This window comes from Hemitrygon akajei, chromosome 1, assembly GCF_048418815.1.
Source record: "Hemitrygon akajei chromosome 1, sHemAka1.3, whole genome shotgun sequence".
NCBI lineage: Eukaryota > Metazoa > Chordata > Chondrichthyes > Myliobatiformes > Dasyatidae > Hemitrygon > Hemitrygon akajei.
Window position 1 is genome coordinate 155,236,814 of NC_133124.1, and position 72,089 is coordinate 155,308,902.

The following is a 72,089-nucleotide window of genomic DNA, read 5'->3' on the forward strand; positions in this document are numbered from 1 at the left end:
AAGGTGTATAACGTGAAATAACTGGAGATATTCGCAATCAGATGGATGTCACCATAGGAATTGTTGTTTATTGGCGCTTTCTTGACCCGAAAAGTAAAGGGGAGATAATCTGATGACTGGTGGATCTTGTCCATAGACTACCAGATATTAACGCTACAGTAGCACAAGTAATCCAGCAAGAAATGTTTGGTGCATGTGATTATAGAACGGCAGTTTTCTTGAGGGACTTTAAGTGACAGATAATTTCGGCGCATCAAGTCTGTCATGGCCGTTCCGAGGAGGAATTCATAGGATGCTTCCGTGATTGTTTTCTTCAGCAACATGATCCTCATCTGCAAGTGAAAATAATAGAGCAGCTCCGGTTCTGTGTATTTGTAGTTAGAAATCTTCTTGATAGTATCAAATGGAGGTGCGATAGATCGAGCTAGTACCAGTGCTTTATGCCTAAATAACGGAGACCACAATGGGGTAAGGGAGGAACTGGTTAACACATGGTATATGCTGGGTCTGCTGAGTAAGAGTAGATGACATTCAGATAGATTTTTAAGTCATTTTACTAAGGTTAAAAGTTCAAAATAAAACATATATTTCAGAGAGCATACGTGTCACCACATACAACCCTGAGATTCTTTTTACTCTGGCTATACTTAGCAAAATCTATAGAAAAATAACTCTAACAGTACAAGCGAACACAGGGTGTGCCAATACAAATATAAATAAATATCTATATACATTGCTGTCTTTATAAGGATATTCCTGCATTGGAATATACGCTGCTGTACTCATTTGCCTCACAAAGACCAACCATATGTCTCCGCAGTGATAGTTGAAAACGGGTAACACAGGCCTAAAGGTCTCCAATGAAGCTGTATATGCCACAAGTGCGGGGCAAGGGGGAACCGAAATGCAGTACACAGACAAGTTCTGTCGCGTTAACAAAAAATGAGCTTATTCATAGTTTCCAGGGAAGCAGGGAAGCAAGCATTGTTCAGAGGGAAATCGATGCGGAACAAAGCAGAAGCAGGAATAAACGTAGCTAGATGCGAAGTCAGGCCCTGAACTTGGAACACAGGAACACGGAGCCATGGACTTGGAACTCAGGAACACAGAGCCATGGACTTGGAACTCAGGAACACAGAGCCATGGACTTGGAACTCAGGAACACAGAGCCTTGGACTTGGAACTCAGGAGCACAGAGCCTTGGACTTGGAACTCAGGAGCACAGAGTCATGGACTTGGAACTCAGGAACACAGAGCCTTGGACTTGGAACTCAGGAACACGGAGCCATGGACTTGGAACTCAGGAACACAGAGTCTTGGACTTGGAACTCAGCAGCACGGAGCCTTGGACTTGGAACTCAGGAGCACGGAGTCATGTACTTGGAACTCAGGAGCACGGAGTCATGGACTTGGAACTCAGGAGCACAGACTTGGACTTGGAACTCAGTAACACGGAGCCATGGACTTGGAACTCAGGAGCACAGAGCCATGGACTTGGAACTCAGGAACACGGAGCCTTGGACTTTGAACTCAGGAACACGGAGCCTTGGACTTTGAACTCAGGAACACGGAGCCTTGGACTTTGAACTCAGGAACACGGAGCCTTGGACTTTGAACTCAGGAACACGGAGCCTTGGACTTTGAACTCAGGAACATGGAGCCTTGGACTTGGAACTCAGGAACACAGACCTGGACTTGGAACTCAGGAACACAGACCTGGACTTGGAACTCAGGAACACAGACCTGGACTTGGTACTCAGGAACATGGAGCCTTGGACTTGGAACTCAGGAACACAGACCTGGACTTGGAACTCAGGAACACAGACCTGGACTTGGAACTCAGGAACACAGACCTGGACTTGGAACTCAGAAACACAGACCTGGACTTGGAACTCAGGAACACAGACCTGGACTTGGAACTCAGGAACACGGAGCCTTGGACTTGGAACTTGACTCTTGACTTGGACTCATACACAGGACACAGAACACCGAGCCGGGACTCTTCTTTGGATACAGGACATAGAGCCGGAACTCTTCTTAGATACAAGGACGCAGAAAACGAAGAGACAACTCCCCACTCAGGGTAGCGGAGGAGAGGATACGGAGGGACAAAACCACACAACAATAGACAGTTCTTTAGCTTGACACAAAATGGCTCCAAGTAACAGCAAGACTTTACTTGGCCAGGAACTACAGACAGCGACTCTTGTCTCACTCCAGCGATTTAACTTGACGGTCCCGCTCCGGCGAGGTAGTTTATCGACTCGATCAGACGAGGTAACTTAAGCGGCTGGCTACGGCGAGGAGAGGCGACTTACTGGCACCCGCTTCGGGGAGCGGACGTGAGTTGCTCTGGCGATGTCACTTGGCTCGCTCGAGCAAGGTGACTTGCTCGTACTTGCTTCGGTGACGTCCAGTGACGATCTAGCGTCGAGTAGCCGTAAGCCCGACACTAAATGCTGCTGGTTCAGCTGAGAATCAAGTTTCTTTAATCACAGAGCCCAAGGAACACGGGGAATTAATGAATTAATGGAACACGAGAAGTCAACGGCCCTGATCGTGATACAAACGAAGGAAATTTAAAGGAACCAGGGGATCACCGTATAAGCCAATTCCCTGTACAGGATGGAATAGATTACTGAAGCGTTGATGAACTCCAACCATGCCATTGACCTCAGAAGGACGATGGAGAAAGGAGATGATCGATGGCTTATTCTCCACTTTGGAGCCTGGGGCCCAAGTAAGGGCGCAATGATATTGTCGCACAGTGCTCAATCATTCGATTTCTATTTGAGGTCTTTACAACATCTGCCTCTCCAATATCCATTCTGATGGTCTTATTACCATCTCCTGCAACTTCCTTTTACCCCTCACACCTCGCGCGGTGCAGCACAATAAATCCTTCTTAGTAGATTAGTCACCTTCAAGTTCAGGTGCAAACCCTCTCCTCTGCACGGGTTTCGGCTTCCCTGGAGGAGAGACCAATGAACCCAAAATAAGTCGCCCTCCCCCCCGTACAATTTTCATAATCCCGCGTTAAGATGTATATTCTTCCTATTTCAGGCTCCGGCACGTGGTAGCAATCCTGAAATTGCAGCCCTGGAGACCTATTCTTACACATTGCACCTAATTCTCTGAACCAATTTTGCAGAACGTCATCACTCTTCCTACCTAGGTCATTGCTTGCCAAATGTACCACAACCTGTTACTGTTTACCCTCCAGCTTAAGAATGCTAAGGACTTGATCCGCAATACCCCGCAATCTATTACCCTGGAGTTAACAGAACATCCGGGAATCTCGTTCTTTTCCACAGAACTTCCCTTCTGGGATCATTGATAAGACAGATATCATATCAATTGAGAGAAGGAAGAGTCCGCTGAGAAGGCAAGTGAATGGGGTTGCGGGGGGTAATAAAGCAACCATGTAGGGGAGCAGAGTCGATGGGCTGAATGGTCTAATTCTGCTTTCTGTCGATGGAGAAAACTTATTTGTTTCAGGTTGACGCTCTCTCCTCACACTCCTTTGAATTCACATTACTGCTCATCTGGTTGCCCTTACAGCCCACTTACAGCTAAAGTCCAGCGCATAACCTTCCAAAGAATCCAAAAGCATGCATCTCTTCAACTGCTTTTAAATGATGTTATTGTACCTGTTTCCACTGCTTTCGCTGGCTGTTTATTGCTCACGAATGCCATTTTATTGAATATTTCACAAATCTGGGAAAAATGACTGAGTGCATTCGCCCTGTCGATACTCTTCATTATTTAAGACACATCCATATGTTGACCCTTCATTCTGCTCATCTCCAAAGAATAATGCACTTACAGTCCAACTTCTGTCACATTGGAATTCTTTGTGTTCTATTAACGTATTGATAAATCACTCCTGCACTATGTTCAGTGTAATATAGTTTCTTCTGGAGCTGGCCGGCTAAAACTGAACAGACTAGTCCAACTACAGCTTTACTTGATGTTACACTGCCGCTTTTAGGGAACAATAGACTTTTACTCTCTCTATTATAATGCTAACCCCAGGGCCAAACCGTTTATTGTGGACATTCTACCTTGATCGGCTTTCCTAAATGCAGCATCTTGAACTGATCCGAACTATGCTCCATTTTACATACCTCAGTCCATTTACTCAGTCGATCAAAATTCCAAAGAAAATCTCGATAATACCCTTCACTGTCCACTATACTACCTATACCGGTAACCTCTGCAAAATTTCGAACCATGTTTCGTATATTGTTTTCTGATCGTTGAATTAGAAATCAGAAAACAATAAATCCAGAACAAAATTCCTCACACATGTCATTAGTCAGATCCCTCTAGTCCTGAAAAAAAAACAACCTTCCATGATCCTTTCTACTTTGAATCCAGTTTTATGTCAATTTAGCCAATTCCCCCTATATTCCCTGCAAACTAACTATTTCGAGCAGCCTGCCATATTACCGGCCTCCACATGTGTTGATGGCGCCCACCGTTCTGACCTCGTCGAACGGTATACCACGACGAATATTCTTGGTCAGCTCTGTTGATTTCCAACGCAACAGTAAATTGCTTGTGTGGACTCTATGTGTGCTGCTTGTGCTCCCTACCGAGCCCTTCTAATACTGCTTCAACATCAGGGCAATTGCCGGACTCCCTGTAGGCAGTGGTTGGTCAGGGCGCGCACACGGCCTGTGCACATCAGCATCATAGAGTACCACAAATCCATAATTTTCCATCTAATCGACTCAGCCAACATCCCTCTGATCGTGGGTTACCCCTGCCTCTTCACACATGACCCTCACTTCGCTTGTTCATCCATTTCGCTGCTGAGCTTTTGATCAACTAGCCGGACCACCGGTCCACAACCTCAGTTGACTTCACCGAGTAAACCCCGGAGACGAGTGAAATCCTCGACCTCAGCCAATTCCCACAGGAAAATCAGGACTTAGCTAGCGCCTTCAGTAAATGGAAATCCAGCACCTTGCCTCCTCTCGGACAACACGTCGCGCGATGGACCTTGCGGCCATTACCTCTCCCCGAGGTCGTCTGCTCGTCGTCACCCCTCATCAGACAAAGCCATGAATGACGTCTGTACAGCACAGCTTTATTCGCCCATTCCAGTCCCCGCCGAAGCGGATGTGAAACAGTCAAATGTTCACCTCTCCACTAGTCCGGACCTACAATGGATCTGCATCTGCCAGGTCACGGGTGGAAGACGTCGACCAGAACGCTCACTGCTCACTACTGGTTGTGCCTTTCCTACTTGCTAAGAGTCCGGCTGTTTTCCAAGACTTCATGAACCAGATACTTCTCGCTTCAGTGAGATTCTCCTTTTGTTATAATCCACAGACGTACGGTCGGTCAGTAAACGTAAATCAGCAGGTGTATAAGTTTGTGGGCTGGCATGCCGGCTCTAACTTTTCAACATGAACGATTTACTTCCTCCAGGCCGGAGTAGCTCACTAATTGCACCCCTCCTCTGCAACGGGTAAGTCACACTTTGTTACCAATCCTCGGCATTCTTTGCGGAGGAGTCTTCGGTTATAGACCCGTTGGTCAAGACCCTGGTGCTCCACTGCCGGAGGAGTGCACTGCGGGCACCGCATCTTCTGCCGCCATTCCAACCGCCTTCGGTGCGCAGCCAGACCACGCAAGACTGGAAATACTGTCTGAAAGTCCATAAACTGAATTTTGTACATGGATGAGAATTTCAAACTATGGATGTCTTAGTAATGTATTTCAGTGAAAGTCGAAGTTACGCCGAGACGTTATCACTTTGAGTAATTGAGGCTGAAGAAGCGATAACATTATTAGTAGGGTTAACGATAGTTAGTAGGATTAGCAATGATGCTTTCAGACTGGCCAGCGTTGATACCATCATTTCAACTCATTGATGATTCCAGAGAAGCAGTGATAACATCAGTATGGTCAGTTACATTTTAACAAAGCTCTGATCATTCTGCATATAGAACTGATATGTTTCTGTGAACTATAAAACAGGCCCATAATCGTTCTGACGTTTCAGCATTACAGTCAATGCGTCTGCTTTATATACGGTGACCTCTAATCCAAATCTAGGTGTTGGCTCTCCAGCAACTCAGGCAGATGTCCGTGAGTGTCCCTAGTGGTGAGTTTGTGCACATGCATTCGTCTGTGTTTCACATTACTCCCCGTCTGAGGGAGACCACTTTATTCCTTTCCTTGCAATGTTTTGTCTCATTCGAGCGATATTTACAAAGTATTTCAAAATCATTTAATGGAAAAAAGCTGTTTTATTTTATTCTACACAATCATATAACAGAGCGTATTCCGTAGTTCTGCAAGTGCCGACATATAACGGGTTAACTGCATTTCACCTTAACAGTGATTAATCTGATTAGTGATGTACAATAATTCTTCATTGTTGTTATCACAAAGTCCGATTGAAAAAAAAACACATACACATTTATTCACAGCATTCAGCACATTTTTTATCAATGGTTATTGACAATATTATTGATATTATTAAATATTAATTGATAATATCAATAGTTATTAATAGTATTGATAAAGTACTTATTTCGTATTTATACGAAAATAAAAATGTGCCCCTGCCTCTAAATAGAAACACGGCCCAATGTGATGACAATAATGAGTTAATATCTCCTCTTAACCACCGGGTCACTCCTGATATCAGAACGAAATCAATAACAACAGTCTAGGTTCCATACGTTTCTGTTCCATCCACTGATGTTTTGGACACTCGCTGGTACATTGTCCAATAATCTGTGACTTTCTCTGCTGTATGCTTTTCTCCAAACGCAGACCACCTCACACTGTGTTCAATTCCATCTGCTATTTCTCAGCCCGTTTCCCAGTCAGTCAAGGACACGGTCAAGCTTAGATAACCTTCCTGGCTGTAAAGGAAGCCCCCAATTTTGGAGCCGTCCGCATTGTTTTTGATCCAGCTGTGTACATTGACAATGAAATCATTGTTATAGATGATAAATAACAACGGGCCTGACCCTGCGGCACGATAGTCACAGTCAAAAAATCAACCACCCACTCTCTGCTAATCCGGTGGTGGATCCAAATCAGCAGCTTTGGATTTCCAGCACACAATTTCAGTCCGAATAGAGTGCTTTGCATTCTATAGTACTGTATTTACTTCGGTTTCTGAGACAAATAATAGACCAGCCTAGAACTTGATATATCACATATTTTAGTTTTTACTTCTGTTCAATCCGAATATTGATGAGGAAACGGTGGTGGAATGTGCAGCTCTGTCTGTAAAGTTAAATAGACTGCACCGCACGTGACGGGTATGGAGTAAGGTGGACAAGTCTTTCACTAGGAGAGGATGAGCGCCTCACACTGAACGGCCCATGTGTGTGTGCAGAAAAGAGCGTTCAGCAATAGGTCCACAAACCGCAGCTTATATCTTGTATGCTCGTAACTTTTTATTATCAAGGTTACCTGCAATATCGCTCTCCATCACTTTTAGATGCTCAGAAGGACATACGTACAGCGTGTTTTATTGTGATACATGTCATCAACTTCCGTCATTCAAATGATTCGAGTTGACCAGAACGATCGAAAGAAAATATGATCTCCTCTCCCTTGTCAATAAAGTGTATTCCATTGCACTGCCAAGCTAATGTCTCGCCCTCAATGTCGGAAGGGAATGTGCTCCGCTGAATGTGACAAATTAAATCTGTTTGAAGTTGATTGTCCATTTTGATTGTTCAGCGTAATTGTCTATGTCAGAAACAACACTGATCAGAAAATGTCCTGGAAATTACATTGGCAACGTTCATATTACCTTTTGATTAAAAGTTAATAACTTGTAACATCCCTCGTGGGAGACTACTTTCAATGAGAGAGCGAGAAAAAAATGTTACTGTTTGTGTATCTGGTTGTCCCTTGTGTGACTGATGTGATAACCACACTAATTGGCTCAGCGGAATTGCTCTCAATTGCATATAACTCTGTAAAACCGATAACCGGTCCGTATGAACAGTTGGACCGTTTCGTACAATTGAACGCTGCTTCTGACGGAATATGGGATATCCAGCGATTTACTACATAGCCAGCATTTTCTACCCTGCAATTGTAGCGATTGGTGTCCCTGGTAAGATACTGGAGCTGGTCACTCTATGTATGTTGCCGTCGTCTTGCTTTCTTTTGATCCGCTGCGCGGTTTGGGCTTTTACTGAGCACAGATGCTACCTTCGTCTGAAATGTGTTTCCAGAATGGAGGATTCAAGCATTTGATAGATTGGTTATTCAGTTTTTATATTTTGTTCTATGTGATGCTTTTTTTTGGTCAATTACGTTTATGCCGATATTGTCATCGTTTTGTAGTTTCACCTTGCTCGGCTCTCTGAACCGACAGTGATCGCTTTTTCCACATCTGAATCTTTTTCAACAGCTCGGCCAGTCGAATATCGACACTCAAGTGTGTTCTTCCATAAGCCACTAAATTATAACTGATAAATTAAATCTCAGGATTTCCCCACAAATAATCCCTTCAGCTATTTCACCTCTAATAATGGAAATGGTGTTTGTGGAGTGATCAGCCGTTCAGTGGAACGTGAGTAATGGAAATCAGATGCCTCGCTCCAGACCGTGGGAAGATCGCCAACCCAGGCCATTCCATTCCATTACTGTCCATCAGGGGGCGTGCACCGACCGAGCCGGCACACATTGAATTTCTATTTTTTCTCTTCCAAAACTATAACTTGCATAGCACTGGAAGAATGGTGGGCATTCAGACAGTTGCAACTACCGATAATACTCTGTTGATTATTTTCTGCCAATTTCTTGTAGTTAATTTAACGGCGATTGTGATCGTATCTCGGGGAAAGTGCGGACTCTCCAAATGCATCACCCGTTACCTGGTTGGCATGGCAACAGCGGATCTGATGGTGGTTCTAGTTTTCTCTTTACTGGATCAGACCAACAATATCTATATTTATTCCAGATCCCTGCACATTACTCCTGTATGCGCTCTTACAATTGTAGTTAAGGTAGTAACGATGGACTGTTCTGTTTGGTTTACGGTCAGTTTTACCTTCGATCGGTTCATTGCAATATGTTGTCGAAAGCTGCGGGAACGATACTGCACTGAGAGAACAGCAAATGTGGTAATGGTAACGATGGCTATATTGAGCTGCGGCAGATGTGTCCCGTTTTACTTTGCCGTTGAACCTTACGTCATCATTGACAACATACCGTGGCGTTGCACCGGCACAAAGGAATACGCTACTTCACCACTGTGGAAAGCATTCGAACTACTGGATAGCATATTAACACCATTGCTACCAATCGGCTTAACGCTAGTGTTCAATGGGTTAACAATAAGACATATCATTGCGGCAAATAGAGTCCGCAGAGGGCTTCGGAATAGCCGTGATAATCAGAAGGATACCGAAGTGGAAAACCGCAAAAAATCGATGATTTTGTTGTTTGCAATTTCAGCTAATTTCATATTATTTTGGATTCCCTATGTAGTTCATTCCCTGAAATGGCAACTTCAAAACTACTATTATCAGGACAGGTATTTGAGTTCCCCGGTATATATACTACAGCAATTTGGCTCCATGTTGCAACTTCTGAGTATGTGCACCAATACTTGTATCTATACACTGACACAGAGGAAATTCAGAAAAGAGCTGAAGAATGGACTGAAGTATGTGTTTACGTTAAATGGCAATCTATGTAGATAATATTCACCTCCAAATGTAATTCATCGGAGTTTTCGACTAAAACAGTTTTAAACATGAGTATGTTTGTCATAAATTCAAACTATTATTTGCCTGGTCATCTGGAAATTGCAAAATCCACCGAAGATTGCATACGTCCTGTAGTTAAAGTAGGAAACTGGACAAACGTTCAGATGTTTCAAAACGGACAGAGTCGGGTAAAAGAGTGTAAAGGGAGTGCCATTGTAACAGAGGGAGAGTATGATAATAACACAGCAGCAGAAAGGGAAGGAACTGCGAAGAGATTTTCTGTGTGTAGACTGTAAATAGATCTCAGAAGCAGAAGGGGAGCAATCACTCGTTTGGGTGTTTTCTGTAGAGACCACACTCCCTCCCACCATATCAACAGAAAGAAAAAAGATACGGAGTAACGAGGACCTGTTCCGGAGATAGATTTTTAACAGTGTCATATTAAGACGGCTGTTCTCATAGGGAACTTAATCTCCCTAATATTCATTGGCACTTCCACAGCTTTAAACGTCTAGATATAACATAAGTTCTTAGTTATGTCTCGGAATCTGTCCTGGGACAATAAAAGGGCAGGTGAAATAGAGAACTGTTAATCCAGGATCTGGTACCAGAAAATGAAACGGATCAAGTGGCAGTTCTTTTCGCGGATCAACGATTGGACATTTACTATAACCTTACACTGCGACAGTGCTGATAGTATGGAATTGTTGCTATTAGGTAGAATTTGGGAGCCCAATTTAGGAAACGGACAACTGTGTAGATAACGTCCAGGTCTAATTGCAATTCAGCAGAGTTTTCGAATAAAACAGTTTTAAAAATGGGAAAGTTTGTTAAATATGTCATAAGTTCAAATAATCATGTCCCTGGTCATCCAAAAATGAATAAATTCCAAACTATCCCAGAAACTTGTCAATTATCCAGGGACCGGTACCGCAGCATAAAAACCACGACCAATAGGCTCCAGGACAGCTTCACACACCAGGCCATCATACTGATTAACTCACGCTGATTTGAGTGTATCTCCATGTTACATTTATTGTTCTGTTTTTTAAATAAATTACTTTGGTTGCATATTGCACCTTGAGACGGAGACGTAATGTAATGACCTTTTCTCCTCCTGTATATGAACGATGTAATAAATTGGACTTCTTGTGGTTCAGATATTTCAAACTGGTCATAGTCGGGTGAAACCGAGTAAAAGAAGTCTCATTGAAACACGGTGAGTGTGATAGTATCATAGCTGCGGAAAGGGAGGACACTGTGGTGGGATTGTATGTCAATGGACTGTGAGTGGAACTCAGAAGGAGAAAGGGAACAAACACTCCTTTGAGAGTATTTTGTCGAGATCTCTCATCACCAAAACGAAAACAACACACAGGGAGAGCGACAGATCGGGAGTTCGATTTTGGACAGGTGCCATATTAACAGCGTTGTTGTCACGGGCAACTTAAACTTCTCTAATATTCATCTGCACTTTCTCAGGTTAAAAGGTTTAGATTGGACAGAACTTCTCAGTTGTGTCCAGGAAGGAATCCTGGCATAGTAAGCGGGCAGACGGACTAGGGGACAGTCCATCCTGGATCTAGTACTAGAAAGCGAAACGGGTCAGCATTTCAGAAGGATAGGACACAGCTCTTCGGCATTTACTAATACCTTAGAAGGATGAGAGGGGATCTGATTGAAACATATAATATTATGAAGAGATTGGATACGCTAGAGGCAGGAAACATGTTCCCGATGCTGGGGCAGTCCAGAAACAGAGGTCACCGTTTAAGAACAAGGGGTAGGCCATTTAGAATGGAGTTGAGGAAAAACTTTTTCACCCAGAGATTTGTGGATCTATGGAATACTCTGCCTCAGAAGGCAGTGGAGGCCAATTCTCTGGATCCTTTCAAGAGAGAGTTAGATAGAGCGCCTAAGATAGCGGAGACATGGGATATGGGGAGAAGGCAGGAACGGGGTATTGATTGTGGATGATCAGCCATGATCACAGTGAATGGCGATGCTGGCTCGAAGAGCCGAATAGCCTACTACTGCACCTATTCTGTATTGCCTATTGTCTATTGTCTATAGGACCAGACTGTATGGAATGTACTTAATTGATGCGGTGATGTAAGAACTCGGGAGCCGAAATTGGGAAGTGATGTCTTCTCTCAAATGCACAACAGAAATATTCAGACTATTAATGGAGCTCTTGATTGGGGTTCAGTATTGCCTTGTTTCATGGAGGCGGGCAACGGATGCCTCCATAAATTATCTATGGTTGACAAGAGGAACTCTTCAAGAAGAAGAAAGTAAGTTATGGAAGGTGATTGATAAGTTCCCAGACTAAGGTAGAAGGAGTCAGTTTTAGAAAACCTAGCACATTCAGTTTTCAACATAGGCCCCCCTCCCCCACATTTACACACTTAATCCAGCGGTCGTGGAACATACGGATCCCATCTTTGCAGAATTCCGCGTCTTGGACCTCCAGAAGTGGTCCGCTGCAGGGGTGATTGATATGTTCGTGGCCTCAGGCAGAAGGCGATGAGTTATACAGCTCTCGTTACATGTACGTGCAGGTCAACTGTGAGTGATTACACAGAAAGTTTGAAGTTAATAAATCATCTCCCGGTGCTAGAAGGGATGTAATCCAGGTAATTAGAGAAAGCGATCCACATAAGTAGTACCGAAGGATTGGAGAATAGCAAATTTTATTTCTTTGTCAAAGATATGTAATAGAGGTATTCCTGAAAATTACAGGCCAGTGAGTCTTCGGTCAGTAGTGGGCAACGTCTTGGAGAGGTTCCTTACAGACGGAATTTACGGAGAAACGTATTCTGGTTGGGGATAGTCAGCATGGTTTTGTGTTCCTTATGAGCCTGAATAAACTCCATGAAAAAGTGAAAAATAGGCAGATGAAGTTATAAGTGTCGATGTGGGATATATTAATTTTGTAAGGTGTTAAACTGGGTTCCCTATGGTTCTCACATTCAGGAAGTCAGGTGGCTTGGGATCTAGTGAAACTTAGCTGCATTGATTCAGGACGCGCTAACCAAGGGAAGGCCAAGGAGGTAGTCGATGGAGTGCACTTTGCCCTGAGGACAGTGGCTGGTGATGTTCCACAAGGAAGGTATAATCATGAGTAAACTTTACAACTGCATCTGGACTCTGCTATTACAGTATTCTGAGAGATAGACATTACTTTGTCCATCGTGCAGCACTTGGATAGTTTACTGAGTTAGGGCTGATTTTGAAAGCAAAATACTGAACTCGGACTGAAACTGCCCACTATCTAAACTGAAATCACTTTTACTTATTACAGGGCAGATGTTACGATTACTTCAAAACAACATTTTCTAATGGATTCCTGAAAGTCAAAATCAGCATTTCAAAGTATTCAGCAGCATCCGTTATTGATCCCCAAATGAACCAGCCTCCCAGAAGGCGAATTTCAAATTCCCAATTCAAGTGCACCAAAATTTGACTTAATATCACTTTACCTTTCAACAGCGGTTTTATCTTACCCGGAATAAATACACTCATATCTCGACCTTTTAACCTTGATTTCCCATGGCAAGTGTTGAATACGGTCTCCCTCTGAAATCCATATCAAAGCAAACAAACGTAAGAAGACGATATAAATACGCAGGTACGGTAAAACAAAAATCGAAGCTCGAATGCTTCTTCCCTTCAAAACTGTCGCCTGGAACTTGCGTGTATAGAATAAACAGTTAATTCCTAGAGTGAGATTCCTTATCAAATATTCTAAAGAACAAAGGAAACCCAGATGTGTGTGATTGCGGCCCCCATACACTAAAGCTTTATATAATTTCGGAAAAAGAAGCTGTTTCTGATATTCGCATGTTCCTGCAAATTTATTTCAACCAATAAAGCAGACATTTGCAGGAAGTGAGATCCTATTGTGAAGGAAAGGATTAATTCAAACATCTTTTCGATACGATCCTGGCAATCACACGTCTAGCCTTCCGTTGATACACGCACGCGTTACCTCTGTTTCTCTTTCAACTGAACTTACAAATGTCCAGTCCTTGTGCAATATTTTAAATTCTCAATGCGTTCACACTTTAAACTATCGCAGAGCATGACACATTTTTTAAGTGTTGAACAGTTAACTAATAATATTATCTATAACTAGAATCATACAACATTTAAGAAATCCTTTCGTGTTGAAAGCAAAGGGACGCCGGTAGTTATGTATCGTTCGCAAGTTAATATTCAATATATTGACATCAGGATGTCACTCGTAACCAGATCTCCAACGAATTAAGCGTCCTTTCACCTCCAATCACTGACCAAAGACAGGATTGATACTAAATGATCGATTTGTTGTTTCATATCATGATTAATAATCCCCATTACCACCGCTGAAATAACAGATTTGCACACCATGTTGGGATCTTTGTCACACGCACCTCCAATCCGGAAGTATTGTCTTTACAGCCTTAGTGATGGAGTGAAGGTATATTCATTTAGTGTGATACCTCCCTTATAATCGGAGAGAGGAGCTGAGGATGATGGCGCCTTATGGAGACTGCTTTGCTTGCATCTTCGGAAACAGCTTTATTTCTATCTTCACTATCACTTTTTTAAATTTTTCTCAGGGTTTTTTTTGGAGTGACACGCTATAGAATCAAATAAAACTATGAACGTAATAGATAAGACAGGCAGGAAAGTTGTTTCCACTGGTAGATGAGACTAGACCTTGGGGATATAGCCTCACGATTCGGCGATGTAGAATTTGGACGGAGATGAGAAGGACCTGCTTTTAGAGAACAGTGAATCTGCGGATTTCTCTGCCCAATGTAGCAGTAGAGGCTACCACAGTAAGTATATTTAAGTCAAGGTTGGATAAATTTTTGTAAAGTAGGGAAATTAAGGGTTATGGGGAAAAGACAGGAAAGTGAAGATGAGTACATGGTCAGATTGGCCACCATCTTATTAAATGGCGGAGCAGACTTGATGGGCCAAATGGGTAGCGCTGCTCCTTTGTCTTAAGTGATTCTATTTTTATGCTTCCCGCTCATATGAATGAATATTGTTCGCGCCTCTGGTGGTATCCGCTTCTAATACCCAAAAGTAATTTACTGGAATTTTTAAATCTTCACATGCTCTTTGTACTTTCGCCAAAGTCGAATGTTAAGAACGTAATTCCGAGGCTTCATAAAGTTGCTATGTGTTATGTCCTTTTGATATGTTTGTATAGGAACACATTTCAATCAATTTCCTTTCCTTTGCGGGCGATAGACATTACACTGCTCTCCGGTGATCAGTTGCCTGTAACAGCTCACTATGGCTATCCGCGGCCAGTAAGGTCTCAATACTATAATCAATATCTCTCAGAAGCTGAGGCAGTAGGATGTAGAACGAGTCATATTGTTTTTTCAGGTTCCTGCCCTTTTGCTTGCCATTGCGACTTAATCGCTGCTCGCAAACGGGAAGGGGTGAGACTTGTGACAATAGTACTGGGTTCTTTGGTTGTATGCTGGCAGCAGATATTTGGAAACAGGCTGACTATCATCGTTATAACCATACGGAGCTGCGTCACTACGTCCAGTAACAAAGTCCAGTTTCAAAATCAAGTTCCTGTTTATTACTTCTCAGTGAATGGGGATGTTACGTTTACTTTCTGATAATAATTTCGAAAGTACATTCAAAATGTGCTAAAATCATCATACATTTCACTCAATCTTTCCACTTTGCTACAAGTTAATGTGCTTCTTACCACTTTCTCTTTGCATTCACAAGCCTTCTAAAACTGATTCGAATGCATTATTCCCACGCTCCTCGCAAGTATGTCGCCTTCTCATTAAGATGCACTGCTTCTCTTCAAGAAGCCCCGTCACGGGAAACATGATTGCTTCTTCTAATCAGTCCCGCTGTACTTTAGCTCGCTGGCGCCATTCTACGTAATTAACAGTTCTTTCGCTCTGGGTTCCGTTACCTTCCTTGCTTCATATTGTCCCATGGGTAATCATCCAAATCTTTATCACAGCCTTTTAATTTTTCTTCATGCATTCATGACCAGCGAAGTCTCCACAATTCTGCGTTATCTACTTGTCCATCACAATGTTAAAAAGGGAAGTTCTGATGGTGATGATATAGTTACTGGGGACATTTTAATCCTGCAAAATACAGCGAGAGAACCCAGTAGCTAATGGATACAGAACGGTGATTTCATTGTGTTATTGATTTATTGTTTTTCGATCCAGTATGTTAATACATCACCACGCAGGGAGACCTGTCCAAATGTAAAATTCTGTAACAATTCCAGATAAAATGTTGATAACGGAAGTTGTTGTGCCTTTTGGAGAAAGTGATCATAACAAAGTTAGTGAAGGATTTTTTTTCAGAGAGTATATGAATAAAAGCCTAAACCACTAAATTGAATTTCATAAAGGCAATGGTGTGAAAATGCAGCTCAGACTCCAGAAAGTAAACTGGAAGGAACCGCTGACGTTGAGTCAGTTGAGGAACAATGGAGTGGATGTGAAAAGGGAATACACCCTTGGCAGAAAACGGTTAAAACCAGGGTCGCAAAAAGCAAAACAAAAGCAACAGATCAAAGTTCAAAGTTGAACGTAAAATTGATTTTCAAAGTATGTACATATCACGACATACAATCTGAAATTCTTTTTCTGCGGGCATACCTGGCAAATCTATAGATGGCTACATGGATGAATAATGATATATGTAAGATATTGAAGAGAAGACAGCTATTGAAAGGACAAAGAAAAGATCGTGATTATGTTAACTATAGGGCTTATGAATATACGAGACCTATAGACAAGTGTGAAATTCGGATGACCAAACTGCAGGTTGAGAAGGATATTGCGGATAATGATAAAATTGACCCCAATAGATTTTTTACGAATAAATTAGTAGGAAAAGAAAAGTCAAGGAGGAAGTTAAATGCATTAGGAAACATAGTAGCAGATGAAATTATACAGGGAAGGACACAGTTGATAATCTGAACTCTTATTTTCTTATCGTATTCTCCTGCGAAGATGTTAGCAATATGCCAGTAAGAGTAGAGAGAATATTATTTTATTAAGTGTTGGCCAGAAGAAACAGACTAATCAAGGACAGGGGAAGCAGTCAAATTAGTTGCTCTGTTTCACCCCGTTTTGTGAAATCTGAACTGATTCTTGCTCTTGGATAATCTAATCAGATTATTTGAATATGGACACAAGAAGTTTTATGTAATGACCTGCTAAAGCTGAGACCATTCTCAGACATGTAGCTATTCGTCATGTAAAGGACGTAGACTCTGAAGTGATTCCTGCTGTGGGACGACCTAATCATAGCAATTGAATGTCGACACAAGGAGCTTCATGTAATGACCAGCTAAAGCTGAGAATATTCTCGGAGGAGTAGCCACTTGTTATGTATAATGACAAACGATCATAAAGCAATCTGTAGTTTCGTTGGACTCTGTGTGGGTTTCTTCATTAACTGGTTTGGTCCATTCAGAGTTAAAAGAGCGCAGTACCTCTCTGGTCATTATTACAAGGGCTGATACTTGTATCGGAAATGGCTTTCCTGGGTAGTCTTGGATAAATCTATTTACTCTGCGCGAGATTCGAGTCGGACCACGTGGGTGAGGAACAGAAACATCCGAAGCTGGGTAGCTAGCGGTTACTAACCCGGGATGAAGAAACCTCAGGAATTCAGCAAGTCTAATGGACTGGGATTGTTGCAATTGGAGTGGACACCTCCAGGGATACGTATGGGGATGTCGCCGTTATTTGAGGAGCTTCCTGGTCACCCCGGCTGTGAAGGGAATATTATTGGGAATTCCGTGTGGAAAATCGTCCAAGGGAGCTGCTGAGCAGGAAGTTCCAACAATTAGAAAAAACAGAAGCAGTTGGCTGTTTCATTGAGGATTTGATAGAGTTATAACAAAAAAGCTAATGCAGATCGGCACAGATTGGCATCGGAAAAGTGATGTCGGCATAAAGTAGAAACTGTGCAAGATAGGTTACAACAGGAAACGGTGGAATATCAACATAAAGCAGAAGCCGAGGATGGATAGATTTGAAGAGAACACAAAGTGCTCCAAAAATAGGTAGAAACCTTTAGACAGAGGGGCAGATGTTCAGAGGTATGGACTTGATGCATCTGAACCAGTTTCAGCAGCCCAACTAGCGAAGGATTAAGTGGACCAATTAAGGAATCAGTGCAGTGATTAAAGACGGTTATGAATGTGATTCAGAAATCAGCACAGGAAAGGAAGAGCAACACTGATGATCATGTGAAGTGTTTAAAGCAGATATTCAAAAGCAGCGGGACTAATTGCTGCACAGAGCGGTAAGATATTTGGTTTTTGATCTAAAAATGGGAGGAAGATGAATACGGAGATAATCATCAGTATGGTATAGCAGAAGTATCTACTAGATACGGTTATGATAATTACGAAGCAACATTTCCCGAGGAAGTCCCACCAAAGACATACCAACGGGAGCTGGTGCTACCGTCTGCACGATTGGCACCTCTAGTTACTATCAGAGAGTGGGAGCAAATCAAATCAGAACATAACATACACTACACCGTTCTGGGTACAGCAGCTTAAACATATTGCACAGTATAATGGGGCGTGTGTGCTCAGAGACGATCCTCCAGAACTTTTCCAAGCACTGGTCATCAGAGAGCAATATATGTCCGAGATGGACTGTGTTCCAAGAGGTGTATGGAACAACATTAGAGCTGGACCATTCAGGAACCGAGGCATCAAATAGATGATTGAGGACAGTTGCGTCTCACTAAACCGACGAATCTCAAGTGACACTGGAAAAGTTTGATCCTTCCGAACCGATACATACTGAGACATGGGTGCTGAAGAAAGTGAGTACAGCGTGGGGAAAGAAGATATAAAGACCAACAAAACTCTCCAATGAGAAGGTGATGACTATTAAATATCAGTCTGTCTGGAGAAGCGAGGGTCGGGGACCTCCCTGCCACACTATCAAGGGGCATGGAAGGGCAAAGGAAATAGAACAGGGCTAGGAACAGAGAGAGCTAAAAAACATTCATTAAATGGTATTTCTGTGGTCACGGGAGAATGTCCAAACCTGAAACGAGAAAGTGCAGAACTAGGCGGTTTGCTGTTGGAGGGGGCCAGAGAGACCAAGAACAGAAAATAACACCACCATCCCGGGAATTGTACCTTGATCCTCAATGACGTTGTCAGGCCTCACCAACATGGATGTGAGACACAAGATATGATGGAACCAGAAGGCATCTAGTTAATGGTTAGTTTGGAGGCCGCCATGCCATAGTTTATGGACACTAGAAGATCCTGAAAACACCGTCAACAACAGTAATGTATAAAAACACGTAAATTTCAAGATACAATGTAAAATTACTCTACGTGGGTTCACAGGACTTTCACAACTGGCACATGTGAGTGTACCATCGGGAGATAGAACAGGAGACATAGCATTGAAACAATCAGTAATGTTTGTGGAATTACCCTGGGAGCAGGAACATATAATGAGGAGTGATTATATGGCCAAGATGGGGCTTTGTTTCGACCCAGTTAATTGTATGATTTGAAAGATGGCAACTGTATGCAGATCCCAGTAGGAAAATATCAGGGTAGAATATGCACGATGGGTGAAATATGGATCAAAACCGGACAAGATGAACAATAATCAGAAGGTGCAGGAAATTATTGCACAGAACTCAAGAGCATTTTCAAGGCACACGCATGACTACGGAAAGAGGGTTGGCAGCTTATGCATCAAGAACGAAACCCCTAGTCAAAAATCAATATGGGTTTCCAAACAAAAAGCAGACGTAGGTACGGTAATACATAGTTTGCGACGAAAAGGCGTACTGACGCCAATAGCCTCCACTAATAACTGACCCATATGTCCAGTGAAGAAAACAGATGGTAGTTGAAGGTTCACAATAGACTATCGATAGCTGAATAAAGCATTTCCGTTAACAGCCCCAACTGCGGCAACAGTTTCATCCGTAAATAATGGATTTTGGACTATCGCACTAGAAAGAGAGTGTCAAAACAAGTTTGCATATACTTTTCAGGGACAGCAGTATACACGGACTGCCCTACTAGTGGGGTTCCATAATTCCTCGTCTATATTTCACTAGCGCTCAGGGGAAGGTTTAAAGCGGTTTTCAAAGCTCGAGTGCTTGGTACAATACGGAGATGATCTACTCCTGAAAACTAAAACCAAGTGGGAACATTATAGGATATTGACAGAACTGATGCAATTATTCCTTGCATTGGGACTAGAGGTAAACCCTAAAAAATCAGAGGTGATAAAACAAGTGGTTAATTATTTGTGAATGACTTTGATATTGGGAAAAAGAGAAATTGAAAAGCGAAGAGGGGAATTGGTGACGAAACTGCCTTTTCCCGGGCAGTTGAAAGGGCTGTGGTCCTTTCTGGGGCTGGTAGGCTACTGTGGGGATCACATCGATGAATTTTCCAGTAAGGCAACTCCTTTAATGGAATAAACCATTCTCATTGCAAGTGACGGCAACTGATACCATCCCCTCAGTAGTGCTGTTACAGGAGACGCATGGGAATTTAAGACCAGTTATTATGCATGCTCTCAGCAGTTGATAAGGAGAATATTGTTTGTGAAAAAAAAAACATTTGTTTACGGTTCTCTGGGCGGTACAGCATTTCGCTTACATGATGGGATTGAATCCACTTACAATATTGACAGGACACACTCCCATATAATTACTGCTAGATGGAAGCATTCAAAATGCAATGCTTCAATAAGCCAAAAAAAAATCACTGGATCGACATTGCTATTGCATTGAAGAAATATTGGTGTTATGCAAGTAAACTTATCGTCAATGTTAGCCGATATGTTGGTGTACCAAGGAAGTGAACATGATTGTCAAGGTATGAGAGCAGATGGTCTCAAAGGTCTATTTGTATAAAAAACAAACAAAAAAGTGAGGGTGGAAGAAGATCAGATAAAGTAATAGCTGAGGACAAAGACACAAAGGAAAAGAAACAAAAACATATTTTTTTATATCTGGTTGATGAGAGGACAACCGTATGTCACTCTCTGATATCTTCACGGCTACGAATTCCCGTTTTTACATCTACATGTACCTACGGTGGAAGACCCGACAGCAAAGGCCCTGATGCGCCACTGCAGGAGGAAGGCACGGAGAGCCATCCTAGCTTATACAGCACCTATTGCCGCCATGACAACCGTCTTCGGCGCCCAGCAAGACTACTCAAGATTGTGGAACTTGTGTGAATTTCCATTTGCTGAATTTTATACATAGAGGAGAAATTCAAAACATGGATATTTTTGTAATGTGTGTCAGTGTATGGCGAGGTTACGGCGTCGTCATCACTTTGATCAGTTGAGGCTGCAGAAGCAACAACATTATCAGTCTGGTTAACGGTTAATAATGATGCTGTCAGACTGGCCAGCAATGATGTCATAATTTCAGCTCAGTGATGGATCAAAAGAAACTGTGATAACGCCAGCCGGTCAGTGACGTGTTAGTAAACGTGCAGACTATTCTGCATATTGAACGGAAGTGAGACTTTGAACAATAAACCAGACCCGTAATAGTTCCGGGCTTCGAAATCTTACAGTCAATATGCCTGTTTCATATCAGGTGTCCTCCAATCCAAATCCAGGTATTGGATCTCCAGGAGTTCAGACAAATGACCCTGAGAGCGCCTTGTGGAGAGCTTGCGCACATTCATCCGGCTGTGTTTCACATTACTGCCCATCTGCAGTGACCTCTTTATTCTGTTCCTTACAAAGTTTTAGCTCATTCGTGGAATATTTATAATTCATTTCAAAATCTTTTTGGAAAAAAACTGTCTTATTTTTATTTTACACAAACATATAACTGAGCGTATTCCGTAGTTGTGCAAGTGCCGAACTATAACGGGATGACTTCATCTCATCTTGACTGTAATTAACCTGATTACTGATGTGCAACAGATCTCTCTTGTTGTTCTACCCCACCTGCTTGAAGCAACAAAAACATATACATTGATTCGCAGTATTATGCACATTTTTAAAGGTTAAGTATACCTAACATAAGCTTACATGTATATAGGGCAATTTAACAATTATATTAACAATTTTAGTACTGGTATGTGACAGTAGAGTAAAACATATCGGTTTTGTAAAGGTGTTTAGTGATGAAAGCTCGGCATTCGTATGTTTCCCGGCGGTTTCTTTATCTGAACAAACTGAACACAAGCTGTACCTATTTTCGCCTTTGAGGTTCTTTAACAGGGATTCCACCGAACGATGTCTGGATTTATTTTCGAGTGAATGGCTAAATTAGAGTGTAACAGGGCTTGCCAAGAAAGAACACCGAATTTCACTTAGACGTACGAAACTAAAAACGTGCCGGTGACTTGAAATATAAACACGGCCCAAAGTGATCACACATAAAAAGTGAATATCTCCGCCGTGTCACTCCAGATATCACTACGCAAAGAACAACAAAAGCCGAGATTCCATGTCATTATGTTCCGCTGCTCTTTCGTTCACTTGGATGTACATTGACCGGACATCTCTGTCCTCAGGACTGTATAAATGGTAAAGTCAAGACCGTAATGATAAGTCGTATGGAAAGTCTGTCCATGTCACGTGGCCATCTCCTGCTGTGCAGAGTGCTACAAATGTCATTGTTTATTGCACATCTCAGATATTGATACTGCTGCTGTAAATTGCAGCGTTCAGCATTTTATTTGCTGCAAAGGTGCGGACATTGTAAAATAAAGACATGACCAATACGTCCTGATATCCACTGACGGTGATGACTGGACATCATCACTCACAGTGTGATTGTGCAGAGTAGCAGTTTTTATAAACAGTAATATTCTTATGATTTTATGGTCTTATACTCATACATCTTGTTTTCGCTGTTTCCAAGATGAGCCTGGACAAACCAATGAAATTACTAGTATACTGAGAGATGGTTCTGAATAAACAGTGATATTCTCAGTGTGAGAGATCTGTGATAATAACATTGCAGTAACGAGTGAACTGGGCAGGCATAGACATTCTCCATGTTGTCAGTGACATGTCAAGAGGAAGCGCTGATAACACCAGTGTGTTCAGTGATGTGACTGTAGAGCTGTGATAGTCTTATTCATTGCAATATTTTTTCAATTGGAAGGAGTGAAATATCCCCACTTGTCTCCTCACAGACCTGAACGGGAAACAAATTATCTGTCTCGTACATGTAGTCCTTTTCTCTCTATCTATCTATCCATCCATCTATCTATCTATCTATCTATCTATCTATCTATCTATCTATCTATCTATCTATCTATCTATCTATCTATCTATCTATCTATCTATCTATCTATCTATCTATCTATCTATCTATATCTAACTATATATCCACCTATATATCAATCTATTTATATGGGATTGGCGAGAAACTAAAACCCCCCTCCTTTCAAATAGCCGCGGTGACAACTTCTATGGAAAAAAAAATCAGAATCATAACTAGAAAACAGGATACACTAGAAATAATTGCAAGAATCATGTAAGATAAAATCCCGGAAGAATACTGATGTTAGCACTGTGTTTTGTCCTTCCTGATTTGGTTTGTTATTTTAGTTCTTATTCATTTTTAAATTATTTTTGTTTGTTGTTCGTTGTCGTTTCTGACAATGGCGTAAACCTATGCGGGAAGAATTTGATTGTGAGAAAGTCTTTTGCTCTTGGTCAGTTTCATTTTTTCGGGCTTCAATATCCTTGCTCAATGGTAGGAGTAATGGTCCAGATTGGAGACTTCCTCGGCTGCGGTGAAAGTCCTGACGCATTCTGTGCCTAGTTTTGCCTTTCACTCTCAATGAGGTGTTGCAGCATCGCCTTCTTGGGCTTTAGATCTTGTAGTTGTTGTCAGCCGCCCAGCCGGGAAATGGTTTCGCATGCTGGGGTAGGTAAATCCCCAGCACACCGCAATTGGAGGTTTCCAGCTATAATCACTTGTTTAGCCCGCCTGTCTTAGGGGTGTACCAGGGTGTTGCCACTGTCGCATACAAACAGTGAGAGCAGGGTGGCAGGTGGTGACCAACGCTGGACAAGCTGCCTCTGTGTGGAGCACGACCTGCCGGTCACTACAGGTACCAAACAAACTACTCCTTATGGAGCCCACTACTTGTTTGCCTCGCTACGTGAATCCAAGAAAGACACTCCCAGGTACTGTCAAACTCCCCGAAGAGATTGAACGGCTCTACCATCCCAAAGCCCAGCACTGTGTGAACGATGAGTAATTTTCTACCACGTTACAAATTAGTGCCACGAAATAACAGACAGTACAGTACATACGATCAAAAAATTATATTTTATTAAAGGATATGTGGAGACAGAGGGAGGAGTGGGATGTCTGGTAGGATCGTCCCATGATTGAATGGCGGAGCAAGATCTATGGGCTGAATGGCCTACATCTGCTGCTATGCCTGATGGTCTTATGGTCTGAAATATGAATCTGAAGGGTTAGAAAAGAAAACAAAAAGGAAAGGGCCAGTTCTAATTAAGCAGACAAATGTGCACAAGTTGGAGCTGATCTTGAACTTCTTTTTCAGTCGCGCGCTGGCCCTCAGTCTGCGTGGAAGCCCACACTACCTTCCGAACGTCGCACGCAATCCATCACGAGCAAGCAGGTGGACCACCGGATCGCATCCTACGACCGGTTCTCTTCGGCGTCTTCGCTCTTCTTACCCCGTCGAACAACAGCACCAAGACCACCCTCAGTGTCCTCACCAAAAGAAAATCCTCCCCCGATTTCTGGCATCCTACTTGAATGGCCCACTTTGCTCATCATCCCTGATCTTCAACAACAATCCGAAAGTAGAATACGGAGCACCACATTTTCCAGTACATAAATTGACCGTTCGGCCTGAAGCTCTCGGACATAAACCATTATAGGACCTGACAAATCATCCACACACGCTTGATGTTTGGCGCATTTTCTGTATTTTCACCATTATTTTGCAGATTCCAGTATTTTGATTTTACACAAAAATTCCCTGGCCTTTGCTTGACCGAATGAAATTATCACCCTGAAACGGGTAAGAATTTCTCCATATCCATGCCTCACTTTTCCAGAGAATTTTGCCCTCATATACCCCCATCCCGCGTGACAGCTGGGAAGAGGATCCTCATATCGCTACCGAACACCACGAACATCTCTTTCTCGGTAATTTCCTCTGTCTTCTATGGGAACTTACGACGATTCACATCCCTTGCCCCACCCCGCCGACTTCTCCCCCTTCTGCAGGTATCACTTTCTACATTACTGCCTTGTCCTCTATCCCTCCCTACTGATCTCCTGCAAGCGTTACAGGTGCCACACCTAAATCTACACCAGTTTCCTCACGAAACACCATGCGCGACAATCTGTTCTTGCAGGTCAGACGGTTATATCCGGTTGTTACGGTGTGTCAGCCTCCATATTTGTGAGAAACAGTGTAGATTCGGATGCCGCATTGTAGAACACCATCGCTTCGCAGACACCCTCTAAAATCCATGCCTTTGGCATCAGCGAGTGAAAGTGTAAACAATCCCCAGTATTCCTATCCAAATCTATCGGCGGCCGGTCAGCAAGGAAGGATAACCACTGAATCCCAGTTTAATTGGCAAATTGAACTTAAAACTGCCTTGCAACAGAAGACAAAGATTCACGGTGAAGACTTGCTCTGTGACTCGCCTCTTAAAATTTCCTAATTTCTGTCCATACATGGCAGGGAGCAAGAGTATGATTGAATGTTCACGAGAAATTATTTTTAGCAAAGTCACAGGAATATTGATACCAATCAGAAAACGAACCCCGCTTCATCATGTTGCACTCGGCAGTGTGTATCGTGTGCAGATCACGTCCAGGCAGCACATTCAGCGTCTGGAGTAATCGCCACGGTGTCAGGTAAAGCTCACCACATCCGAGATCCCTGCGAGTTAGAAACCTGTTCTGCCGAGAAATATATCTCCCTCCGTCTCTGTTCTTCTGTACCTAATTCCATTCGCTACTGGAAAAAGCTGCAATCGTACAGAAGAGAAGTTAATCATTGCTATCTGAGGAACAACTGGAGGAACAATAAATAATGCCTAGCTAACAACGCATATATCGCAGAAATAGACAAAACTAGTGCGAGCGTTGATGTATTAATCACTCAACCCGATGAATTGAATTGATTCATGGCGTTGTTGACAATAAAACGGCGGAATAGCAGTTGTAAAGAACTGCTGTCGCAACAAAAGGCAGCTGTTTACGAGTTAGTGATAAAATCAATTCATAAGAAATGGTCAGTCTAATGGAGAGATAGCGCAGGCAGCCTCACAAATGGTATTTAAAGTGTGAGAAGGTAAAGCATGTCATCAGTGCTGAGAAGCTTTCAAATGAGTCGAAGGCCATACATCGATATCAACTCCACAATGGATACAGTGCTAAGGCATCCAATAGTGTTGATACGATTGATACGGTTGGGATAGAGATAGTCCTGGAGTCATTGATTATTACTACAGGGAAATAGGCTCTTCGGCCTATCTAGATTATCCCTCTGTGATCTTCTGCCTCGGCCATTTATCTGCACCCTCTGAGGGCATTCACTTTATCTTTAACTCTCATAATTTGGTGTTCTTCTGTAAGATCACCATTCATTTTCCTGCTCTCCAGTGAATAAATTTCTGACGTGTTCGACATTTCCCTAAAATTCTTGGCCTCAATTCCCGAAAACATCCTTGTAAATGACCACTGCAATCTTTGAAGGTTAGTGATATTTTAAAATATTAGATAAGTGACCAGAACAGCACACGATATTGTATCTACAGCTTCACAAGGCGTTGTCCTGCTTCTACATAACGTCCCAACTCCTATACTCAGTGAATGTGATTAGAACTCAATACGTCCCGATCTGCCTGTGTTATCGTTTTCCTGGAATTATGGATCTGTATTCCCAGTTTCTCTTTTTAAATGTTGCACAATAAAGTCTTACCGTTCAGTATGCGCGACTTATTCTGCTGTATGTTTTGTCCCAACACACACCACCTCACACTTGCTCATGTTCAATTCCATCTGCCATTTCTAATCCATTTCCGAGCCAGTCAAGATGCCGCGAGAAGCTTGAATAACCTTTCTGTCTGTGCAGGACGCCCCGATCTTGGAGCCGTCCGCAGTTTTCTTTCCGACCCATTTGTCCGCATTGACATCCAACTCATAGTTATATATGTTACGTGCCAACGGGCCTAATCCCAATCTCTGCGGCACCATAGTCAGTCATAAAAAAATGAACCATCCAGTGTTGGGTCCATGTTCTTTTAGTTTGATGTGTCTGAATGAAAATTGGAAGTCAACGTGAGATTCTCACATGGGAAACATGCAGTGACTCACCAATGTTTCATGGGAACATAATCAGAAGTTTTGGGTTTTCAGCACCCACTTTCAGAGCGAATATAATGTATATTGCATTTTATGGTATTTAATTCAGTCTCGTTGGCAAGTATTAGACCAGCTTGGGAACTTGCGGACAGATCACTGATTTTAGTTTTTACTTCTGTTCAAAAGGAGTATTGATGGGGAAATGGTGGTAGAATTATGGCTGCTCTAGCTGAAGTCTTTAAAGTTAAATAGGCTGCACCACACATCAAGGGTATGGGGTAAAGTGGTGGTCTTTCCCTAGGAGCGGTTCAGTGCCTCATACTGAACAGTCCATGTGTGTGTGTGCTGGAAAAGAACACAGCAATCGGTCCGCAAACTGCAGCTAATGTCGTGTGGGCTCGTAACTTTATTATTATTATCTAAATCCCCAGTATACTGTTGTCGATCTTTCCTACATACATTGAATAACAGACGTACTGCGTGTTTTATTGTGAAACATGTCATCAGCTGTTACTTTCCTCATTCAAATAATTCGAAACGACGAGCGCGAGCGAAAGGAAAAATGATCTTATCTCCCACTTTAATAACGTATACTCCATTTCAGCTGCCGAGTTAATGTCCCGCTCTCAATGTCGGAAGTGAATGTGCTCGGCCGAATATGAGAAAATAAATCTGTCTGAAGTTGATTGTCCATGTTTATTTTTCAGGATAATTGTCTATGTTAGAAACAACACTGATCAGAAAAGGTCCCACCTCAGCAGCAGAAATTAGTTGTCTTGGAAATTTTCTTGGTAACGTTCATATTATCTTTCTTTTAAAGTTGATAACTGTTAACATCCTTTGGGGAAAGGAATTCATGGCACGGTGACGGAATGAGAAAACACTTTAATGTAGCTGTTTGTCACGAATGTGACTGACGTGATAACCACACTAAATCCCTCAGTGGAATTACTCTGAATTGCATATAACTCTGTAAAACCTATCACCGGTCCATATGAGCAGTCGGAACGTTCCGTACAACTGAACGCTGCCTCTGATGGAATATGGGATATCCAGCGATTTACTACATCGCGGCCATTTTCTATCCTACAATTGTAGCGATCGGTGTACCTAGTAAGGTACTGGAGCTGGTCACCATATGTATGGTGCCGTAATCATGCTTTTGTTCCGCTGCACTGTTTGTACTTTTACTGAGCACAGATGGTGCCTTCGTCTGAAATGTGTTTCCAGAATTGACGATTCAAGCATCTGATGGATTTGTTATTCAGTTTCCATATTTTTTCAATGTGATGTTTTCTTTTCTCTTTTGTCAATTACGTTGGTGCCAAAATTGCCATAGTTTTATAGTTTCACCTTGCTCGGCTCTCTGAACCGACAGTGGTCGCTTTTCCAGTTCGGAAGCATTTTCAACTGTCCGGCCAGTCGAATATCGGCACTCAAGTCTAATCTTCCATATGCCACTAAATTATAACTTATGCATTAAATGTCATGATCTCACTGCAAATAATTCTTTAGATATTTTTCTTCAAATAATGGAATGGTGTTGTTTATGGAGCGATCGACCGTTCACCCGTATGTGAGTCGTGGAAAATCAGATCCCGGCCTCTTAACTGTCTGGAAGTCGTCAACCCACTGCCACTCCTGTCTGTTATTGTCCAGCCGGAGTGCACGTACAGAGTCTGCACAAATGGAATTTCTGCTTTTCACTTCCAAAAAATCTGCACCCTGCATAGCATTGGAAATATGGTGGCCGTTCAGACATTTGCAGCTAACCATAATTCTATGTTGTTTCTTTTTTTCTCTCTCTCCAAATTTCCTGTAGTTAATTTAACGGCGATTGTGATCCTATCTCGGGGAAAATGCGGACTCTCCAAATGCATCACCCATTATCTGGTTGGAATGGCAGCAGCGGATCTGATGGTGGTTATAGTTTACGCTTTAGTGGAACAGACCAACAATATCTATATTCATTCTAGATCCCTGCTCATCACTCCTGTATGCGCTCTGACAAATGTATTTGTGGTTGTAACGAGGGACTGTTCTGTTTGGTTTACGGTCAGTTTTACCTTCGATTGTTTCATCGCAATATGTTGTGAAAATCTCCGGGAACGATACTGCACTGAGAGAACAGCAACGGTGGTTATCGTGACCGTTATTGTATTGAGCTGCGGGAGATGTGTCCCGTTTTACTTTGCCATTGAACCTTACGTCATTATTGACAACATACCGTGGCGTTGCGCCCTCACACATGAATACGCTACTTTACCTGTGTGGAAAGGAATCGAATTGTTGGATAGCATTTTAACACCGTTGCTACCAATCGGCTTAATTCTAGTGTTCAATGGGTAAGACATATAATTGCTGCAAATAGAGTCCGCAGAGGGCTTCGGAACAGCAGTGATAATCAGAAGGATGCCGAGGTGGAAAATCGCAAAAAATCGATGATTTTGTTGTTTGCTATATCAGCTAATTTCATAGTATTTTGGATGCCGTATGTAGCTCATTCCCTGAAATGGCAATCGCAAAACTATTTTTATCAGGACAAATATATGAGTAACCCTGTATATATACTGCAACAATTTGGGTGCATGTTGCAAATTCTGAGTATGTGCACCAATACTTGTATCTATACACTGACACAGAGGAAATTCAGAAAAGAGCTGAAGAATGGTATGAAGTATGTGTTTACATTAAATGGTATGAGTAGATAACGCCCAGGTCCAGTTGCAATTCAATGGAATTTCCTTATAAAACAGTTTTTAAAATTAAGTAAGTTTGTCATAAATTTAAACAATCATTTGCCTGGTCATCCTGAAATTGCAAAAAAAAAGCATGTAAGATTACATACTTCATATAGATAAGGTAGGAAACTGGGCAAACGTTCAAAGAGCTGGCGGAATTGTTAAATATGTTTAAGTACTATCGCAAAAAATTGACAATCGCAAGTGCAAGAATAGCTTCTGGACTTTCCCGGGTTCAGATGTTTCAACATGGAGTCAGATAAAAGACAGAAAGGGAGTCCCATTGAAACACACGGAGAATATGATAGTACACAGAAGCAGAATGGGAAGAAACCGTGGAAAAATTGTCTATTGATAGACTGTGAGTAGATCTCAGAGCAGAAAGAGTCGTCTGTGAGCATTCTGCACAGGCCACAGTCCCGCGCCCCGTCACAAAAAAATAAAATATACATGTGGAGGCGGCACGGAGATAGAAATTGGACAGGTGCCATATTAACGGGGTGTTGTCACGAGCAACTTAAACTTCAAGAAAAGTCATTGGCACTCCCTCGCTTTAAAAGGTTTCGATAGGACTGAATTTCGCATTTGCTTTTTGAAAAGAGTCCTGGCACAATTATCTGACAGGCGGACTGGAGAATAGTCCCTCCTGGATCTGGTACCAGAAAATGAAATGGATCAGGTAATAGATCTCTTTGCGGCTCAACTATTCGAAATGTCTTATAACTTTACCGGGATAGAAGCAGACAGTATTTAATTGGTGCTATTCGGTAAGAATTTGGGAGCCGAATTGTGGAAAGGGTACGCTGCTTGAAATGCGCAACGGGTGATTCTTAATGGACCACTTACATTGGGCTTGTCTCATTGAGGCGAGGAAAGGATGGTAGCGTAAAGAAAACTTGGTTTCAAGCGATATTCAACACCTCGGCAAAAAGATGAAAGAAAGATACTTAAGTTTCAGGAAGAAAGGATCAGGTAGGGCTATGGAATGTCACAAAGTAGCCCAGGACGGGAATTAACAATGAACTTAGAAAGGGACATGAGACGACCTTCAAGAGTCGCATGAAGATACATGAAGCACAGGAGGATGACGAGACAGAGGGTGGGAGAGATCAGAGATAAAATAGTAAGCATGGGTTTGGAGTGCAAGGTGGCAGTGATACTTTGCTTTGGTATTCACCAGTGAGCGGAACCTTGATGAATGTGGAATAAGCTTAAAAAACACACATATTTGCCGATCATAACAACTATGCATTGGAAACTTGTTAAACATTCCCCGTTGCTAGAAGGGATACTTTGCAGAAAGCAGGCGAAGATACAGCTGCCATTTTGGACATGATACTTGCGCTCTCACTGTCCACAGGAACAGTACCAGAAGATCGGAGGATGGCAATTTTTTTTTTTATTTGTTCAAATAGTTCAATGTGGATAGTCCTGAGATTAACAGGCCAGTGAATCTTCCGTCAGTTATTGGCAAGCTATTGGAGAGGATGTTTAAGGAGGGAATTTATGAGTATCTCGAGAAACGTATTCTGGATGGGGATAGGCAGCGTGGTTTTGTGATGGCAGGTCGCCCTTTAGGAGCCTGACTGATTTCTTTGAATATTGAAAAAAATACAGCTGACCTCCGAACTGTCGATGTGGGGTGTATTAATTTTGTAAGGTGCTTGACCGGGTTATGCATGGTCGGCACATTCAGAAAGTTAGCCGGCGTTCCATCTAGGGAAACCCGGTTTCATGGACTCAGAATTGGCTAATTAACAGAAGGTATATTAGATAGTAATTGGTGGGAATTCTGCCTGGAGGACAGTGGCCAGCGTTTTTTCGCAAGAGGGTATAACGTTTAGTACACTTTACAAGTATACCTCGATAGTAAAAGGAGTCCCCCTGAAACACAGAAGGAGTATGATAGCGCACAGCAGCAGAAAGGGAAGGAACCGTGGAAAGATTGTCCGTTGATAAACTGTGAGTATATCTCAGAGCATAAAGGGAACAATCACTAGTTTGTGAGCATTCTGAACAGATCACAGACCCGCACCCCATCACCAAAGATAAAATATATATACCTAGAGACCACGGAGATATATTTAGGACAGATGCCATATTAACAGGGTTTTGTCACAGGCAACTAAAGGTTCAATAACATTCATTGGCACTTCCTCGCAATAAAGTGTTTAGATATGAATGAATTTCGCAGTTGCTTCCAGAAAGGAGTCCTGGCACAATTTGCGGACACGCAGACTAGAGAACAGACCCTCCTGGATCTAGTACCAGTTAAATGAAACGTATCAGGTAATAAATACTTTGCGGTTCAACTATTCGAAATATCCGATAACTACATGGGGTTAGAAGCAGACAGTATTTAATTGGTGCTATTAGTTGAGAACTTGGGAGCCGAATTTGGGGAAGGGCATGCTCTTTGAAATGCGCAAAAAGTGACTCTTAATCACCTTGCATTGGGGTTGAGTATAGACTTGTCTCATTGAGGCGAGGAAATGATGGTAGTGTAAAGTAAACCTGGTTGACAACGATATTGAACACCTCGTTAAGAAGAAGAAAGGAAGATATTTAAGGTTCAGGAAGAAAGGATCAGGAAGGACTATGGAATGTCACAATGTAGCCTGGACGGAAATTAACAATGAACATAGAAAGGGCCACGACACGGCCTTGGAATGTCTCATTAAGGGACGAGAAGAACAGGAAGGTAACGAGGGAGAGGGTGGGAGAGATGAGAGATCAAATGGTAAGCCTTGGTCTGGAGTGCAAGGAGGCAGTGAAGGTCCTCAATTATACTTCACCTATTTTTTCAACAGTGAGCGGGACCTTAATGGATGTGGATTAAGCGTAACAAAACACAGATATGCCGGCGATAACTATTATGCGCTGGAAACTTGTAAAACATTAAAATAATCATTCCTCTTTGCTAGAAGCGAGGTAGGTTGTTGAAAGCGGGCGAAGATATTGCTGCGATTTTGGATATGATATTTGTGGTCTCACTGTCCACAGAAGTAGTACCGGAGGATTGGAGGATAACAATTTTTTTTTCTCTTTGTTCAAAGAATTCAGTGTGGATAGTCCTGAGATTTACAGGCCAATGAATCTTCCGTCAGTTATTGGCAAGCTATTGGAGAGGATTCTTAGGGAGGGAATTTCTGTGTATCTCGAGAAACGTATTCTGGTTGGGGGATAGGGATCATGGTTTTGTGGTGGCAGATCGGCCCTTATGAGCTTGACTGATTTCGTTGAAAATTAAAAAAAAAATACAGCTGAAGTCAGAACAGTCAATGTGGGATGTATTAATTTTGTAAAGTGTTTGAGCGGATTAAGCATGGTAGGCACATTTAGAAAGTTAAGCGGCATTACATTTCGGGAAACCTGGTTTCGTGGACGCAGAATTGGCCTAATAACAGAAGGCAGATTAGATAGTAATTGGACGGAATTCTGCCTGGAGGACAGTGGCCAGTGATTTTCCACAAGGAAGGTATAAGTTTAATATTTACAAGTACATCTCGACTCTGCTGTTACAGTGTTCGGAGAGGCAGACTTTAATTTGACCATCTTGTAGCACTTGTATAATTTATTGAATTTTAGAATGGAACTACACGCTATTTAATTTGAAATCCCCTCTACATATTACATGGCAGATGCTACGATAACTTCGGAACAATCTTTTCCAATAGAACCCTCAAAGTCAACATTTCAAGGTATTTAGCAGTATCTTTTGGTGCTCTCCAAATGAACTAGCCTTCCAAAATGCGAATTTGAAATTGCTAATTCGAGTACAAATTAATTTATCCTAATGTCAATTTACCTTTGAACAGTGGGTCTGTCGTACCCGGACACACTTATATCTCGATCCCTTTTACCATGATTCCACATGGACAGTGTGAAATCGGCGACTCCCTCTGAAATCAATAGCAAAGCAGAGAAATAAAAGAACACAATATAAATACACAGGTATGCAAAGCAAAAAATCCAAGCTTGCACGTTTCTACATTCAAAACCATTGCAGTTAACTGGCGTATACAGAATAAATAGTTAATTACCAGAGTGGAATCCATTTTCAAATATTCCAAGAAGCAGAGGAAAGGAGGATCAGGGTGGCTGCGGCTCACATACATGAACACTTCCTGATTTCGCAAAGAAACCGACTCTCTGAAATTCAACTCAGTACCTGGAAATTTATTTCACTCAATGAACCAGACATTTTCAGACAGTCATATCCAGTTGTGAAACAGAGGTTTAATTCAAACCTAACAAACACACAACTCACTTCCGGTCATTTCCGGACCAAGTTACCTCACTTTGTTTTTCAAGTGAACACACAAATGTCCTTTTCCTCGTGCAATATTGTACAATCTCAATACATTCACATTTGAAACATTTGAAACGCTGGAAGTTATCTATTGTCTGCAAGTTATATTCAACAAATTAAAACATGACGATCCGCATCACCAAATCACTAGTGGTGTCCACGTTTTCTCGCTTCTCATCTCTGAGCAAATATACAATTTATATTAAAAGAACGTTTAGCAAAAATCAGGTTTAGTAATCCCCATAATCACCGCTGAATGAATATATATACTGTACTGGGAGCATTTGCCTACCAAATCCAGTCCGGAACTATCCACTTTTTCACCTTACTGAAGCTATATTACTTTAGTGTGTTACCTCGCTAATAATCTCAGACCTGCACTTCCTTATTGACACACGATGACTTTTTACTGAGGCACCGCTTCACTGTCAGTAAGGACAGAGGGATCAAACATTACCACCGACTTTCTGGATTTGTCAGTGCTGCGCACCCTGAAATTCTCAAAGAAATATCAGTGACTTCTGGCTCTAAATTGTCTCGATAGAATATTGATTAATTATTGCGCTTAGAACCCCATTCATAGATCTGACGTTAAAGTAGTTGGGTGCTTGCTCGTCTGCTTGCATTTGGTTAGCAGGTCTAGTGGTATCCTCTGTTAATACACAGAAGTAACGTAACGGAATATTTAATTCTTCACTTGCTCCCCTATCCTTGTATTTTCGGCACAGTTGAGTGTAGAGAATGTTATTCTGAGCCTTTAAAAGGCTGCTAAGTGTTCTGGCACAAAGGCTGCTAGGTGAGGCAGGAAGGGTGCAGTGCATGCTATATTCTTCTTTCAGATTCATGCCCCTGTCACTTTCCGTTGTGAATCAATCGCTGGTCTCACATGGGGAAGAGGATGGAAGAAGGGAGAATAGTCTTGGGTTATTTGGTTGAGTACTCGCAGGAGACTTTCGGAAGTGAGCTACCTATCATAGTCATAGCCATGAGGTACTGCGTCACTACTGATTTAAATCAATGTATATTTCACTCAGTTTTTCCAGATCGCTACAAGCTGAAGTGCTCCTTTTCACTCATTCTACTTTCACAAACCATGTAAAACTGATTCAGGTGTGTTAATTTCTCCTCCTCGTACCCACCCTCCACGCAAATGTGCTGCCATTAAGGTGGACAGCTTCTCTTCAAGACGAGTCTCCACATCATGGAAAACATTATTGCTTCTTCTAATCGGTCACGCTGTACTTTAGTTTGCTACCGCCATTATACCCAATTCTCAATTAAGCATCATTTCGCTCTGGTTTCGTTTACCTTCCTTTCCTCACATTGTCCCATGGGTAATCATCCAAATCTTTATCACAACTTCATTATTTTCTTTTATACACCACGACCAGCGAACTCTCCACACTGAGGACAAATCCGCATTATTCGCTTCTCCATTAGAATATAAAATAGGCCAGTTCTGAGGCTGATGTTACAGTTACGGGGGACTTTTTTCCCCAAATATTGAGTGAGAGAACACTGTGGCTAATGGATTACAGGGAAGTTCACTCATTGAGTTAGTGAATTATTGTTGTTGTTTTGTTTTTGACCCCGTATGTTAATGCACCAACAAGAGGGGAGGTCTGTCTATATTTGAAATACAGTAACAATTCAGGATAGAATTTCGAGTGCAGAAGTTGATGAGCTCTTCAGCGAAAGTGATCATAATACTGTTAGTGTAGATTTTAAATTTTGGAAGAGTACATCAATTAAAGCCAAAACCATCAAATTTTCATAAAGGCAAAGATGTGAAGATGCAGCTCGGACTTCCGAAGGTAAACTGTAAGGAACCGCTTAATGTTGAGTCAGTTGAGAAACAATGGAGGAGTTGACTTAAAATTCGAGGACACCCTTAGCAGAAAATGTTAAATCCATTGTCGGGAAAAGTCAAAACAATAGCAATAGATTAAAGTTTAAAGTTCAAAGTAAAATTTATTTTCAAAGTACATAAATATCATGGGCATATGTAGTAAATCTATAGATGGCTACATGGATGACTAATGATATATGTAAATTTTTTGAAGGAAAGAGAGCTATAGGAAGAACAGAAAAAAGATAGCAATAATGTTAACTATAAAGCTTATGAATATATGAGACCTGTAGTCAAGTGGTAAATTCAGATTGCCAAAATGCAGGTTGAGAAGAATACTGCCGATAATGTTAAACGACCCCAATAGAAATTTCCCAATAATTTAGTAGGAAAAGAAAAGTCAAGGAGGATGTTAAATGCATTTGAAATCTTAGTGGGATGTTAAGTTATGCAGAGAGTGACACTCTTAACTAACGTTTTGCTACCGTATTCATCTGCAAAGCTTTTACAAATATGCCAGTAAGCGTAGAGAAAACCTAACGTTGTTTAAAGTGTTAGCCAATGAAACTACAGTCTAATCGAGGACAGGGGAAGCAGGAAAAAAAAACACTTGCCTTTGTTTCACCCCCCCCCCCCCCACCATTTTATTGACAATGAAATGATACTTGCACTTGCATAATACAGACGATGCATTTGAATGTGGACATAAGAAGCTTCATGTAATGACTTGCTTTCTCGACAAGAAACTATCTGCTATGCAATGGGCGTAGTTTGCAATGCTCTGAAAACTAATCAGAGCAATTGAACGTCAGCACAAGGAAGTTAAGGTAATGACCTGCTAAATCTGAGACCATTCTCGGAGGAGTAACAACTTATGAAAAATGATACACCTACCAAAGCAGTAATTTGTTGTCTCGTTGGATGCTGTGTGGGTGCCTCATTTAACTGGCTTGGACCAGTCATATTTGAAAGACACAAATACACAAGGCCGAGGTGGGACAATGTTGACTGAAACGCTGTACAATGACCAGTGAGATGGTGACCCAGGTAGGTCAGATGACCTTGAGCTAACGGGATGGACATCCAACAGTCCAATTAATGAGGAACACTATAAGAGTCAGAAGCTCCAATACGCAGGGGCGATAACTCTTCAGCAACCAGAGGCCAACCATCGCGGATAGGTAGGACCCCACGAACACGCGCAGATCGGGCCAGCGTGGACTCTGTTCCCGGGTGATAAATTTTCACTTCATCGAATGTTCATGGAGGATCAGAGATTCTAGTAGGGTGCACACAGGTACATAGATTGTCGACCCCCGTGCTTCTTATTTGCGACAATCAAAGTTATTTTTCGGTAAATACAGATTCTCTGTACTTCACTGATCATTATTGCAAGGGGTGATACGTGTATCAGAATTGGTTTCCCTGGGTGGGCTCGAGGATAAATCTTTTTGTTCAGACGGCGTCCCGAGTCGGCTCACGTGGGTGAGGTACAGAGACTTCTGGGGCTGGGTAGTTAGCGATAACTAACAAAGGATGAAGAATTTAGGAAACTTTGCAAGTCCGAAGGACATGGATTAATGCTATTGGAGTGGATACCTTCAGGAATACACTTTGGGGAGGTCGCAGCAATATGAACATTTTGTCGGTCACTCTGGCTCTGCACGGCAAACTGCTGGGAATGCCGTGTGGAAAATCGCCCAATGAAGCTGCCGAGCAGGAAGTTTCAACAATTACTAAATTAAGAAGTAGTTGGTTGTTTAGTTGAGGATTTGAGGATTTTACACAAAAAGCTACAGCAGAACGGCAGAGATTAGAATCAGAAGAGGGATGTCAGCAAAAAGTGGAAGCCCTGCGAGAAAGGTCACATCAAGAAATCTTGGAATATCAACATAAAGCAGATGCTGAGCGAGATAGATATGAAGAAAACAAAATGTTCCAAAAGGTGGTAGAAACTTTTAGAGAAAGGGTTGCACGGTCAGACAGGCATGGACTTGATGCATATGATCCAGGTTAAGTTGAAGTCTGAGAAACTATAGGGAGTAGCCCAACTAGCGAAGGATAAAGTAGACAGATCAAGGAAGGATTGCATTGATATAAGGGCGTCTATGATAGTGATTCAGAAATCAGCACAGGAAAGGAAGAACAACACTGGCGATAATGCGAAGTCTTTAAAACAGATTAAAGAACTGCAGGACCAATTGCTGCAGCTTTTGGATCTAAACAAAGGAGAGGAGAGTGGAAATGGAGATAATGATTGTTATTATGAAGCAGATGAAACTACAAAATAAAGTTACGATTATCACGAAACTGCATTTCCTGAAGAACTCCCGCCGACACCATACCGATGGGATTCGGTGGTACAGTCTACACGATTGGCACTCTTAGTTTCTATCAGAGCGAAGACTGCAGGGGGAGAAAATAAAATCAGAGCATAACATAAACCACATCGTTTGAGTTACAGCATCTTACAGATATTGCTGAGTATATCGGGGCACGTGCTTCGAGGCGATTCTCGGGAGCATTTCCAAGCAACTAGTCATCAGAGAGTAATACATGACCCAGATGTCCCCGAGAAAAGGAATAAATTATAATGTATTTACACTCTAATCTACAATCAGCTTTGCCAGAACAAGTGAGGAACGGAAAAGCGTAGTAACTGCTCTGAGAGTTAACAGAGGAGACCTGGTTGAGGCGCGAGCCGAACTTTACCACAGGAGAGGTGAGCATCCCACTGCGTTTGCATCCCGTTTATGCACAGCTTTTCAAGTGTTTTATCAAACGTCATTAGAGCGGGAACATTTAGGATCCGAGGCCTCACATAGCTGGTTGAGGACACTGGTGTTTCGCTGTATCATTGAATCGAAAACGCCACTGGAAATGTTTGATCCTCCTGAACCCACACATACTGAGGCATGGGTATAGAGGAAAATGTGTAGAGTGTGCGATAAGGGTATACCAAGGGCAATAAACTCTTTAATGGGAAGGTGATTCCTATTAATAGTCAGGCGGCCTGGATAAATGAGGGTAGGGGACCCACCCCATTCACCACCCCCGCCACACTCTCTGGGGGCAAGGAAGGGCAAAGGAAATGAAACAGCGCAAGGAAAAAGGGAGAACCGAAGGTGGAGTAATTAAGTACTATGACAGTGGTCAAGAGAAACACATTAAGAGATAATGTCCAAATCTGAGACGAGAAAGAGCAGAGTAGTGCGGTTTCCCTTTGGAGGGGTCAGAAAGACCGACACCACAAAATAACTGCAGACACAAGCACCCAGGGAACGAAACCCTGAGCCTCAATGACAACGTCAGGCCGCACCAACGTGTATGTGACACGAGGTGGGACGAAACCTGAAGACCTCTAGGTAGTAGTAGTGTCGGACGCTGCACCGTTAACAATGTTTTTATCGGACCCTGGAGAATCCCGAAACACCGTCAACACCACCAATGTAAATAAAGCAAATTGAGAGCTAAAGGGTAAAATTATGCAAAGTAGATTCACAGGGCATTCACTATTGGGGCATGAGAGCGTACCAACGAAGTTTAGAATGGAAGGCATAGCATTGAAACATTCAGTAGTGCTGGTGGAATCACTCATGGAGCAAGCACACAGAATGGAGAGTGGTTATATGGCCCAAACAGGACTCTCTTTTGACACAGTTACTTGTATGATTCAGCAGATGCCAACTGGCATGAATAACATGCACAGAATTCAGGGTTACTTGCAAGGTACAACATGACTGCGGTAAGATGGATGGCAGTTTAGGCATATCAGGTCTAGACCACAAACTACAGAAGCAAAATGGACTAAACACGATAAAGTAATTAAACCACACGCTAGTAAGACAAATGAAATGTTGAGTGACCCAGGCTTTCTGAGTAAGTTTTGGAATTGGGGGACAATATTCAAATATATCCATGGATAAGAATGGAACCACATGCTGCTGTAATACTAATTTTCCGTATCCTGAAAATTGTATTATTCAATGTATATCAACTGAGAAGGTAGAATGCTGACACAACGGAAAAAGACAAGGATAATGCTTTCATGAACCAGCAGAGACGTGTGTCTATATGAAATGGGTGAATTTAGTTCGTAAATGTTAATATTATTTATAGAATATTTGTGTTACACACCTGCCGGGGTTCCATAGCAGTCCTATAGGCAGACAACTGAATGAGAGGAGAATAATGATTGCTGGATAATTATCTGTGTATCAAGCCGAGGGAGATGTTGCCCATAAGGAACTCCAGTCTGATCAAGGACAAGGGAAGCAGACAAGCCAGGTGTCTTTGTTTCCCCCCATTTTGTGGACTCTGAACTGATTCTCGCTCTTGGGTAATCTAATCAGAGCAACTGAATGTTGTCACTGGGAGTTTCCGGCAATGATCTACTAAACTTGAGTCCAATCTAAAACAAGGAGCTATTTGTTATTGAAAGAGCATAGATTCTGAACAGATTCTTGACTCTGGGACGATCTATTTAGAACAATAAATCTGAGACCATTCTCAGAGGAGCAGCTACACATCACACAAATACCAGATGGTGAGTCGTGACAAAGAAGTGCCATGAACGATGTGCACCATGTTGTATGTGATCTATTTCTGACTTATAACCATAACCATAACCATATAACCATATAATAATTACAGCATGGAAACAGGCCATCTCGTCCCTTCTAGTCCGTGCCGAACGCTTACTCTCACCTAATCCCACCTACCTGCACTCAGACAATAACCCTCCATTCATTTCCTGTCCATACACCTATCCAATTTCTTTTAAAATTACTTCACCATTTACTTTTCGTGACTGAAATGCAACTCATACTTTTTTTCCCATTGCCAATTCTGCCAGATCTGTAATTATGAGATCAGGCGGTTGAGCATAATAGCCAGAATTATATTGAACCTGTTTAGTAAGCAACAAATCTTGAAAAGGACCGCAAATGTGAAACGTTTTTCCCCTTAGGGCATCGACCATTGCTGGCATTTCTCACCTAATTTCTGTAACACATGTTCGTCAACGGTGTGACCACAGTAAGTGACGTTCGAATAAAATAATCTAGTCTTTGTGTCCTGCTCTGAGCACAGAATGTTCTAATGTTTCAGACCTGTCTCGACATTTTCGAAATTCATCCTCACTGGTAAAAAAACGCTGTTTCTAGGACAAACCGAGTATCCGGACATTCTTGCATCACCTGGTCCACAGCTTCCTTCCATTGTGCAGGTACGGACGCTACTCAATATGAAGCCTATATAACTGATGAATCCCTTTGAGAGTGTTCATCTTGGTTATACTTTGGACTCATCTTTGCCTTGCAAAGGTGCTCTCTATACCATGCAGAGGGGTATTAATATCCTTTCTACACTTGGTTGAGGTTGATCTGAAAATAAGCGGAAGTACATACCTATCCTTTCTAGCTACCGGAACCTCTAGCCACGGGTCAAATAAACCTTGGAACGAATTCCTTCAGTCTCAATGGGATCTAGCTCATGGTCGCACTATTATGGATGGTACGGGCTTCGTACTACTTGGGGGTTACATATACACTTAATGAGATTGTATCCTGAAGATATTTAAGTTTCCAGTTGCCATCTTTGAAAGTTTCCGTGCGCATCATCCAGTTCCTTTGTTAATTTACTTTCAGTGATTTATCTTGCAAATGGTGGATGGATCTCCAATCAAGATGTATTGAAGACCATCACACCATAAGAAATTGCGGCAGAATTAGGCGAATCAGCCCGTCGTGTCTGAAAAATGCCTATTCTTCTGCTGCACGACGTCCCCGCCCCCCCGAATGGAAAATACCTTTTAGTATCAATTGGTAGAAAATGTAGAGAGGCAAAGATGTTTGTGCAGATTGAACGTTGCCACTGTTCAGTGGGTCATGGCTCTTTTTTTGCGGTATCCTGAGTTGTGATCGAATTCGAATGTAAGTGGTATTATTTTAATTATTCCAAATTGATATAAGTAGCAGTGTAGAGATTACAGTTGCTGTTGTGCACAAGTGCGTGAACTGCAGCTGAAAATGTTCCTATATTTTATCTGCCCTATTGGAGCGTATGCATGGATGAGCGGGACCATAGTGAAGTTTCGCCAGAGCAGCTCTTGTCGAGATGGTTTCTTTTTTGACCAACTTCAGCAATTTTCCAGCCAGATTGTTTCGATTAATGGATATTGTCCCCGCCATGCTGCAGGTTGGTCAATACTTAATCCAAGCGACCTCGGGTGGGTGATGTGTGTGAGCAGAACACAATGCTGCTGACACTACAATTCTCCACGGGTTTTATTCTATAGAGTGTTTATAAAATGATTTTCTGTCTGCTTTCTCATATCTTGACTTCCATTTCAAAAAGATGCATAATATGAGGTTTAGGTAAGCCCTTGTGACATCGGTTATGAATTAACTCAACCTCCTGCACAGCATTCAAGAAACTAAGCTGCATCATCGTCTACGCTGAAATCCCACTGGCTCCGACAGTCGAACAAGAGCATCCCGGGGCTGTGAGACTAAATCTCTTGCCTATATGATTAGAAATCGCGGACCCTGTATATCACAAGTAATTTGTCCTGTAGGTACCTGCATAGTTAATGAAAGAATATCTACAATTGCAGGTTAGTGACCTTCTGTTATGGTCCGGTCCGAAACCCGCATTCCAGGTCTTGATCCGGTCCGTGGACACCGGACTCCGGGTCTTGTAGCCGTCGCTCCTTTCACCCTTAAGCCCAAATAGGATCAACTTGGCTTAAGGAGGCGCGTCTGATGCCTATCGGCTGGCAGGTGTATATAAGGGGCTCTAGGACTGAGTCTAGCTGGGGAGGTCGTCCTGTTCGTCTTGTACCCGCTGTTCCGTCCGGTTTGCGCTGTTGGCCTGTCTATCCCGTTTCGACCCCGGCTTGGAGTACACACTGTTAATCATCTAGTTCTGTAAGTCCGTTCTTGTAGTCACCCTGGACCGAGCTCCCTTCCGATCCCTTGCCTCCGTCGGGTAAGCGGGCCGGACTGCCGTTGCCCGGCGGGGGACTCTGACCCTTTCCTACCTCTCTCTTCCGACGGGTTGTGCCCCGCAACCTGCCCAGGTGCTCCGCGTCTTGCCCAGGCCCCCGTGTTCCTGCCTGGGAGGCCGGGCCCTGCCCAGACGTAATGCGGCCCACCCGGGGGCTATCCTCCCAGCATTCGTTGTCCCATAGACCCATCCTTTAGCCTAGCCAAGGACCTGCCTTCGCCATGAACTCGCTGAACGCCAGGATCACCCTTTCATGCCACGGTCTCCCCATCTTGTTCTATCCTTCAGTTGTTCCTGTCCTGCCTCTAGTACTTCAGTACCTGCGTCCTGCATTTGGGTCCAGTCTCCACGTCCCCTTGTGACACCTTCTGTGTGCCATACTCTTTGATAATAAATGCAAGCATTATCTTAGAGGACCATGTTATGGCACCGCCATCTTGTAACCGCCCCGCGTTTTCTTTCATGGATCCTCTCAAACATGTTATAATCTCATTCAATTTCAACAGGGACTTGACCTGTCGGTCCAGGTTCACAGCAATAGCATAATGTATAGCCAGATTATACCTCTGCGGTCTTTATGTTCACGCACCAAACCTGCCAAGTTCTGAGCAGAACACAGTCTGCTTACAGATGGAGCCTTGAAAACCCAAATATTGCCAACAAATATATCAACTGTGCTCATGATTACAATCGATTGTTTCGAAAAAATCGAAACGTACGTCATTTGCTACCTCTTAATCGCATATTGAATAACACGCAAAATTCTGACAAATACCGGCCAGGTTTGTTTGATTGCATTTGTGTTTGATTGCGATCACACGAATATACCTTGAAGATAGATTCAGGTTCCGTTCCAATACGAGAAGATGGCCGAACAGCTGCACTGTCATGATTTCCGAGCCACTAAAACTGCAAGGGAGCCGATGGATCAAGTGAAAGTGTAGACTACAAACGACACAGAATATGACATACTTCCTATCGTTCCAAACATGACGAACTTCTGTGTGACCCATTGCACCTTGCCTCACTGTGTCAGCCCCGATTTTATCTGCACTGAGGAATATTTTGACTGCTTTCCCAGCTATATCCCGTTGCAGACTGAGAAGACATTTTAATAATCACTGTCATTATGGCGCCAGAAACTAATGCCACCAACGTCGACGTGCTGCATATTGTTCGTGAAACTATTTCTTCCACTTCTTCTTCTTTTAAGTAAACTGCTATCTGCGTGCGATTGGAAACGGTAATGTACAATATTGATAATGTGATTTGGGGCCAACTAGGCAATTTGGCACTTTTTCTGTTCGAGGAATTCTGTGTGGTAGAAAGCGAGTTCGCAATTGGAGCATGTGTCTTATCACCCTAGCGAGAACCAACGACTGTCTACAGTTTTTGAACAACTAGCTATTTAAAACGTCGAGCAAGATTGAAATCAACGAGAGCAAGAGCGGAAGGGGAGCGGGTATCCAACGTCGTCAGTCAACGTTTGAGCGGTCTCTCTCCCCCCCTACCTCTCTCCCCTCCCTCGCTCCCTCCGTCTCTCTCTCGCTGCTGCTGCTACTGGTGGAAGTTGCCAGAGTTTGATCGGCGTTGTTTGTGGATTGCCCTCGTGTTTAGAGGATTCTGCAGTTCATGTTATGTGGATTTGTGGTTTCTGGTTTCTCTTTACTTTGTCGCTACTTTGCGTAATTCTTATCGTGGCAGATTGATTCTGCAGTCAACGAATAAGGCAAAGCTAAATTTAACTGAACTGAAGTACCATGGATATTCTGGAATATTTCAAGGACTCTTCCGTGTGGTGTTTAATAATTTGTGCGTAATTAGCTCGTTTTTACCGGCTGCGTGATCCGCCTCGCCGTTGATTGTTATTCCACAAAGTCCAAGGCATAGCAGGAAAAAAATCAACAACAGATTCAGGAGCTCAGTTTCCTCAGACACACAGAGATACACAAACACACAGCACACAACACACACACACAAACACATAACAGACACAAAATTACACACAACACACTCACACATAGACATACAAATACAAACACAAACTTAGCACACTCACACACAAACCTACACATAAACAAACACATAGCGCACTCACACACAGACAAACACATAGTGCACTCACACACAAACACACTCACATACAAACACACATACACAAACACAAACGCACACACAAACAAATACATACCCTCAGAATTTCCCTATGCCTGGAATTGAAACTGCTCCTTTTCTGTCTCGCTAATTAATGCCTGCTCCCCAATACATTTTCAATTTTAATTTACTTTGTGGTTGAGAAGGCATACGGTGCATTGGCCTTCATCATCGTGGGATTGAGTTTGAGAGCCGGGAGGTAATGTTGCAGCTATATAGGACCCTGGTCAGACCGCACTTGGAGAACTGTGCTCAATTCTATTCGCCTCACTACAGGAAGGACGTGGAAACCATATAAATAGTGCAGAGGAGATTTATAAGGATGTTGTCTGGGATGGGGAGCATGTCTTATTAGAATAGATTGAGTGAAGTCGGTCTTTTCCGCTTGGAGCGACTGAGGATGAGAGGTGATCTGATATAGGTGTACAAGATAATGAGAGGCATTGTTAATGTGGATAGTCAGAGGCTTTTCCCCAGGGCTGAAATGGAGAGCAGAAGAGGGCATAGTTTTAAAGTGTTTGTAATTAGATTCTGAGGAGATGTCAGGTGTAAGTTTTTTTAACGCAGAGAGAGGTGAGTGCATGGAATGGGCTGCCGGCAGCGGTGGTGGAGGCGGAGACGATAGGGTCTTTTAAGAGACTCCTGGATGGCTACATGGAGCTTAGTAAAATAGAAGGCTATGGGTAAAGCCTTGTTAGTTCTAAGGTAGAGACATGTTCGGCACAGCATTGTGGGCCGAAGAACCTGTATTGTGCTGTAAGGTTTCTATGTTTCTATGTTTCTAATACATGTTGGTTCCCCTCCTCGATTCTCTCTATCTGCCCGTCACCCACACACTTATTTTAAGGTATCTCTTCCCGCTACTGATCCTATCAGGACACCATGCATCCCTTATTTGTTTCTATGCTCCATGTTCCTTTCCCATAAGTTTCCTGCACGCCCCCTGTCTCCGGCACGTGCACTGTCTCCACCTATAAAAACAAAGGAGCAGACTTAGGCCATTCAACCCATCGATCTTACTCCTCCATTCCATAATAGCTGGTCTCGAATCCTACACGACTCTATACACCTGCCTTCTCGTCATATTTGATGCTGCCCTGACCGATCAGGAAACTATCATCTTTCGCCTTAAGTATACCCAGGGACCGTACCTGCACCGCAGCCTGTGGCAGAACATTCTGCAACTTCATTACTGGCTGGCTGAAGCAAAATCATATTTTGCGCGGTTGTAGAAGGTCACTCCCCAATTTTAAGCATTTTCCCTCTAGGTCTGGGCATCCCTATCACAGGAAACACCCACTCCACATCCAGCTTATGTAGTCAATGCATTCTTCTAAATTGCAGTGATTGCCGGCCCAAAACTGTCAATGTTACTCGTATCTTAACCGTTTCATTGTGAACTTCCTCTGGACTTTCTCCAATGACATCACATCCTTTCTGAGTTGACAATGCTCCAAGTGCGGCCTGTCTTGTGTTACAGCCTCAGTATTATATCCTTGCTTCTATATTATTTTGCTAACATTGTATATGCTGCTTTACCAAAGAGTAAACTCGTCAATTAAACTGTGTGTGCTGCACAAGAACTCCTAAATCTCTCTACACCTCTGATGTTTGAACCTTCTCTCCATTTAATTTAATAGGCAGCACCATCATGCCATTCACGAAAATACATTATCCTACATTTCCAGGAACTGTGTTCCTCCTGCCACTTCTGTGCTCACTCTTCCGGTATGTCTAGGCCCTGCTGTAATCGCATTGTTTCCACAACACTACCTACATCTCCACCTATATTCGTACCAGCCGCAATCTTTGCCACAAAGCCATCAATTCCATTATCGAAATCACTGATGAACAATGTGAACGCATTCCCAATACTGACCCCTGAGGAACACCGCTAGTCACTGGATGTGAACCTGAAAAGGCCACATTAGTTCCCATTCGCTGCTTCCTGCCTGTCAGCCATTCCTTTAACAATGCCAGTACTTCCTGTAACGCAACACACACACAAAATGCTGATGGAACGTAGCAGGCCAGGCAACATCTATAGAAAGAAGCACTGTCGACGTTTCGGGCCGAAACCCTTCGTCAGGACAATTTTTTTTTCAGAGAGTTATCGCTGTGCCTCGGCCAGGTAGAGGTCAGTATGCCTGACTACAACAGCTCCCCCCTTATCGGCGGATTTTATAGTGAGGTTGGGATTGGTGCGGAGGGAGCGGAGAGCAGAGCTTTCAGAAGGAGTGAGGTTGGAATTGGAACGGTGTGGTGAAGTCGAGACGGTTGATGTCCCGTCGGCAATTAGCAATATACAGATGCAGAGCAAGACCAGATCGAGGTGTCCATGAAGAGAAGGAGGATTGAAGACGGCAGAAGGGGTCATCGGTGGGGTTAGTAGAATCCTTACCAAAGAAGTAAGCTCGGAGACGGAGCCGGCTGAAATGGAGTTCAGCGTCATGGCGGACGCGGAACTCGCTGAGGTGTGGGCGAAGGGGGAGAAAGGTGAACTAAGGTGAGGCCCTTACTGAGGACAGAGAGCTCTGCCTCAGAGAGTTGAAGGTCGGAGGGAATGGTAAAGATCCGGCACGGATGCGAGATGGGATCGGGGCGGGGAGGGGGGGGGGGGGAGGCTGGTAGTGTCGGTGGCGAGGGGAGGGTTGGGGCGAGAGGAAGATGGCGCCTCTGAAGGCCCAGAAGCTGACGTTGGGATCTGAGGGAGAGCGGATTGCAGAGTGGTGCTGGGGGAAGGGGATATGGGAGTCACAATCGCAGCACGTGAAAACCCGACCTGGAGTTCAAGGCTGGATTCGCAGCCGGTGGTTGCGCAATCGCTTTGAAGCTGTCCATTGTAGTTGGAACACGCCGTGATGGTGCTGGAGTCCGGGTTGTGAATATGCCCCGGGTTGCTGGGGCAGCCGAGATCAAAGGCTCCTGTAACGCCTTACGATTTGTTCTTAATAAGATGCTTCATGCGTGGCAACTGATAAAATGCCTGGTGAAAATCCAAGTACATAACATCCACCGTCTTTCCTTCGTCTACTCGTTTCCTTTGTCTGCATGTTTCTTTCTCGAAAAACTCTAAAATTTTTCTCATGCAAGCCCATAAGTTACTTTTTTTTGTCTTCGCTTCTTTGTAAAGTGCAAAGGATGGCTATGTGAGAATGCTGTTCTTTGTCTACAGTTCAGTATCGAACACTATAATTCTATCCACTCTCGACAGGAAGCTCAGAGACCTCGTCCTTGACTCTGCCTTGAGCAGTTGGATCCTGGATTTCCTGTCAGATAGCTGGCAGATGGTAAGAGTGGGCTCCCTCACCTTCACCCTTGTGGACTCTCAACACAGGAGCACCTCAGGGGTATGCCCTCCTTTACTACCTGTGTACCCATGACTATTTCGCAACGCACAACTCTAATTTGCTAATACAATTTGCCGACGAAACTGCATTGATTGGCCGAATCTCAAAGAATAACGAGGTTGCTTACAAGAAAAAAAAACATCTCTCTGGCATAGTTGTGTCACAAAAACAACTTCTCCCAAAATTTTGCAAAAACAAAGGAGCGGGTTACAAGTGGAATAGAGACGGGCAAACCCCTATTGATATCAATGGATCTGTGTTGAGATTATAAACAGCTTTAAGTTCCTTATTATCCAGATCACTAAGCACATCACCTGTTCTATTACCACCAGTTCTGTGGAGAAGGAAGTCTGACAATCAGAATGGGAGCACTGGAGGGCCATTTTGATATTTTCTATTCATCGGGGTTAAGAGAGGCGGGACTGCGCAGCCGTGTGACGTCGGGCAGTGAAGCGCTGAAGATTGAAAAGGAACACAGCCTGATACAGCGGGCAGCGTCGTTTGCTGGCAGCGGAGTGACGGCTTCAGGCTTTGGCTCAACGGGATTAGGTGGAACGGACGAGGCAAGGCAGGTTTTGTTTTCAATTTTTCCTGTTAATTTGAAGAAAGGCAGAATTATGAGGTTGAGGGCTGCTTGTTGTTCTCGGTGTCGGATGTGGGAGGTCCTGGAGTCTCCTAGCCTCCCGGACGTCCTTATCTGCGTCAGATGCGCCGAGCTGCAGCTCACAAGAGACGGTGTTAGGGAACTGGAGCTGCATCTCGATTACATTCGTCTGGTGACGGAGAGTGAGGAGTTGATAGACAGGAGTTACAGGCAGGAGGTCACAACAGGGCCAGGGGAGGCAGACGTGGGTAACAGTTAGGAACGTGAAGGGAAAGAGTCAGGTACTGGAGGATAACCCAGTGGCTGTACACCTTGACAATAAGTACTCCTGTTTGAGTACTGTTGTGGGGACAGTCTACATGGGGAAAACAATGGCCGTGCCTTCGGCGCAGAGTCCGTCCATGTAGCTCAGAAGGGTAGGGTAAGGAAGAGGAAGGCAGTAGTAATAGGGGACTCGATAGTTAGGGCGTCAGATTGGCGATTCTGTGGACGCAGTCAGGAGACCCGGATGGTAGTTTGCCTCCCTGGTGCCAGGGTCCGGGATGTCTCTGATCCCTTCCAAGATATCCCCAAGTAGAAGGCTGAGGAGCCAGAGGTCGTGTTACATACGGGAACCAATGACATAGGTAGGAAGAAGGAAAAGGTCCTGAAAGGAGAATATAGGGAGTTAGCAAGAGAGTTGAGAAGTAGAACCGCAAATGTAGTAATCTCGGGATTACTGCCTATGCCACGTGATAATGAGAGTAGGAATGGAATGAGGTGGAGGATAAATGTGTGGCTGAGGGATTGGAGCAAGGGGCAGGGATTCAAGTTTCTGGATCATTGGAAACTCTTTTGGGGCAGGTGTGACCAGTACAAAAAGGATGGGTTGCACTTGAATCCTAGGGGGACCGATATCCTAGCAGGGAGATTTGCTAAGTCTACTGGGTAGACTTTAAACTAGAATGGCTGTGGGGGGGGGGGGGTGCGGAATCAAATTGAAGAGACTAGGACAGAGGAGGTTAGTTCACAAATAGAGAAAGCTTGTAGACAGTGTGTGAGGGAGGATAGGCAGGTGATAGAGGAGCGGAGCGCTCAGACCGAAGATGTAGGGCAGAAGGAAGAAAAAGAAGATAGTAAAGTTGTTTGCACATTTAGGGATAAACAGAGAATAAGAGGTGGAGAATTTCTTAAATGCATTTATTTTAATGCTAGGAGAATTATAAGAAAGGTGGATGAGCTTAGAGCATGGATTGATACATGGAAATCTGATTTCGTAGCAATTAGTGAAACATGGTTGCAGGCGGGGTGCGATTGGCAACTAAATATTCCTGGATTTCGCTGCTGCAGGTGTGATAGGATCGGAGGGGTAAGAGGGAGAGGTGTTGCATTGCTTCTCACAGACAATATTACAGCGGTGCTTTGGCAGGATAGATTAGAGGGCTCGTCTAGGGAGACTATTTGGGTGGAATTTATGAATGGGAAAGGTGTAGTAACACTTCTAGGTGTGTATTATAGGCCACCTAATGGGGAGCGAGAATTGGGGGAGCAAATTTGTAAGGACATAGCAGTTATTTGTAGTAAGCACAAGTTTGTGATTGTGGGAGATTTTAATTTTCCACACATAGACTGGGAAGCCCATTCTGTAAAAGGGCTGGATGGTTTGAAGTTTGTAAAATGTGTGCAGGACAGTTTTTTTGCAGCAATGGATAGAAGTACACACTAGAGGAAGGGCAGTTTTGGATCTGTTAGGGAATGAGATAAGATCAGGTGACGGAGGTATGTGTTAGGGAGCACTTCGGGTCCAGAGATCACAATGCCATTCGTTTCAATATAATTATGGAGGATAGGTCTGGATCTACGGTTAAGATTTTTGATTAGAGAAAGGTTAACTTTGAGGCGATGCAAAAGGATTTAACAGGAGCGGATTGGAACAATTTGTTTTATGGGAAGGGTGGAATAGAGAAATGGAGGCCATTTATTGGTGAAACTTTTTACGGGTCAGTATCTTTATGTTCCTTTTAGGTTGAAAGGAAAGATTAAAAGTTTTAGAGAGCCATGGTTTTCAAGGGATATTGGAAACTTGGTTCGGAAAATGAGAGAGCTCTACAGTAAATACAGGCAGCATGGAGTAAATGAGGTGCTCGAGGAGTATAAGGAATGTAAAAAGAATCTTAAGAAATAAATTAGAAAAGCTAAACGAAGATACGAGGTTGCTTTGGCAAGTATGGTGAAAATAAGTCCAAAAGGTTTCTACAGTTATATAAATAGCAAAGGGATAGTGAAGGATAAAATTGGTCCCTTAGAGAATCAGAGTGAACAGCGATGTGTGGAGCCAAAAGAGATGGGGGAGATTTTGAACAATTTATTTTCTTCGGTATTCTGTAAGGAGAAGGACATTGAATTGTGTAAGGTAAGGGAGACAAGTAGGGAAGTTATGGAAACTATGATGATTAAAGAAGAGGAGGTACTGGTGCTTTTAAGGAATTTAAAAGTGGATAAGTCTCCGGGTCCTGACGGGATATTCACTAGGACCGTGAGCGAAGTTATTGTCAAATAGCACGGGCTCTGACAGAAATATTTCAAATGTCGTTAGAAACGGGGATGGTGCCGGAGCATTGCTCATGTGGTTCCATTGTTTAAAAAGGGTTCTAAGAGTAAACCTAGTAATTATAGGCCTGTCAGTTTGACGTCAGTGGTGGGTAAATTAATGGAAAGTATTCTTAGAGATAGTATATATAATTATCTGGATAGACAGGGTCTGATTAGGAACAGTCTACATGGATTTGCGCATGGAAGGTCATGTTTGACAAATCTTATTGAATTTTTTGAAGAAGTTACTAGGAAAATTGACGAGGGTAAAGCAGTGGATGTTGTCTATATGGACTTCAGTAAGGCTTTTGACAAGGTTCCGCACGGCAGGTTAGTTAGGAAGGTTCAATCGTTAGGTATTAATATTGAAGTAGTAAATGGATTCAACAGTGGCTGGATTGGAGATGCCAGGGAGTAGTGGTGGATAACTGTTTGTCAGGTTGGAGGCCGGTGATTAGTGGTGTGCCTCAGGGATCTGTACTGGGTCCAATGTTGTTTGTCATATACATTAGCGATAGGGATGATGGGGTGGTAAATTGGATTGGTAAGTATGCAGATGATGCTAAGATAGGTGGCGCTGTGGATAATGAAGTAGTTTTTCAAAGTTTGCAGAGAGATTTAGGCCAGTTAGAACAGTGGGCTGAAAGATGGCAGATGGAGTTAATGCTGCTAAGTGTGAGGTGCTACAATTTGCAGGACTAATAAAAATAGGACATACATGGTAAATGGTAGGTGATTGAGGAAAGCAGTAGAACAGAGTGATCTAGGAATAATGGTGCACAGTTCTCTGAGGGTGGAATCTCATGTGGATAAGGTGGTGAAGAATTCTTTTGGTATGCTGGACTTTATAAATCCGAGCATTAAGTTTAGGAGTTGGGATGTAATGTTAAAATTGTACAAGGCATTTGTGAGGGCAAAATTGGAGCATTGTGTAACAGCTTTGGTCACCGAACTATAGGAAAGTTGCCAGCAAAATAGAGAGAGTACAGAAAAGATTTACTAGAATGTAACCTGGGTTTCAGCACCGAAGTTACAGTGAAAGGTTGAACAAGTTAGATCTTTATTCTTTGGAGCGTAGAAGGTTGAGGGGGGACTTGATAGAGGTATTTAAAATTATGAGTCGGATAGATAGAGTTGACGTGGATAGGCTTTTTTCCATTGAGAGTAGGGGAGATTCAAACAAGAGGACATGAGTTGAGAGTTAGGGGGCAAAAGCTTAGGGGTAACACGAGGGGTAACTTCTTTACTCAGGGAGTGGTAGCTGTGTGGAACGAGCTTCCAGTAGAAGTTATAGATACAGGCTCAATATTGCCATATAAAAACAAATTGGATAACTATATGGACAGGAAAGGAATGGAGGGTTATGAGCTGAGTGCAGATCGGTGGGACTAGGTGAGAGTAAGTTTTCGGCACGGTCTAGAGGGGCCGAAATGGCCTGTTTCGATGCTGTAATTGTTATATGGTTATAATGTTAAATGAAAAAGGCACAGCAGCGCCTCTTTGAACTCAGACGGTTGAGGAAGTTTAGTCTTGGCCCACAAATCCTAAGAACTTTCTACAGGTGTAAAAATTGGGGCATCTGACTGGCCGTATCATAGCTGGTATGGGAACATTATCTCCCTTAATCGCAGGATTCTGCAGAGAGTGTTGCGTGTCTGTAGATGTGTACTGCCCAAGACTCAGGACATTTACTAAGACAGGTGTGAAAAGATGTTCCTAAGGATCACTGGGAACCCGAGTCACCATAATCGCGGTCTATTCCAGCTGCCACCATCCGAAAAACGATACCGCAGCATAAAAACCAGGACTAACGGGGTCCGGGAAATGAGACTGATTAACTCACGCGGATTTGAGTGTATTTCTATGTTACATTGACAGTACTATTTATTATAAATAATAAATTAGTGTGTTTGCACATCGCACATTTATACGGAGATGTAACAATGATTTTTTTCTCCTCATGTATGTGGAAGATGTAAGAAATAGTGTCAATTCATTTCAATTCTGTGGTGCATTTCTAAAGTGGACTTTGTGAAATATTTCCAGAAAATTTAGCCATCTCTGCTCTGACGTCAGTGTCACCAGAATCCTCCTAATCACTTCAGTAAGCTACTCTCTCATAGCTCCTTAAATTCCTTAATTCTATTGCATTGCTTCTTTATATGTCAATTATACCTCTCCAATTGCAGTATGAATTCAGTCATATTATGATCACTACCTGCTAATATTTCCCTTGCATTAAGCTATCTAATACGATTTGGTTAATACACAACACGTAATCTAAGATAACCTTTCCCCCCTAGGTAAAAGCACAAGCTAATTTATAACGCCATCTTGTAGGCATTGAACAAATGACCTCTTTTGCGATTGCTCTTCAGCCTGATTTCCCCGTTACAATTGTGACATTACCCGAATTACTTGCCTTTTCCGGCACCTATTGGAATCTCGAACCATATCTTGGCTCTACTTGGAGGCCTATATATGATTCTCGTAATGGTTTCTTTCGCCCCTGCCGTGTATTACCTCTACCCACAAAGATTCAACGTTCTCTGTCACCTCTTTCTAAAGGTGTAATTCCATCTCTTATCAACAGATTCACACCACCGCATGTCCTTTGATGATAAGCTCCCAACTATGGTCTTCTCTCAGCCGCTCTTACTTCAGAGCTACTACTCAGTTATTATACGATGTATCAGGTTCCGTATCTTTCAGGGTCTCGCGAGACAACACCGAAAGACCACATTTACATCCGCTCGTACTATCCAGCCAATTTTTCCAGGAGGTTGGTTGCCGATCGCCACGGGAAGTTGGCAGTGAAGAAATTTCTATGGTGACAATTGAATCAAATCTACGTGTGATCAATCACAACGCACGGACTGATGAGGACAGAACATATTGTCCACTGATTTATTTCCCAGTCACTGAAATCCATCCCAAGCAGTATCTTTGAAATGCTTCATCTTTTCCAAATTCCCGTAGATTTTATGTTTTACACTATCTGTTATTTGCCCTGTTAATATAAACATGGAACATTTGATTTCAATGAGAAATAAAGGTATGTATGTTTTTCCGCAAAAATGTATGTTGAAAACAATTTGTCATCTAAATTATAGGACGCTCTTTTTCGCGACCCTATGCCTCGGAGTTTCTGTAACACACAAGAATGCAAACGGGCAGCACGGTCTCGATGGTGTTCGACTGGAACGTTGTTATAATGCGGGCGAGGAGCCATAAACGTCTCAATCTCGTCAGCAAGAATCAATGCTGCTCTGCATTCATTGAAAAAAATTGGGGTGTAGAATCAGAATCAGATTTATTATCACTGGCATGTACCGTGAAAATTGTTAACGTAGCAGTAGCAGTTCAATGCAATACATAATATACAGGAAGAAAACTATAAAAGAAAAAAAAATGTAAATCATTTACTGTTAACCGATATCGAATATATTAAAAATCGTAGAAATAATATATTTCAAAAATGAAGTCGTGTTCACGGGTTCATTATCCATTTTTGAATTGGATGACAGATGGGAAGAAGCAGCTTCTGAACCGCTGAGAGTGTGCCTTCAGGTTTCTGTACCTCTTACCTGTTGTTATGAGTCAGAAAAGGGCATGACCTGGTTAATAGAGGTCTTTAATATCGGAAGCTGCATTTCTGAGGCACTGCTCCTTGAAGGTGTCCTGGATAATTTGTATGCAAATAACAAAGAGGGAGCCAACAAAGTTTTGAAGCCTGTGCAGCTTATTTCGGTCCTGCGCAGTAGTACCCACCCATCCCCGCCCTCATACCATATACTAATTCAGCCTGTCAGAATTCTCTTCTTGTTACATATAGATATCGTCCTAGATTGGCACACCAAGGAATTTCGTTTCCTTCCTTCACTCCACGGCAGACCTATCAATGTTCTATGGAGTGTGGTCTTCCTGAAGTGTACAGTCATGCGAAGTCAAAGGTAATGTAGAATAAGAGGTAGGAAAACACCTTCTGTTTACTTTGGAGCTTTGCAGTTTGACGTGACAAGCAATAAAAACGTAAAATATTTTATGAGGCATTCAGTGAATACACAGCGGATATTTCATGTATCTCAAAGTATAGCTTGAACGTGGGGGGGGGTGGTGGTGTCGAGATGTTCAAAGGGGATGGCGAGGCAACGTTTTATGTAAACGTTTAGTGTCTGGAATGTGTCCCTAGTTTTGCTTGGTGCTGGTTATGATATGCTGGAGTCCGATACGTTAATGTCGTTTAGACAGGCATGTGGACGTAATGGCAACGGAGTAGTATGAACAATGTTGATGGAGATCGGATGTGAACCCTTCGACAAAAACATCCTAGCCGAAGGGTCTATTGATTACTGTACCATTTCTGTTCAATGTAAAATTCTAGTTCGTGCATTTCATAAGTACACATCGTGTTGCGAGGAATTGGTTTTATGTACAATTTCCTCAGTTGTTTACCAATTCAAAATCAAATGACGGTGTTGAATACTAGCAGCAATTGTTCTGAGACGTGCACAAACCGCAGCTGGAATAAAGTGTTTATTTTTGGTCTGCTTTCCCAAGGATGTGCATTCATGCATTAGGAAAATAAGCTTGACCAGAACAATTCCTATCGATTCTGCTTCCTCAATACATTAATTTTAGACATCGATGTGTTATTTTATTAAAAGTTCGATGGTTCTAGTCAGATGGAGACCAGATGAATAATTTTGTTAGTTGAATAGTGAGAACATCCATGGAACATGTCAGTGGGACTGAATGGTTCTTTGTGATGTGTCCTTCTTATGCTCATCATTCTTGATTATTGTGCCGTCTGGAGTTACAGACACTATGAAATCCTGGAAGGAAAATTGTGTGACTGTATGGTTTTCGCTTTGGCCTACCGGATAAATGGTATGTTGTAAACTTATGAACAGCGTGATATTGCACATTGTGCACTGTGTATGGTTTTGTTCTTCCTCTGAATGATGGCACCGCCACCGAATTTCTCTCGAAAATCGTGAAGGGGCACGAAACAATCTCGATTAGATTTCCCCTATACTCACCGTGTTATGTGACTGGCAATAATGAATATAAAATTGAGTCAGCCTTTATAAACGACCATAAACATTTATTAAACTCCGCTCAACAAAATTGAAAAGTAAACAAACCACTAACTTAAACGGAAATTAACTGTTATAGGGCAATTTAACAAACAGCCAAACTCTGGAATAGTTCTTAAATTCGAACTCAGTTTTAAAGTGGTAAATTCGAAAGTCCAAGTGATTTATACAGTCAGTGAGGAGAGTCTTCCCCGAAAACTGATTTCTTCTAAGTAACCATGATCTGCCGATCCCACAGCGGAGCGATGCCTTGCCAAAGGATTCACGATGAAAGAAATAAAAAAAGGTTAAAGGAACTGACCTTTTTTCTCTGGAGGGTGAACACTGCACAAATCTTCCTGATCTGGCAGGGTTTATCTCAAATGCAGGTCGCTATTCCTGAACGAAGATACAAGAAGGTTGATCCTTCACAAAACCGCCGAACGACATGAACTTTACTCAGTCCTTCGGGGTCCCGTACTTCAGTAAAGTCTTCACTCTCCAACTAGACTGTAAAGGTCAATCAAAGTTGCAACAAACCAGAACCGGCAGTGATTGACGAAACTGTCGGCACAACGGGTTTTGCTCCTTACAATAGAAAGTAAAAACTCCACTTTAAAAACGAAACAGCGTCATGAGACGAACACTTAACAAAACTAACCAGCGAATTGACTATCGAACTAACCCCCATCACAACATGGGTTTTCCCTTATATACCAGTTGGAACATTACATTATGTGACCACACACTGGCGGGAAAATTACATCACCCCACCATCGCAAGACAATTACATCATGCTCCCAAGATACATCATGGTCATAAGACAGTCCCAAGATACCCACGGTGTATGTAACAACCGGATTTCAGAATAATAAGAGGTGATCATCTTTTCACAATAGTTACAAGTAGGAAGGAAATTATATGAAATTACATGTAGAAACATGTGAACTCTGGGGATCTTTTGTCGTTTAGCAATGGTGTACGAGTTCAGAATAAACATCAACCCTGACTTGAGATGAGGAAACTGACTTCTCTCGAACTATCTCACTTTTTCGAATGTCTTTCTAGATGTTCATGTTTTCAATCGTAAATTCCACTACATCTATGCTTTAAAGATAAAGGCTATATTTTTACAGTTCCTGTATAGTTAGGAGATACCCAGAGCTTCAGTGCAGGTCACGTCAATTTCAACAAGAATCCGAAGGCAGACAACATATCGTTTCGAGAAGAAACCCCGAACAATTAGCCTTGAATCTACCGGCTGCAGAAATTCTAAATTCTACCGATTCAGAGGGTCCTCAGATGTCGTTTCTTTTCTCCACATGGAAGCCGAATTCTGGAACTCTGGAACACGCTATCAACTCACTGATCCTGCGGAGAGCCATCCCGCTGTTCTGCTGGTCCGGCATCCAGCCAGTTTCGCGTCTCCGTCCTTCATGGAGCGGAGATTTAATGTTCCACTCTGCCCAGAATGACTGAACATCTCCATCGGTGAAACAGAAGTGGCCCCTATCTTCTCTGGTTGCCACCCCATACAAACACCAAAAAAAAAGATATGTTACCCCCCCCCCCCCAAAAAAAAACCGCGACGCCACCTCAATTCAATGTCGCAGCTCGACGCCTTATTGATCGCATTGTGGACGGTCAGAAAACATCAGACTCTCCGGTGGCTGGAATTTTTGCAGCACACCCATTTCGAGAACACCCATTATCCTGACGTCTGGCCTGCTTCACGTATTATTCCGGTAGATGCATCTCTTTCATCATTCAAACAATTGCGTCAGCCAGGCGCAGTCGAGAACAACCGATACTTGGCTATCATCATAATTCATTAAAGGCCAGTCTTATCTTCAGATTAATTTCAAGATCTACAATGTTAACAATGCATTCAGAACGACGTTATAGTTTTCGTATTTTAGAGTTGGTCTTTTTGGCGTCAGGTTTCGGTACGTGTGCATTGATGGTTGGTAACTTTCGGGGAGGGTGGTGGTGTCAGTTGTGTTAGGGTGACAGTTAACAACTGTGTCCGATTGACGTAAGAATCAATTCAATACGCGGAGGTAATCAGAAACCCGGTTGTGTATAATATCGATTGGAACACCGAGGAATTTATTTCGCCTCAGGAATTGTATGACATTGGCAGGGCATACTATGTTCACCCTTCTGAGTATTGAGGTGCACAAGTGAGGACACATACAATATATTCATTGAGTTTGTGGACATATTCCCTATAATTGGCAATGTAATTGACAACATCGAACCGCATTCAGCGGCAGAGGCCGACCTTCACCTGCAATAATCAACGTGACTGTATTGTCATTCTGTGGTAAACAGGCTACCATCAAAGGGAAACATAGCTGGAGAGAACCGGTTGTAGGATTCGACCCGGTGCGGGACCGTAATTCGATGGAGCAAGTTGCCACAGTCGACTAGGGATCGATGAACATCTGTGACTTCTGGAAGAGTTGCTCCTCAAGTTGTGCACATTCAGCCTGTATTTTTCTATAATGCACGCATTTTGTTTTCTTGTTTCTTTTCTTTATCAATCCTTTATTAAAGTTAGGTTCATAATTATAACTCATTTGAATCATATGCAGTGTGCGATCTGTTCTTTCTTGTCTCTCACTTGTAACAGGGTAGGAAATTACACAGCATACACAGAAACCGGGATTTAGCGTGGGAGAGCCAACTCAATCTCACGGGTTTGGCGGGACTAGAGCGTGTATTCCATAGACCCACGCAGCCATGCGGTTTAATCCAGGTGGTTTCATTACGGCAACAATTTAATAATATAGATTTTGTTCTCCTGTTGGAGAATCGTTGATGTTCTGAGAATTTCACAATATGTCTCGTTGAAGGTGTTAATCAATTCAGCAATAATTGCTTCAGGAAGGTCAATTATTGCTTTCACTTAATTGAATTTCACCTGTCAGGGTAAGCACAGTGATTAGGGGAAACCGCCATGATAGCCGAGAAGTACCTGAATTCACTCGGAACATCTTACAGTTATCGTTACATTTTGAGAATTATTAACTTGTACGTTTGTGGATGAATACGTGGAGCATTCCACATGGCATCAATTATGATGAAAATTCCATTCGGATCTCGCTGTAACCGTTAACAGTCGGACTGCCAGACTCAGATCCAGTGTTCAAAATTTGTTGTCTTTTCACATGGATGATCTTCCGTCATTTCCGCACCGTCCCTGTGCACAACAGGTTGGACGCCCTGATACTCCTTTCCGTTGTTTCCAGTATTTCCAGTTCAATTCTGTAAACTTGAGATGTCGTCAGGATTGGATGACCGAAGCCCAATCTGTCACCTGTTATACATTCAGAAACTGTGCATTGCACACGGTTCGTTCCTGCATGCAGACGGATCCTGCCCACCCTGGCAGCTGCGAAGGCGACGCAGACCGCTTGTCCTTCAGTGTGATTGTGCTGGTGTACCGAGAAGAAACGGCAAGCGCCGCAATTTTCAATCTCTGCTGGACTTTAATCAAGTTTAGCTTTTGCTTATAAAAGTTAGGTAGTAACGCTGACACCAATACCAGCAGCTAATGTCTGATTGTGTTTTAAAAAGTACCTCGGGTAACTTGCATTCTCAGCTGACCTGGTGGACAAGAAGATATTCAACCTCTTCTGTGAGTACTGTATATCGGTGCTGAACGAGGAATGAAATTCTCTGCACCTCCCTTCAATTCCTGAATTTCCAACCGCCTTGATGACAGCCCTGATCGCCGATTAATGTATGATCCCGATATCAACAGATGTTGGTCTGCATATTTGCAATACTGAGTTGGCAAAATCTTCCTCGGGTACTGTGCGTTTCCTCTTAATGTTAACTCCACAAACCCCTGCTTCTACTGTAACCTAAATTCGCCGGTGTGCAATACCTTAGCCGGTAAAGTTATCCCAATTTCATTACTAGCAATTGCACATTGGATTGCACTTGCACTCATACTATAGTTGTAGTGTATGTCCAATGTTTGTCCATTTCTCTTTTTGCAGTGATTTTTTTTGGCGAAAGTAATACTGTCTAGGGGAAAGTGCAGCCTTTGCACCTGCACTACTCGCAACCTGGTGGCCATGACATTGGCCGATTTGTTGGTTAGTATTACTGGGGTCGTTTCGCCATTATTTTCCAATGGGTTTCCTGCATATGACCACAGTGCGCCGTGTGGTCAACGTGCTCAATCGTGCATCCGTAGATTGTTCAGTTTATTTCACGGTCGCCTTCACTTTCGATCGATATGTTGCCATATGTGGTCAAAATTTGCGGACAAAGTACTGCACAGGGAAAGCTGCGGCAACAGTTCTAGCCAATACTGGTATTAATCTCTAATTGAAAAATGCACCCCTTTCATTTGCAAATGAACCCGGAGAACTTATTGGCGATGTACAGTGGTTCTGCGATACGGTAGATGGTTACTATACAGATCCGGTGTCGGTTTTGTCAGATACCATTTTAACTCCATTACTCCATTTTGCGGTATTTTTGCTGCTGAATGCTCTGACAGTCAGACATAGTTTAGAAGCCAGGTGTGTTCGTAAGGGGCTGAGGGGAATCACAGTGATGGAGAGCAGGAGGAAGGTTGTGATTTTTCTTTTCACCAACTCCGGTAGCTTCCCCTGTGGCTGACGTACGTTTCAGATTTCTTCTATTACAACATCAGAGGAACAGGTCAGAACGATTCTTAATATATATTTCAGCAAGTCGGGTACTTACTGCAGAATTTTGGTTGCTACACAAAAACATTTATTTACGCTGTGACGCAATCCATGTTCTGGGAACAACTAAAGGATGCTGTGAAATATCCAGCCACGTCAATGACTAACACTGCTCAAGCGGAGACTTTGCGAGCACGGTGTTGCGTTTGCTCTCCCCGCTTTGATGACTTATGTCCCCCGTCGGCTTCTGAACATCTCTACGCTGTATCTCATTGTTGACACGATGGTCGGGCGTAGTATTCCGTACAATCACCATTGCTGTTGGAATAGTGTTTGCAGCGCAATTCGCTGTGTAACAGACACTGAAATCAGACTGAAATGTAGTCTGTTACTACATCTGATCACATCATTGGTTCAGTCATGGAGTCCACAACTTACTACACGCAAACGTAGATCAGTGCCGCCAGCGTCTAGAGTATTAAGCCTGTTATCACATCTCCCGTTGGCTATAGAATCACACTCCTACCAAGCTCAGGCTGAGCACACTGTGAAGTTGACCCTGCAGTATTAATGCCGCAATCTCAGTGTCCACTGCTCATAATATCTGGTGGAAGAAACTCTCCGCCAAGAGTATATAAGGCCGGGAACAAATTTTTCCAGTACAGGTGGACGCCGTAACAAAGTCCCGATATTCGCTTCAATAATCCTATTTAAGGACTATACGTTTTTAGCTGCTTTGTACTCACGTTGAGCATTGTATCTCTGCTCCTGCATCCATAATGTTCATAGTATGTGAAATTGTAACTCCCCGTGTCAGTGAAAGTTTAGTTGCAATACCTTGAACCGAGTAGTTGTTGGTGCCTGCTTCGGGACGAACATTGAATTATTGGAATATGGAAAACCAGGCGCAATTAATGCACCAGGAAGTGCACCACTTTTAAGGATCAGCCCCAGGATTGCCCGTAACTTAGCGATCGTGTACCCAGAGTGTTGAATGATATTGTATCGGCCATGTTTTGTCTTGTCAACAGTCATTCTAAGACAACTGGACAACTCGACACGGTGATAATGTATGTGGAGAATACAGTGTTGATGATGCTAAAATTCCGGCGTGGTTTCAGTATATAGAAGATAGATAATTTGACATTGTGAATATTATGTCATATTGTGACCTGTAGTTCTGATGTACTGAGTATGGATGACTCATGTAAGCCCTTATGAGTTTGGTTGTCAATTAACCGTTGATAGCTCACAAGTAATTAGCGTAAATAAAATGAAATCCGAACAGTACATAATCAGCACCCTGGACGCATTGTATCCGTATTCTATCTCACTGCACACAAACTGCTTTTGGGCAGTGAGGGAATATCCAAAAGCAACCTATCGACCTTCAGTGTAACAAAATCTTTGTAATAAAGGCCAGCATTATATTAGATTGTCAGACCATTGCATTGCACTGTCTGCTTGCTTTAATTTATTCTCACACAGGACCGTCTATACATCCAAGTTCAATCAATAACAATTTGTTTTTCTGATCGCCTTTCAACGATAATTGCCTCATGTATTTCCGAATTATACTCATTTGTAAACTTTCTCCTCAATCAGCTAACCCGCCAGGTTTTGAGAACGTCACAGACAATTCCTAAACACCTTCATATCTACTTTGAAACTTGATTAATCAGATATAAACAACAAATAAAACCAATTACGCAAGTCGTAACTTCGAAATTTTGTTCTTAAATTGCAAAACAAGATACCTCCCTGACTCATCGCTTTGGTTCTTCTTGTCATCATCTTCTATAACGCACATATGATTCTCAGTACCATTACCTATCACAGGTCCAGAGCTAATCCTCTTTATGGTGTTTGGCTTTGCTGCGGACTCGTGATTACATCTTGCAAATAGATTTAAGCTCCGTCCCAATAATATATGTTGGGTTAACAGCTGCAGTTCTTCGGTTTCTGATCCACTGAATGTGTGATGGCGCCGTCGCCTTCACAATTTCACTTTCCTGCCAAATGACTCCTGACTCAAGTGAAACTTCTTGATTAGAACCACGCCGGAATTCAACGTACCACCTATAGACACTGAGATGACGATCGCCGAGTCCATCTGACGTGTTGTCCCGTTAATCCACTAACTTCGCTTATATATGCTTTGCCTCTCCGTCTTTTTTTTTGCAGGAAGTACTCTGCCTTCGCTTCTTGATTTCTAAATAAATGTCGTTTATCCTCATAACTTTACAAATATTTTACTCAGATTGACTTCACTGCTCATTTCTTGATTTAACCCTAACTCATACCATAACCATAACCATAAATGCCCATGGAGAGCATTAATTTCTCAAACTAAATTGCTTCGATGAGATTTATGAAAACAGAGAAACATCGAAACATAGAAAACCTACTGCCTACAAAGCTGTGCCGAAAATGTCCCTACCTTAGAAATTACTAGGCTTACCCATAGCCCTCTATTTTTCTAAGCTCCATGTACCTATCCAAAGGTCTCTGAAAAGACCCAATCGAATCCGCCTCCACCACCGTTGCCGGCAGCCCATTCCACGCACTCAACAATTTCTGAGTAAACAACTTACCTCTGACATCTCCTCTGTACCTAGTTCCCAGCACCTTAATCCTGTGTCCTCCTGTGGCAACCATTTCAGCCCTGGGAAAAAGCCATTGACTATCCACACGATCAATGCCTCTCATCATTTATACACCTCTATCAGGTCACTTCTCATCCAAGGAGAAAAGGCCAAGTTCACTCAACCTGTTTAACTGATACCAATAGTTTATCTGACAACTTAAACTTCCCTGATTTCCCGTTACTTTTAGCCAATATTGTCCTCATGCTCTTGATCTTTCCTGACCACGATAATGACATTGAATGAGAATATGGCATCAACTGTGTTCGACATGGTCCTTGGTCAATCTTCTACCACTGTCACACGGAATATCCATCATTTAAAATGTCCTATGCCCCACTTCGTTCTTCAATGCAGTATTCTAATAATTCGTTCTACATGCACAGTACGAACACCTGTTTCTAACATGATGCGTCCAGATAAGGTAGTAGATAAAATCAGCATGATTCTTTCCCGCCACTTTCTTACACATCCAACATTGCAATTAATGAACTTTTTGTACGAACAAAATAATTGTGCACAGGATACCAGCATTGACCTGTCAAATATGCCGTACAATCATGACTATAGTTATCTGGTTATGAAATACAAATATCGTGCAATCAATTGCGGTGCAGCGCCCTTAATTAAAATGAAAAGTGTATATATACCTAATTTTCTTATTCCGTGATTCGTGCAAAGATCATTTGTTTTATTATTCCTATCCACACCGCGTAGTGCAGTGGGCGGAAAACTTGCTTGTATATTAACGGTGGGTCTGTGTTGTTTTTTTTAAAATATGAGGCCAAGTTGCTATCTCGACGCTTAATCTAGAACGGACGGAAAGCGTGCACGCAGCCATCTGGGTTCGAACCCGACATTACTCGCCTCGAAGTCCAAAGCTGATGCCATTACAACACCGGCTGAGAAATCATCTAGTTCCTATTCATTTAATCTTTATCCATGCGGAACAAATGTGAATTTAGATGGTTCTTTCCGCTGTTGTAAACTTAGAAATACTCACTGTGAAATTGTCAGATATTGACATAACGTCAAATTCACTTTGCCATGTTGCCGTCAAAATATCTGAGTGTTGTAGCAATCGCTCTTACATTCAGTGGCCCCGCTATTAGGAACCTGCTGTACTTAGTATAGTAACAACTGAGTGCATGTTCATGGTCTTCTGCTGCTGAAGACCATCTACTCCATTTTAAGATGTGTTGTGTGTTCAGAGATGCTTCCCTACGCACGCCATTGCAACTTGTGGATATCAGAGTTACTGTCGCCTTATCGGATTGGACCGGCTGGCCATTCGCCTCAAACGGTAAGTATTAAAAACGTAATTTTCGCCGAATTCCCAAGAGGACCTTCTACAGTGCAGTAATTACAGAACAATTGCAGTTTTATGCAACGCCAGCAAGGTTCTACTCATAATTATCTCTGAGAGACTAAAGACCTACTAAAATAGAGAAATTGCACTCAAAAAGGCTGGCTTCAGGAGTGGCCGATGTACCAGGGACCAGCTTTTCAACATGCGCTTAATAATGGAGAAAATAGAGGGGTCAATGCCCCCCTGCACATATGCTTCATAGACTACTCAAAGGCATTTGACTGTGCCCAATACACCAAACTGTGGACGACAATGATTCAACTGGGCGTGGCACCACACCTAGTGGTTCTTCTCGAAATACTGTATGCTACGCAATCCTCCAGCTTTCGGACCACATCTGGCGAGACTGAATTATTCTGCCATGGGAAAGCAGTCCGGCAGGGCTGCATCCTTTCTCCACACTTTTTTAACATCTACACTGAGATGATCACGAGACTGGCAATTCCAGACAACACTGTCATTAAACTAAGTGGAAGAACCATCAGTAACTTGAGATACTCAGATGATACAGCCCTGCTGGCCACAACAGAAGAAGATCTACCAGCACTACTCAATAATGTTGCAAAAGTCTCTGCTGAATTTGGATTGCTAATAAATGGCAATAAGAGCAAAGTTATGGTGATAAGCAACACTGCAATTCAAGCTGTCATCTACATTGGAAACAACAAGATCGAACAAGTGTCCTCCTTTATATACCTTGGTGCAGAACTAAATGACACAAATGAATGCATCAAGGAAATAAGGCGAAGGCTAGCAATGGCACGCACAAGCAGAACTAAACTTTGGAACATCTGTAAAGATAGATGCCTGAGCACTGACACCACGATACGCCTCCTCGAGAGACTCGGTTGCCCAGTAGTCCTATATGACTGTGAAACATGGACAGTAAAAGCAGCTGATGTGAAGAAGTTGACAGCATTTGAGATGTGGACATTCAGACGGATCCTCAGAATATCATACACTGAAAGGAGATCCAACAATTTCATCCCAGAAAAGATAGGTACGAAGCCAATACGTCTGGAAACCGTTATCCGGAGGAAACTTGGTTATTTTGGACACATCTCAAAAACTGTTGACACACTGGAAAGCACTGTGCTTGAAGGCAGGGTAGAAGGAGGCCGCTCCCAAGGCAGATAGAGGACAAACTGGATCGACAACAACAAGAAATTGACCAGCCTCACCGATAGAGATGCAAAAGGTTGACTGCCGACAGATCACAGTGGAAAAAAGAGTGTTTGCCGTGGCTCTTGCAGAGTATGGCACATGATGATGATGATGATGATGATGATGATGATGATGATGATGATGATGATGATGATGATGATGATGCAACATCCTTCAATACCCAGGACACTGATGTTAATTCCGGAGACTATTGAGCTCCCTGTACAGCCAGAAGAAGCCTCGTTTTACGCATCAGCAGGGCACAGCCCGATTAGGGGCAAAAACAAGATCGCAAACACCTTTCTGATAACTGTATGTACTTGGGCATTAGGGACGTTATTGACTGCGAGGAAAACTAGCGTCGATTGTAAAAGAGTCTCTTCTTTCGAATCTCTAAATTAACATTATGCATGCGACGAGGATGCAAAATAACGCCTTGGAGGTGGACAGCCACAGTCAGCAGCGGCAGACATGAGAAGGCCTCTGCACAGAAACTGTGAAAATTAATGCACAAATATTTCCAAATAACATTATGACAAAGGGAACAAATCTAAACAGATTGAAGATAACACAAATGATCGTGATGTTGATAGTGAGGATGGTCTTAGGTTATATTCATTACCGGGGAAAACGGACAGAAAAAACTTGCTCCACCCATCCCGTTACCAACTTCTAATATGCTTCCCCTCAGTCCTAGCGTTCCAAGGAAAACCCATGATTGTTCAACTACTCATAAACCCAAGGTCCGACAGCACCCTGGTAAATCGTATGTGTATCTTGACAGCTTCCTGGCTGTAATAGCGTGATGAGAATTGCACATAGTATGTCAAGTGCTGCCGAGCAATTTTTCATGAAGTTGCTATAGGTGTCCATTGATCTTGTGCTTACTGCCCCAACCAATAAAAACAGGCATGTCAAAACACCGTTAACATTCTGTTTACGTGTATGGCCTCGTTATGGAACCCAGAACACAGAGAAGTACAGCACCATGCGCACCATTCAGCCCACAATTTTGTGCCAACCTTATTCCTACTCTAAAATCGATCGTACCACTTCTAGTTCACATAGCCATCCATTGTTTTTTTCAAACTTCTGCACATCTGAGTTTTATAAATCTATCCAATGTATCGTCGTCAACCACCTTCATTAACAATGCGTTCCATACACCTGTCATGCGCTGTGTGTAAATTGAAAACCTCTGAATCCATTACCACCGTATAATTTCATTTTAGTCTATGTTGTTGGTCTGAGGAAAGGTCTGCAACTGTCCACTCTGTGCCTCTAATTCAAGTCACCGCTCATCCTCTTGTCCAAAAGGAAAAGATCTAACTCACTCAGCCTGCCGGCACTCTCAAGGCAGCCGCTTTACAGCTTTCAGATCCTTCCAATAATGTGTAGAAAACAACTGAATACAATGTTCGTGTCATGAGTTCTCAGGTCCTGTTATGGTCGCTGGAGAGCGTTAGGCTCAGAGGTTTTTTTGAGCACCTGATTTGTCAATTGTTGTTTTACAAAACCTCAGTCGTTTAGAGTTCGTTGCGCTCTTTCTGAATCGAATCCCTCTTTGTAAGATGTCTTCTGGCGCATTTTGTTAAGTTTATTCTGTTAGGTCAGCGATTCGGTGTTCCGTATATTTAAGTCGATGCCCAAATAGCGGTAACATCCTGGTTATTTTTCGCATTCCAGCTCGATCATTGTTCTTTTGAATTACTATCAATAAACTCTCGTCGCCGTCTCTACCTTAGAGACTTGCCTTTCCTCTGCAATTGGGTTCCCTTATTGCCAGGGCACATCGTGACAACTTCAAGTGTGGTCTCCCAAGATATTTACAGGCCTGACACATTATTTCATGTCATTTGAACTCAATCTAACAACTAATTAAAGCCAACTTAATACCAAGCTTAAGAATCTGCCAGTAACACTGCTTCTGCCTTTAAGTCTGACATTATAAAGTAAATCATTTCACACATTTTCGGATTGACTTTAATCTTCAACTGTTCAGCTCAGTTCTGCATTCGTTGAATGTGCTATCGTAACAAACAGATGTCAACACAATCTGCTGACCACCAGCCTTTGTATCATAAAATTATAGAGCACAACAGCACAGAAACACTGCCTTTGGCCCATCTAGTCCGTATCGAACATTTATATTTCCTTCCTCCGTCGACCCGCACCTGGACTATAAGCCTCCTTATATTTCATGGCCATCATCCATTCAAGCTTCCCTTGAATTTTGAAATTGAACTTGCATTCACCCGTTCCTGTGGCAGCTCATTCCACACTCGCATAACCTTATGTGTGAAAAGATTCCCCTTAAACATTCCACCTTTCACCCTGAACCTATGAGCTCTACGACTAGACTCGCTTAGCATGAGTAAAAATGCCTGTTTGCATTAACGCTCATAATAGAATCTGGTACGTTCATGGTGTATATGACGAGAAAGTTCTTTTCGGGCTCCCAACCGGGAACAAGCATCGATTTTAACCGACCCCCCCCCCCAATGACACACTCTACCATCTTCATCAGGGATAATGCATGGACATGTCCAGTCCGGTGGTATTTATACGCCCGTTGTCCGTTTCTTGTGATTAGTTAGTCCTCAACCAATCAGGAGTTTGCTGTCACACATTGATGACGATTGAAATCAAATCTTTAGTTAACTTTCAACTCTGTTAAAGTTCTTTTCCTCGTGTTTTGTTTCAATGGGTTCCTTCACAGGAGGTCTCAAAAGCCATTGGCTCGGCACAGTAGTTCTGTGTCGTCGATGTCAGTCCGATTGCCATCTAAACATTTTCCCCGAGTACCCCAAAGGGGTACACATCCTAAGCACCTTTTATCTCTTTTACTAATATCCTTCCCAATTCTACACTTCATCCACTTTCCCTTCAAGTCTCACCTATCACCTTGCGATTCTCTGTCCCTCCCCCCTACCTTTTCATCAAATCCTCAGCTTTTTTTTTCTGTCGACCTGCCGAAGGTTTTCTGCCCGAAACATTGACTATACTCTTTTCTATAGATGTTGCGTACCCCACTAAGTTCCTGCAGCATTTGGTGTGTGTCGCTCTGCTCCTTGAACTGGGTTTCCAGCGTAAGCCCCATCTGGCAGATATGAGCATACACAGGGAATCCAGTAAACTCCAACGGTCATGAGTCCCAGGTCATCTTTGACCTGCATAACCTGTGAATATTGAATTTACTTTTTTCACAGAAAGGAGGAATACAAATCTTTACGTAATGTGCTATCGTAGTAATGTATAAAAAATAGAGCAGTCAATGTAATATAAGAATACTCTCGAATCAGCGTGAGTTCATCAGTCTGATGGCCTGGTGGGAGAAGCTGTCTCGGAGACTGTTGATCCTGGATTTTGTGCTGTGGTATCTCTTCATGGTTGGTAACAGCCGAAATTGATTGTGGTTGGGATGGCTCGGGTCCCTAATGATCCTACGGGCCCTTTTTACACACATGCCCTTGTAAATATCCTGATCATGGGAAGTTCACAGCTAAAGATGCGCTGGTGTACCGGCACCACACTCTGCAGTGTCCTTCGATTAAGGGAGTTACAGTTCACATACCAGGCAGTGATGCAGCCAGTTAGGATGCTCTCATTTGTGCCCCTGTAGAAAGTTCTTAGGATCTGGGAGCTCTTACCAAACATCCTCAACCGGCTGATGTGAAAGAGACGTTGTTTGTGTTTTATTTTCACCACACGATGGTGTGCAAAATCAACGTGAGGTCCTCGGTGACGTGGATACCGAGGAACGTGAAGCTGCTTACCCTCTCGACCCCTATCGATTGATGCCAATAGGCGTTAGCCCTTCTCCATTCCTCCTGTAAACTACAGCCAGCTCCTATATTTTAGCGACATTGAGGAAGAAGGTTGTTTTCTTGACACCACTGTGTCAGAGAGATCACTTCTTCCTTGTAGGTCACCTCGTTATTGTTTGAGATAAGGCCAATCAACCTAGCGTCATCGGCAAATTTTATTAGTAGATTGGAACTATGGATGGCGATACAGTCATGGGTATACAGGGAGTAAAAGAGGGGACAATACGCAGCCCTGATGGGTTCCTGTATTGAGAGTCAAAGGGTTGCAGGTGAGGGATCCCACTCTTACAACCAGCGGGTAATCTGACAAGATGTCCATTATCCAGCAGATCAATGCAGGATCAACGCCGAGTGCTCTAAGCTTCTCGTCAAGCCTGGATGGAACTACGGTGTTGAATGCTGAATTGTAATCTGTTAACAGCATTCTCACTTATCATGCAACCTACTTCTACAGATGTGTAAGGACGGTATGTAGAACAGTGGCTGTTGTGTCATCTGTCAATCGCTTTTGTCGGTAGGCGAATTATAGGCGGTCCAGTTCGGGTGGTAGCAAGCTGCAGATGTAGCCCTTGATCAGCCTCTCAAAGCATTTGCTTATCATTGAGGTGAGTGTGACAGGGAGCCAGTCGTTCAGGCATGATGCCTTGGTCTTTTTTGGTAAAGGGACAATGGTGGATGTTTTGAAACAGGAGGGCACTCTACACTGGGAGAGGGAGAGATTTAAAATGGCTGTAAACACACCTACCAGTTGTGCTGCTTACACCCTAAGTACTCGCCCTGGGATGCCGTCCTGTCCCACAGCCTTGCGACATTCCACTCGTTAGAAACATTTGCGTACCTCAGCCTCAGAGATAATCAATTTGCAGCTTGTAGGGGTGACTTTCCTCGGAGGTTCTGATTTAGCGAAATCGAACCTGGCATAAAAGCGAATGAGCTCGTCTGGGAGAGAGGCCGCGAGGTTGGCGACACCACAGCGTGAATGCCGGTGGCGATGACGGCTTCCTCTTCATTGTTAGGCCTCCTGGATTTTCAGTTGATTTCCTTCACAATATAAAGATTCTGTTGGAACGTCGTGCATAATCGTCTTATTTCCCCGTAGGGACTCTCTGGTCCGAAATAGTTCTCACACAATTAACCAAAGCACAATGAAACACATTACGTTTCGAGGCGTGATGTTGGCAGTTATTGTTGAGGTAGAAGTCCATGAGACTAGTTTTCTGACGGACGCCATGTCCGGATTCCATCATGTTAGAAACTCCAGGAATAAGATGCAACCATTCTTTTCCTTCTCCATCTTAAGTTGAATGTTCGGATATATACGGTTCAGATGGCTCTGGACCTGCTGGAGTGTCTGCCGTCTATGAGGACTCACTTCGAAGTGTAATTGACGTATCTGAAGAAGCATTTGAGGCGCAAGGGCGATTAAACCAGAACACTATCCTCAATGCTCTCTATGTAGAAATTAGCAAAAGCCGCTATCAAGGCCGATCCCATGGCCATTCCGTCCATTTGTTCATTATAGTTTCCCTTGTAGAATAAGTACGTTGATGTCAAGGTGTGTCCAAAAAGATCACTGTACACCCTTGTCTGCAGAAGACCATAACTGTCTTTACTGGGAACTCACAATAGACAAAAGACAATAGGTGCTGGAGTAGGTCATTCTGCCCTTCAAGCCAGCACCACGAAAC